The following is a 72,089-nucleotide window of genomic DNA, read 5'->3' on the forward strand; positions in this document are numbered from 1 at the left end:
TGTTATAAAATATTTTAGAAAGAATGTGATGTTTAAAAACCATGAAAGAAATGGTTTATAAAGAATGAGACTTTATTATCTAAACAGATTAAACTTATTTAGAATTGCATAATTCTAGATAAGTATAATACTACTTTATTTGGAAGTCTTGACATAAAAAAAATAAGTTGTTCTATAGTGGAAGATTCCAAATCCCCAAGAAACATATATTTCTTTCTTAATTGTACTGAATTTTGACAATACCTTTTCAAAGGAAAAATAAATATATATGACATTAATAACTTTTATCCTCAGCTATACCAATTCATAATATCTGTATTTAAAGAGAGGCATAGGGTCAGGTATCTATATATGATAACAGTTCTGGTTTGCTTAAGCTATATTCTAAAATCTGTAAATACCTGTAAGGCTACTGAGGCAAGAAAATCAGGAAAATGGCGACTTCCTAGGTGCTCTGGTAAATTGGAATCCATGCAGTTGTAAGAATGAATGATAATTAAATTGACTGAAGGAAATGGTGGCTCGAATGAATGATAATTAAATCGACTGAAGGAGATGGTGGTTCAGAAGAACAATCCATGCCCCATCATAGTTCCCACAAAAGATTTGAGAAAAGGGACGTTTGTTTTCATTAATGCACATTTCTGTTAAAAAAGGATCCACAGAACGTCTTGCATTGTGTCACAAGAAAAGGAGAAAACGTTCTCAGTAATGAAGGGTCACTTTCTCTCTTAGCATTAACTATGATATCACTACTCATTTCCTTCCAAGCTATAACTGGAAAAGCCCTTTTATTTCACTGCCTATTACCTAGTAGGGGGGAAAAGTAAGTTTCTTCTGAATATTTCTGATTCACACTCTCCTTTTTGATTTCTCTATTGGGGCCTGCTTACATATAACACATTTCTGTGATTTAAGGTTCTTCTTTAGTTCTTTTTTTTAGTATCCCCCCAAAAAAAACACCATTTTGTCTACCTTTTATATACATGATGAAATATACACATTGAAAGAGAGTGAAAATACATATTCTTTGTAGCAACTTACTATTTCTCTTCCTAATATAATGAATCTTTAAAAAAATTAATTGGGCATTAACATAGCAAACATATCTAGTACATGACTAGAGAATTTATAAGTTCACAAAATAATCTTCTATAATAAGTCCTCAATCAATAACTTAGTATCATGTGTCTTTTCTACTAATCCCTACAACAATCTGATGTTGAAAGAGAGTTGGAGCCTCATTGCATATGAGAAACACTGAAGTAACTGTAGCTGAGGCAAGGCTGTCCAAAATGGAGCCTGAATCTGGGTGGGGAGTCCCTTTTTCAAAACTATCTTATTCACACAATCCAAACAACATCTGGGAGCAACAGCATCCTTGGACAAATTTCGTAAGAACACTCTCCAAATGTGGTTCTGCTTGAGTGAGAATCCAAAGACTCAAGTTTGATTCCAAGGTCTGCCACTTTAATTTTACAAGCTGTGTGACCACGAGCTATTAACTTAACTTCTCTGTTTCAGTGTCCTCCTTGGTAAAGCACATATGATAATAGCACCTGCACCTCATTGGTAGGTACTATGCACATTAAGACACTTCATTTAGTAGAAATGCCTGGCATACAGTTACTGCTTGATAAACTTTCATTATTGAAACATTTCAATCACTAAGGTAAAAAAAAGAAGGCATTGGTAAAAATTGAAAATCCCTTGTGGAATCTATTTCATTACCGTTAACTGATAACCTTAGAGAGTACAAATTATATCCTTACTCTCCTTAGCCATATATGTTTTCATCAGGATCATTTCAGGAAGAGGTCTGGATATTTTTTATTTTTTTAAGCCAAGGATAACAAAAGAAAATACTTGAGTTCCAGAAATGCCGTCACTGATGACAGGCTATCAGATGCTTGGGGCCACTCTCTAGCCATTACTCTTCTGAGACCAATGCCACACTAAGAATACAGACAGAACCATGATGTAAAAATAGAAGTCAATTATCAGTTCTGTGTAGTTTCCTTTCACTCAAAAATAGTACTGTTTGTTCTTCCTTGTAAAAGGCAGCACAAAAGAGGCGATGGAAGCTTTTCAAAGATTTGATTAGTTTTGTGGATTAGTGAGCCAGCTGAAGTGAATAAAATGATTGGTATGGGACTAAAAAGGAAACACTAACTCAGTTTGGATTCTAAATCAGATTTCTGAGATCACCTGACTCAGCTCAGTGAAAACCCTCTTCATTCAAAATCCTTTTACACCAAATAACTTGAGAAATTTGAGTAACTATAAAACAAAACAAAAACTTAGATGTTGGAAGGATATGTCCACAGGTGTTAGCAAAGGGAAGTTGTGATCCTCACAGAAACAAAATGTTAATAAATGTGGACAACAGGATGGGGTGGGGAAACAAACACCATACCTCTTTAAATTGGCTGGGCTGCATAAAAGAACTGTGTGTGAATCTGTTCTGCTCAGAGCAGTCCTCTCTCTTGACCAGCTAAAGTCTTGGGTTTTTATTTCAATTTTTTGAGATCTGAATTTCCTCTTTATATTTTCTAGAGAATAATAGTAAAATATTAAATATCACTATTTTGAAATGCTGCTGTTTATTTTATCAAAAGAGAGGAAAGGGAAAGGTGATGGGAATATGGATATCTTCAATTCTGTGTGCCACACACATAGATGACCCTTTTTGATTATTTTGCTAAGTACTTTACATGAATTATCTTGTTAATCCATACAATAATCCACTGAGGTAGATCTATTTTTTCCTATTTTACAAATAAGAAAATAGTCTCAGAGAAGTTATGTAATTTGCCAAAACAAACTCAGTAGCTTATAGGAGGCAGAGGCCAACTGAGATCCACCTGCCTGTGAACCTTTGCTTATTGCAGTTTACCACATTGTACAGTCAGCTAGAGAGACCCTGCATAAACTCCTCTGGGATCTCATTCCTACAAGGACCTAATGGCTAGCCCTCCAATAGATGCTGCCTTGCTTCTAGAGGGGAAGGCATTGACCATTCTAGACAACAATGGTGGGCAGTAAGCCTCTGCTCCAGGCTTACTTCCTTCTTTTGTGAGGGTTGAATGATTCCTCTGGTTCAACCTAAGAAGCATAAGACCATTGCCTCACTGAGCGGGAGATCAGTAATGAGCATGCAGAAAGATTCCTGGCAGAGAGGATTAAAAAGTAAATAGCATGTTTGGAAAGAGTGTTTGAGCTTTAGAACAGAATGGAATTCATACTTTTAAGTGGAGGAATGTAACATTTTGGCACATAACCTTCTTGCTTAAGAAAGAAGTTATCAATCCGTGCCCCAAGTTGTAAATAATTAAGCGAGATTCTTCCCAGAACCCAGAGCCTTCCGGCGTTGGTGATGAAAGCACTCAGGACTTTGTTATTCCAGTCTGTTAACTAGCACTGACGATGGCTGGGAAAAGACTAACAAAGGACACCGGGACTTAGCTAAGTTCCCATGTTGTTCATTGAATCATTTTTGTTTCAGCTCAAGCTCCAATGCTGCTGTCTCATCCCCCATCTCCCAGATTAGTTATAAAACTCACCACCTAGCTCTTCATTGACAGAGCTTTATGTGTATTAGTAATTATCCTATGTACTTTGTTTTTTATATCTCAACTGCATGCTAACTCCTCAAGGCCCAGGACCAAGAGCCCAGGTCTCTTCTATCCTGGGATGCAATGAAATAGTGTGAAAGTACTTTATATGCAATAAACCAAAATAAAGCATTTGGTATCATAAGCTTTCACAGCCTACCATGGTTCTGGGCAAATTGAATCAGAGCATTTTATCACAGCTTAAAAAGAGCTAGGCCATCTCACATTTGCAAAGCACTGTTCTAAGGGCTATGCTTGTATTATTTTATTCAGTCCTCACAAGCACCCTGTAAGGAAGGGATGAGAGTCTGCCCCACTCTGACCTCAGAAGCTACTTCCTAAACATTCTGCTGCTTTGCCTCCTACTGAGAGGACCCAGAGCTAGGAAGAATTTCAAGTCTTCAATTTACAGATGAAGAGGTAAGATGCAGAGAAGGTAACTAACTGTCTTGCTTATGGTCGAACTACTATTAAATGGTAGAACTGAGCTAGAACCTAGTTTTCTGGTCCTAAGCTCAGACTTCTTTCACTATAACATACCTCCCTGTATGGGAGGCAATCCATATGCTATGTAATTTGTATGCAATTTTAATATTTTCGAGGAAAACTGTAGTGATCTTGAAGTTTCTCAGTCCCTGGTATATTCCGTTCATGGCTTATGAGTTATCCTTTATAAAACAGTAATACATAACAACCAATTGTTTTCAAGGTAGCATCCTTATCACTGTATTTTGAATGAAAGCGTATTTTTCAACTACCAAGTGGAGAGGGTAACCAAGAGTGGTGAGTGATTTGAGATTCCGCTTAGTGAAGCATTTTAAGCAAGATTCTGCTTGATGAGGAATTCTGCTAGGATTTTTCCTAGCAGAAAAATAGGAGTTTAGGCTTTCCTTTGTTTTTGTTTTAATTTTAAATTTATTTTTACTTATCTAGTATTTCAAACACAGAGTACAGAATATATTGTTCATGCAAGCATCTATATGCAGAACTAGACTAAATGCATGCTAATATGTTGCTACATATGGTTCAAAGCTCCATTTAGAAAAAATTAAAATGTAATAGAAACAGCCAATGCCCCACTATTCATCTGTTTCTTCCTTTCTCTAAATGTGATCGCTCTTCTGAATTTGCCATGCATTCCCCCATGCATGTCTTTTATACTTTTACTACCTATGTACACATGTAATCATAAATAATATATAATTTTATATATTTAAAGTGTATATGAAGGGCTACATACTTTATGAATCCTTTTTTGACTTACATTCTTTTCTCTCTCAACATTATGGTTTTTTTTTTAGCTTTTAGTTAGAAAGCATTGTCTTTAGGTATATAAATTATATACTTAGGTGTTCAGGCATATGAGAAGTATGAGCATAAGATATGATTATAAATTCTTAAAAATATATATAAATAGCAGAGCCCCATAAGGCAAAGTCTATTGTATATCTTAAATTATATATTTTGTACTCTTTAATGCAGGTGGTATACTTCTAAAATAAAAGATGAGAAATTAAGATAATAAAATTGGAGTGGAGATGTAGCAGTAGCATTATGCAGAGAATCAGCTGTAAAACATCATTAGAGAATCTAGGATAAGGGGGAACCACCAAGAAGTGTAGAAAATTCCAAGTGCTCTCAGATCCCAGTCCTGCTCAGCCCTTAGGCTTATCACCCACTCACTGCCTGTGCCTCTCCATTTACTCCTGTTCCCACCTGCCTTCATCTGCTGTGCGTACAAAGCCTCTTTATCTTCCCTTGGCACAGTTCTGAGTTTTAGCCCTGGCAGGAGACACCAGTGGAAGCTCCTTCTCTTCCTTTCTCTTGAAACCTTGCCACCCAACGAAACCTCCTAACAAGTCCCCCCACCTGCCCCAAGAGCTCTCCTGCAAACATCCTCCCTTTAATGACAAATTATTTTACACTTCTTACTTGTTGCCTCATTCATGTTTTTGGTCTGACAAAACTCCTCAAAACACTTTATTCTTTAGGAATGACCTGCCTTTCTGGGTGATGAGCTTTTCAATACTTACACTGTTGAAATAAAATCTGATGATCAAATAGCAGCCTTCTTTCAATTGTAAGTTTTCTGATCCATGCTTCCAATGAGTTATGATATATTTTCTGGGTAAAGCGGTTCTAATAATTATGCCCAATATGAATGTGACTGATATTCACACAAATTGCTCTACCAGTGAATTTATCCAACCCTCTTGGAAATCATGGCATTGATCCAGCACCAGACAAGAAGCATAAAGAGAGAAATTTCAATCTATCATTACTACCAAAAGGAAGACATCATGACAATAACAAGACTTCAAAGTAGGTATTCTATTAGATTTTTTTCATAAAGTGCTATGAACAATAAAAAGTATGCTTTTGTATGGAAAATAAAATTGTTTATATAAATAGCCTATTAAAAACATCAAAAATCTATTGTACTACAGATTTCCATTTAAAACTTGCTATAGTATGTAGACAGATGGGAATGGGCTGTCCTATAGTATAATCCTATATAATGTATAATTTTAGATAATCAATTCATAGATACGCTTTGATAGTCTAAAATTTTATTTGTTAGAGTGCTTTAGGGAGACATATTACATTGACCCTTCTTGCTCCAGAGATTCTTTCCAAATACCTTATCCAATGTCCCAGAAAGTATTTTTTATATCCCAATCATTAAAATGTTTATTTTTCTTCTAAAGAGAGGAAAAATTGTCAAAGTCACACCTTCACAGTTAATTATAACTGGGCCCTTCCCAAGATCTTTTCCTGTACAAAGTACTTAGTCACAGGATTATTTCTACTTGAGCACTGTTTAGGCAGGGCTACAGTTTTTCCAAATCGTTTTAAACACTGGAATATTTTGGAAATACAGTCTCCCTTATTAATGTAAGAGCCCTGCCCGTAAACTTGAGTTAATTCTGTTGAGTCAGGACTTACATAGATTCCTGAATTTACCCAGAGCTTTAAATGTTGTGTTCCAAGTGCCCTTTGCTCCCAAGGAATCAAGGAGTGCATTAATGTAGCTGTCACTGTAATATTTAATAAGGAACCTTGTGTAAGATTTTAGAAACTTTCCATTTGAAGGTGTTTTTTGCTTCTAAATAATACAGACACTATCAATATACAAATGGGGCTGAGAAGGCAGGAAAGCTGGTGGATTGTACTTATTCTGCATTCTCAGCACATAGAAAAATGGAATTTAAGAAGTAGGTAGTCCAGAGAGAAGTAAAGTCTTCCAAGTCCGCTGTTTTTACTATGTGCAACAGTTGCAATTAACTGTCGAATGAGCTTTGAATCTAGCTAAGTATAAATATAAAAAAGAACAACTTATGGTTAACACAAGCATATCTTTTATTATGCCACAGACCACAGGAGGAGCAACAGGAATGAACTGCAGTAACGATGGCAACCAGTCTCGCTACTTTTCACGTTAGTATGTTGTGTAAATACTTTAAGATAGTAAACATTCATTCAAGGGCTTTCTACATGTCACTTCAAGTGTTGACCAACTGTTTTTTTCTGCTATGTCTATAATTATTTGCTTGCATGTCTAGTCCTCCACTAGACAGAAAATGATGTCAGAATACAAAGATTTTCTTTGCTTGTGTTCCATGCCCTGCATAGTACTTTAGACATGATAGACAAGCAATGAACATTGTTTTCTCAGAAGTAGATACTTCATATATTGTTCCAAGAGTAATAGGTCTACTTCTTTTTGACAATGAGAAAAAAAGAATAGGAGGATAAGGAGGAGGAGGAGGAGGAAGAGAATGAAAAATAAGCAGAGGAGACTGATCCTGACAAGATGGTCATAATAAAACAATAAGTTCCCATTTAAATTTATTTGGATCATTTCTCACTCATATGGTGCTTGACTTAGCACAAATTAGTGTTCCTTGAATGCTAATTAATAGTTTGGTTGATAACTGTAACCATATGAAGTCATGGTCACGTTCTAGGTAACCTTAGAAGGATTTCCAAAAACCTTTGCAAAGATCACAAAGTTAGACACAAAAGCTTTTCAAACCTTCTTCATGTTTTAAACTTAATGTGCAGAAGAAATCAATCAAGATGGCAGAGTAGGAGGACATGGAACTCACCTCTCCCCATGAACACATCAAAAAAGCACCTACATGTGGAACAATCCTCACTGAAAACTAACTGAAGAACACAGAAAGACTTCTGCACAACCAAGACTGTAACTCACCAAAATGGCCAAAACTCTCACCTTAAACACCAACCCACCTCTACTAAACACTGACTTAGCAACTAAGTACAGTTAAGTAGGAGGATGGAAAGGGGAAGAAGGTCAAGCACCTGCAGCCATGCTGGGGTGAATTGATCACCTGAGGGCCAAGTTACCTGGGCAACCAACGCCTCACCCTCAGAGGCACAGAGCTGAGGGCAGAAGAAGACTGCAGAAGTGAAGCTGCTGAGGTTGAGGGCCTACGCTTCCATCCCCACTAGTGGCTCACAGTTGAGCCTGGAAGCTGGACCTTTCAAACAAACCCCCAGGTAGGAAGGGAAGAGAAGTGATCAGGTCAGGACCTGTGCCCCTGGGGGGAGGCTCAGAGGAAAAGGGAGGTTACATGGGCAGAGATCCTCCCTGGGGGGTGAGCTGTTTGAGCCACTTATTGGGTGCCCCGGCCCTGGGGTCCTATACAGGGAAGAAGAGCCCCCTATGCTGGTTGGCTGGGACTAAAGGAGGGTTATCAGAAGGCTGGGCTTTGCTTGTGAGGAGCATGTGCATGCTGTCTTGCTCCTGAGGTAGGACAGACAGGGCAGATTGAAGACAGCTCCAGTGGCTGCTTGGTTTCCAGTGACGGCCCTGGCACATGCCCGAGCCTGAGCAGAATGAATGGTCAAGCCCCATCACTCCATGTCCCAGCCCTGCACTGTACCTAGGCTGCCAACACCAGAGAGAGAGCTTGGCTGTGGGATGCAGAGGCGACTTGGACCCAGAACAGTGTCTGGGTGGGGTAGGGGTGGCAACTGCTGGCACATACTTAGGCAGTGCATCAGAAGCAGCCTGGAATTCTGATGGTGGCTGGTCCACCATAACCCACACCCTGATAAATACTGAGACCATGTGGGCCCCACCTGCACTGTGATGAGACTTCACAACAGGGCAGGGACAGTGGAGATTGGAAGGAGTGATCAGCTGTGTGGAATAAAGGGGACTCAGATGTGAGGCTGAGTCTAAACCAGGTGAAGGCAACAATTGCTCATGCCTACACAGGTGGCACATTGCAGGCAGCTTGGACCACTACAGCTGACACACCATAGCCCATGCCCCATCATGAGAGCACTTGCATGGGCCCCTCTGCTTCAGCACCGCTCCCCTCTGAGCCAAGAGTCCCAGTACTTAGAGAGGAGATAGCACATACTTAAAGGGAACAGAGCTAGCTCAGACTAGACCCTCAGGGCTTCTGCTCCAGCAACTTGGGATCTGCCCTGTCCCCAGTAGGATGGTTACAGCCACTGAGCAGAGGGGAAGCCCTGCCTCAAAATCAGTTCCAACTCTAGCCACTGTATCTCCAGCCCCACTGCCTACCAAGGTGATGGGTGTAGGCATAATCTGAGGAAAGACATGACTTGCATCCACATCAAATCTAGCTTTCCAACCAAAGAGACTGGGCACAAGCAGTCTCTATAGGGACACACCTACATAAGAACACCCTTTCAAATCTGCAATGGGTAACCGTTTAACCTAAATTCATAGAGATAGAGAAAGTTAAGCAAAATGAAAAGGCAGAGGGACTGGTCTACAGATTTCAGACTCACCAACCCCCATAGTTGCCTTCGCCACTTCCTTAAAAAAAAAAAAAAAAAAAGACCCAATCAGAAATGAAGAATTCAGTAACTAAAATAAAAAACGTACTAGCAGGAATGAATAGCAGACTAAGTAATACAGAAGAACGCATAAGTGATCTGGAATAATGGAAATCACCACCAATCAGAAGAGCAAAAAGAAAAAAAAACTAAATGAAAACATTTTAAGAGATTTTTTGGATAACATCAAGCAAAGCAATATTTGCATTATAGGGGTCCCAGAAGAAGAGAGAAAATTGATGATTGAAAATGTATTTGATGAAATTATGGCTGAAAACTTCTCAAACTTGAAGAAGGAAACAGATATCCAGGTACAGGAAGCACAGAGGGTCCTAAATAAGATGAACCTAAACAGACCCATGCCAAGACAAACCATAATTAAAATGACAAAAGTTAAAGATAAAGAGAGAATTCTAAAGGTATCAAGAGAAAAACACAGTCATATAAAAGGGAACCCCCATAAGGATATCAGCTGATTTTTCTGCAGAATATTTGCAGGCCAGAAGGGAATGTCATGATATATTCAAAGTACTGAAAGGGAAAAAACCTGCTAGTCAGGATAATCTACACAGCAAGACTATCATTTAGAATAGAAGGAGAGAGAAAGAATTTCTCAGACAAGCAAAAACCAAAAGAGTTCATCAATATTTTTATGAGTTCATCATTTCTTTTAGGGTAAACCTACCCTAAAAGAAATGTTAAAAGATCTTCTCTAAGTGGAAAAGAAGTAAGAATCTATAAGAAAGGGAAAATCCCACTAGGAAAGGCAAGTATAGAGTAAGGCCTGAGGATCAACCATTTAAATAAGCTAGTACGAAGATTAAAAGACAAAAAATTGTAAAAGTAACTATAAGTATAACAAACAGTTAAGGGATAAGCATGAAGATGTACAATATGACATCAAAAACACAAAACATGGGAGAGCAGAATAAACAATGTAGATCTTTTAGCATATGTTTGAACTTAACTGACTACCAGTATAAAACAAGTAGATATTGTTATAGGTCAACACATATGAATCTCATGGTAACCAGTAATCAAAAACCTACAACAGATACACAACAACTAAAAAGAAATGAACACAAGCATACTACTAAAGAAAATCATCCAACCACAAGGGAAGAAACAAGAAAAAATAACAGAGAAGAACTACAAAAACAACTCGAAAACATGCAATAAAATGGTGTAAGTACATACCTATCAATAGTTAATTTAGATGTCAATGAAATAAATGGTCCAATCAGAAGACATAGGGTGGCTGATTGGATAAAAAACATGACAAGACCCATCTATATACTGCCTACAAGAGACTCACTCCAGAGCTAAAGACACACATAGACTGAAAGTGAGATGATGGGAAAAGATATTTCATTCAAATGGAAACAACAAGAAAACAGGAGTGGAAATATTCATACAGACAAAATGGATATGAACATAAAGGCTATAACAAAAGACAAAGAAGGGCATTATATAATGGTTAAGGGACCAATACAAGAAGGGAATATTACACTCATTAACATGTATGCACCTAATACAGGAGCACCTAAATATATAAAGCAAATATTAACAGAAATAAAGGGAGAAATTGACAATAATATAATAATAGTAAAGAATTTTAACACCCCACTTACATCAATGGACAGATCATTCAGAGAGAAAATCAAAAAGGCAACAGTGGTCTCAAATGCCACAATAGACCAGTTGGACTTAATGGATATCTATAGGACATTCCATCCAAAATCAGCAGAATACACATTATTTTCAAATGCACATGGAAAGTGCTCCAGGATAGATCATATGCTAGAACACAAAACAAGTCTTGAAAAGTTTAAGAAAATAGAAATTATATCAAGCATTTGTTTCCCAATCACAACAGTATGAAACTAAAAATCACGAAGGCTAAACAACATGCTACTAAAAAAAAAAATGGGTCAGTGAAGAAATCAAAGAAAAATCAGAAAATACCTTAAGAAAAATTAAAATGAAACCATAACTTTCCAAGATTTATGGGATTCAGGAAAAGCACATCTAAGAGGGAAGTTTATAGCAATACAAACCTTCCTCAAGAAAGAAGAAAAATCTCACATAAACAATCTAACCTACCACCTAAAGGAATTACAAAAAGAAGAACTAACAAAGCCCAAAGTCAGCAGAAGGAAGGAAATGATAAAGATCAGAGTGGAAATAAATAAAATAGAGACCAAAAAACAATGGAAAATATCAATGAAATCAAGAGCCGGTTTTTTAAAAGAAAAACAAAATTGATACATCTTTAGCCAGGTTCATCCAGAAGAAAAGTGAGAAGACCCAAATAAACAAAATTAGAAACAAAAAAGGAGAAGTTACAACCAATATCACAGAGATACAAGAGATCATAAGAGACTATTACAAATAGTTACATGCCAACAAATTGGACAACCTCGAAGAAAAGGACAGATTTCTAGAAACATACAACCTGCCAAGACTGAATCAAGAAGAAATAGAAAATTTGAACAGACAGATCATTAGTAGTGAAATTAAATTTGTAATTAAAAAACTCCCAGCAAAGAAAAGTCCAGGACCGAATGGCTTCACAGGGGAATTCTGCCAAACATATAACGAATAGCTAATACCAATCCTTGTTAAATTACTGCAAAAAACTGAAGGGGATAGAACACTCCCAAATTCATTCTCCAAGGCCACCATCACCCTGATACCAAACCCAGACAAAGATCACAAAAAAAAAAAAATTACAGGCCAATATCTTTGATGAATATAGATGTGAAAATCCTTAACAAAATATTAGTAATCTGTATCTAATAATATATAGAAAGGATCATATATCATGATTAAGTGGGATTTATTCCAGGGTTGCAAGGATGGTTCAATATTCACAAATAATCAATGTGATACAACACATTAACAAAAGGAAGGATAAAAATCACACAATCATCTCTTTAGTCACAGAAAAAGCATTTGACAAAATTCAACATCCATGAAAAGATGCTCAACGTCACTAATTATTAGAGAAATGCAAATCAAAACAGCGATATCAACTCACACCTTTCAGGATAACTATCATCAAAATGTCTACAAATATCAAATGCTGGAGAGGGTGTGGAGAAAAGGGAACACTTGTACACTGCTGGTAGGAATGTAAATTGATACAGCCACTATGGAGAACAGTATGGAGCTTCCTCAAGAAACTAAAAATAGAACTACCATAGGATCCAGCAATCCCACTCCTGGGGATATATCTGAAAGAAAAAAAATGAAAACACTAATTCAAAAAGGTATGTGCACTCCAATGTTCATAGCAGCACTACTTACAATGGCCAAGATATGGAAGCAATCCAAATGTCTATCAACAGACAAATGGATAAAGAAGATGTGGCATATATATGCAATGGAATATTACTCAGCCATAAAAAGAATGAAATTCTGCCATTTGCAACAATGTGGATGGACTTATAGAGTATTATTCTTAGTGAAATATGTCAGGCAGAGAAAGACAAATACTGTATGTTATCACTTAACGTGGACTCTAAGAAATAAAACAAATGAATGAATATAGCAAAACAGAAACAGACTCACAGATATATAAAACAAACTAGTGGATGCTGGTGGGGAGAAGGAAGGTGGGATGGCCAAGATAGGGGTATGGGATTAAGAGATACAAACCACTATGTATGAAATAGATAAGCAACAAGGATATATTGTATAGCACAGGGAATTATAGCCATTATTTTGTAATAATTTTAAATGGATTATAATCTATACAAATACAGAATCACTGTACACCTGAAACTAATATATTATAAATCAACTATAATTCAATTAATTAGTTAATTAAATGTGCAAATGATTATGCCTAACACTGGTCTTTATAAACCAAAATAACCACTTTGACAAATACCCTTCCCATAAACTGCTCAGTAAAGTCGCAAATTTTTTTGACCATTGTATCTTTTTGACTGAACTGAGTTAATAATTGGTGTGCTTTGTAGTCAGAGAAACTGATAATTAAGTAATACACTTACAGATAATCATTTCAAAGATTACCCACATCAAAGTGGCATGAGTTTTATCAGGTCTGGTCCTCAGCCAAAACTGTAATTAGCAAGGTTTGCATTCATTATCTCTCCCTATCACCTTCTGCACTGGTACTTACTTTAAGTTTTGCCCTTTTCTCAAGACAGTCTGTCCCCAAGTCAGTGACACATTTTTGGTATTCTGCATGTCTCCCTTCACCTATAAAAATATCCCATGTCCTTCGCTAACAAAGGTTTAACAATTGTGATTGTTTGAGCTATGGTGCAAAATGCCTGATAATGATTGAAAGTGATATCCTTCCCAGTTGCCACTTTTATTTTTAGCACTGTCTTTCAGTGTTTTATACCTGGGGTGACCAACTGTTTCAGTTTGCCTGGGACTTTCCTGGTTTCAGCAATGGAAATTCCAAGTCTCAGGAAACCCCTCAGTTCCAAGCTTATTTACCCTAATTGCCCTGAAAGGACTGGAAAAAATGACAGCTGGGGAAGACTTTTTAGCCTTCTCTCTCAAATGCAGTTCCCAGTTGCAGTTCCCAGTTGCTGCTGCTTCTCTCAGATCTCTCTTCAGTATGATGTACTTGACCCCCTCAGGATATCTTCTCTTTCCTCCCCACCACACTCTTCAAGACAGATTTCCCAGATTTGCTCCTCATGCTTTCTGGGTGATCTAAGCCTTCCATTATTTTAGTTTGCTCAGTAAAAGACATTCACCTTCCTAGGCATCTCAGTGTTCACAAAAAAAGGGTCCAGATACATGTCATAATCCTTACCCACAACACTCTGCTCTTTGTCTTCACATTGCCCACCTGTAGAAAGAACATTCTTTATCTAAAGCACTCAGATCCTATAATAACAACAAAGAAAACCCAAGGGAAACCATCTATGAGTATGTTTATCTACACCAATATTTTTCATTAGTTCTAATAAGCAGAATTTGATGATATGTCTTGCCTGAAGTAAAAGGGCAAGGTAGTGAAAAGGTTCCAGCTGTCTAGGTTTGCCATCTCAATATAATTCTATTCATTCTGTGGTTCTGGAACATCCATCATTTCTCAGGCATCTATGATTTGCCTGTGATAGAGAAGCAAGAAAGAAAAATTTTTTAAAGGCTCATTGTGGGATTGTTTAAAATGCATTCAAACAAAGTAGATGATTTCACTAAATTAAAAAAATTTGACCATATCATTTCTGTTATGGATTTATGGCTGGATGTGTCCCCTCAAATACATATGTTGAACTCCTAACCCCCAATGCTTAAGAATGTGATTAGATTTGGTGATAGGGTCTTTCAAAAGGTTATTAAGTTAAAATGAAGTCACTAGGGTAAGCCTTAATCAAATATGAGAAGAGATTAGGACATAGACACATGTACCAAGATAAAACCGCATAAAGACACAGAGAAGATAACCATCTACAAGCCAGGAGACAGGCCTAGAACAGATCCTTCCCTCATGGCCCTCAGAAGAAACCAACCCTGCCAAAGCTTTGATCTTAGACTTCTAGCCTCCAGAACTGGGAGAAAATAAATTTTTGTTGTTTAAGCCACCCATTTTATGGTACTTTGTTATGGTGGCACTAGCAAACTAATAAAATTTTCTGGTGGATAAATACAGAAATATTAAGTGATCAAAATGAACTCTCATTAAATACAGATTTAGAACCTTGCTCAAGGCAAGAACCCAGGGCGTATGGATTAATTACTTGTATGGGTTTGTAGCTCTCACATCAGTACTTGGACTGTTATCCCTAGGCACACAGTAAACTTCTCAGCAATCCAAATGGAAATAAATAGAAAGGTTCTCTTAAGAGTATGGATTTTTTTCTTCCAACCTATCAGTGAAACCTCTTGAAAATAGCTTTAGGAATGTAACATCAAGCGCTGTCTCATCTTCTCATGGATAACCTTGATCAATCATCTTTTATTTCACCACAACCCACAGCATTCCACTCCACCTGAAAACAACAGTATGATAGTCTTTCCTGAAGAGCATTTCTCCACTCAGAGTAAATCACAAGTATAACTGAACACATATTAAACACATATTATACAGGAACTATGTATTAAGAAAGAAAATGTTTATAGGTTCTTAAAAATGGACAGAATGAATTGTATAATATGAGCTTTATCTTAATAAATTTGTTCGGTATATAGAACAAGCAAATAAATACACCACCTTTGTCAGTGTATCCCTTTTGTATCATTTTGTCCTATTTTTCACTGATGTCTTAGAATCATCTAATTTACTTCGCTGTTCTACTTTCCCCTTGGGCAGCATTTAGAGGTTATTACTGATTCAAAAGTGGAGATAAAGGTCTCCAATGAAAAGTCAGATGGCTGACAAAGATAGAAATACCCCTGACCTTGGACTTCCTTTCATAATTTCATTCAGAGAATGTTCAAAGGATTGTGCCGTGATGTTTTTCACGAGCAGGTGATACCTGCCACTCAACCTTTACAATTTTCTCAATCAGGCACTCTGGGAACTCCTCCTCTATCCCTCTCTCCCAGTCAGCTTCTTTCTGGCAGCAGTTGAGGTGCATTGACTAGGTTACAGGTCCTGCTTGAGACCGAACAATTAGGAGTAATAGGAGATCTACCGCTGGACCTCCTGGGTCAGGTGAATTCACAGTCTTGATGGGGTTTTAGATGGCTCTGTCATTTCATCAGCAATTTATAAATTGGTATGTAAAGGGTAGATTGCCGGTGAGGTTTCACTTACTTAGCGTTTGATTTAGTGCAGAAGTTTACAGAAGCAGGCCCACTGCCCAGTCTCGTGAGAAGGACTCAGATGACTAGATTCTTGAATTACACTTGAGGGAAAAAGTTTTCCTGGTATAGGAAAAATAGTTCTGAGGTTATCTCACATCACATTTTTAATGGAAAATTGTTGTTGACGTCCCCAACACCAACCTCCTCCCAATTCCAGGAACAGATCTCAATTTCACCTGGTGACCAGTGACTCCCAAATCCAGTGGTTTGAATGAGGGGGGAGGTTGTCAAGGAAGGAGCTTGTGACCCAGGTCTGACCAGTCAAAGGATTGCTGGTTACAGCCCTTAGTGACTGGCTGAGGGAGAAGAACAAAACCTAAACTGGTCTAATCAGAGGCACTCTTCTTCTGGGGTTATAGGGAAATACTCAGTATTGCCCTACCTATCAATCAAAGTTTACTCAGAAAAGCAGGACCATCAGCAATGATATACAATAAGGATTTATTGCAGTGATTTGACCTGACACATATGTGAGAGCTGGTCAAAGTCTTGGCCTGGCGCTTTCTTCTGTCTCTGGTGTGGAGCCAGAAGTCATAGGTCAGGCTGAGGGAAAGAAAAGATGAACACCTGACTGACTGAGGAAGAGCAGGGACAACTAGAATCTGCCTTTGTCAGTTACTCGCACCCTTGTTGGTCCCTCCCTGTCTCCAAGCCCACAACCTTGCTGCTGTGGATAACCCTCAGGACAAGTGGTGCTCTGGCTGCAGATGCCCACCAACAAGCTGAGTCAGAAGCTGCTACGGAGCCTAACCTACGTCCACCTTTCAAGAGTCACAACGGCTATTGCTCCACAGTGACCTTCCAAATCTTCCACAGATTTCTCTTGTAGCTAACCCTACCCAGAAATATTCAGTGAAGAGAATTCTGGGAAACATAGTTTAGTTTAGCCAAGTCGACACATTACAAAGCCACCACAGCCTGAAACTGGAACATGGAGAAATATGAGGTGGGAGCTGCTGCAGCCATCTTGCCCCAGAGAGAGCCCAGAGATGCTGGGCTGCTTTGTGGAGCCCAAGGATTAAACTAATATAATCAAAGTCAGAGAAGAGTGAAAAACAAATGAGCAACTTGATCACACCCTTCAAGCCCTGAATCCTGGAATGCCTGAAACTACCCCTGGAGTTTTCAGTTGTGAGAGACAATAAATTCTTCGTGCTTAAGCCAGTTTGAAATAGGTTTTCTGACACTAGCTCCCGAAAGACTGCTAAATTACAATCTTAACGTAGGGCTGCTGTGTTTGCTCTTGCTGAAGTTTCTTAAGAGTTTTAAGGAACAGTCTTTAGCAGCATTAAATCCATCCTGGAGGAAACCAAGCAACAGTTAATTTGTATCTTATTATTAATCAGATAAGGAGAATCAATGAAAGATATTTTCCATTTTTAAAAAGACCAGCAATAAGAGAGAAAGTTTCCATTGTTCCTTTCATTAGACCACAATCAAATTTTTTCCTATCTCTCCTTCACACTTTCCTTGCTTTCCACCATGATGTAAGGAGACTGAGTGAGCGCCGAGTACATATTTTCTGGAGTAAAAGAGTATATTTTCCTCTTATAATGGATTTTTCTACTATACTAAGAAAGAGTGTGGTAGATAATTCTATTATGCCATTTAACATAATAAGTGTAAGGTCAACATTATACCAAACTTGTCAACCCCAAATTCTGCTTAAATGACTGACTTTGGTAGAACCAGTTTAAGTAAAATGAGTAATATCATCATGGCTAAGTTTGATTTTCAACTACTAATCATATTTATATAAATACGTTAAATGTCTCAGCACATTCCAAGGGTTTAAGTGTCAACTTATATATTAGGAACATTTAAAATCTGCTTCCAAGCCCAAAAGGAGAGTCTCAAATGTATCTAAGAAGGAAAAAGTAAGTCATAGATCCTCCTAGTCACTCAAAGAAGAACAATTAAAAAGAAAATTTCGGCAGAGGATGAGATATGATACATTAATGTCAAAGTGAGGCTGCTCAGCTCATCACCCCTGTCAGAGTCACCACCCCTTTAAATGTGGAATTCCTCATTGGAAAGAGAACATCTGTCTACCTTATTAACAAGTGCCTGTGATCACTCTGTAATTCTACAAAGAAGGTGAGGCATAGAGAGAGTTGTACTGACCACATTAGAAACATTTTTTTGTTTCCAATGGGGAAAAATTAATTTAACAAGACATAAGTGATGGGCCAGTAAAAACAAGGCTTTCTCCAAAAATGTTTTATAGAAACAGTGCATATATTTTGCAAAATCATCTTAACACACATTAAATGTCTCAAATTATTAACCTATTTTTATTCAAATGTGTTTACATTTTAAACGAGATGTAGAGATGTTAATTATTTTAATTAGTTTTATAATAAAAATTATTCTTCAAGTGTTTAGGAAGTCATTATGAAAAAGTTCACTTTATATATATAAATGGAGCCATTATATAATCTGATTCGCAGGGGTTTTTTTGTTTTACAATTTAAAAACTATTTTTTTGATGGAATGACATAAAAATTTGTTACCTAGAAGTAAGGTTTTCTGGTTTAGCAAAGATTCCTTTATTCTTATAGAGATGAAGGAAATTAATGCTGTGGTACTCAAAGTATAGTCCCTGGACCAGCAGCATCTATATTACCTGAGAACTTATCAGAAATGCAAATTCTCAGGCACCACTCTAGACCTGCTGAATCAGAATTCTGGGGTGGAGCCCAGAAGTCTGTGTTCCAACAAGCCCTCTAGATGATTCTGCTGCTGCTAAAGTTGAAGAACCTCTGTAGTAGAGGTTGCTTGGTCTAAGGCCTTTGCAATGAGACTGGAGCATGTTTGACAATGTGCTTTGGGTAGCTCCTAGTAAAACCAGTGCTGACCTTCTAACTCAGTCCTCATACTCATATTCGAGTTTGTTTTGAATAGCTGGTGGTTTTCAACTATTCAAAATTGTGCATATTGCATAACCAGTTTCAGTAGGCTACATGAGTAATAAATGAGATACTATCTGTAAAGTGATTAGTGTGCTTATGTGTGCATGCTACGCGTGCTATGCCTCACACAGAGGGGACCTTATTTTAATGTAAATAATTGATATTCAAACTATTAGTCTTAGTTCACATTCTTTTCCCTCGCAGCAAAATAAATATACAAAACCCACAAAATATCCTACTCATTATACATTCATAGACATTTAAGCCTAAGAGGAATTTCAAGATTACCCAGTTCAAGCCCCTCGTTTTACAGATGAAAAAACTGAAGCCCAGGGAGGCTGAATGACAGGTCAAAAGTCTCTTAGGAAGTAATGGGCAAAGATTAGAAGCCACAGCTTCAACTCCTGGACTAGTATCTTACAGAAGAAGCCATTTAGGTTGTACTCACTACTACAACAGCAGTGCTTACTCTGGAATTTTCTCCCTTGCCCTTACTAATTATTATCCAGTACTAATCTCTCCTTCTGCACTCCCTCATGTATAAACTATTATTCAGAATTGCAAAGCTATTAGATTTAAAGCTTTCTGGCCTACATAAGCCTAGATATACATAAAAACAAAAGGTAAAATATGCATGCAAAGGCCACAAATTTCCATAACATTTAGTGAAATAATAAAATATTGTAGTGTATACATAGTCACTTTTTATTTTGTATTGTGGACTAGTAAATAAGCATGCAAGAAACCAACTTTCAACAATTATGTTATTTTGAAGAATGTCTTTGGGTTGACCCCACCTCTTTAGAACTTTGGAACTCACTAAATTATACAGCAGCACATGAAGGAAACTTCATACAGAAGAGGGGGGAAGAAGTATGCACATATAAAAAGAAAAGAAATCTATTTTAATTAGAAAAGCCTTCAGAGACATACTTCTTATTATTCTCCTTTTCCTTTATAGTGCCTTAAATATTCCTTGGACATTAAAAAATTATGGAAAATATAATTTACAGTAGCACAGTATGAAAATTCATTCTGAAACTTCTAATTATGTATAGCATCGTATGATTTTGATTGTATTTTCTTTATTGTATTTCCTCTTTCTTTCTTTTTTTGTTTATTTATTTTTGGCTGGGTGCACGTGGGCTTTCTCTAGTTGCAGCGACCGGGGGCTACTCTTTGTTGCAGTGCGCGGGCTTCTCATTGTGGTGGCTTCTCTTGTTGCAGAGCATGGGCTCTAGCCACGCAGACTTCATTAGTTGTGGCTCACGGGCTCTAGAGCGCAGGCTTAGTAGTTGTGGCGCACGGGCTTAGTTGTTCCGCGGCATGTGGGATCTTCCCGGACCAGGGCTCGAACTCGTGTCCCCTGCCTTGGCAGGGGGATTCTCAGCCACTGCACCACCAGGGAAGCCCCTGTATTTTCACATAACATATTCAAAGCTATTTAGTTGCAGCAAAATTTCTTAGACCAACACCATCCATTAATGTAATGCATTCTGTTCCTTCCAGAGACCTGGACATCCCCAAGTTCAAAACTTAATAAGGTATTTTCTACATTACAGGACATGAAAGTGTGCTGTATTCATGACTGGCATGAACAGTTAATGACTCACTATTGCTTGCACCTCATTAATTGGCTTTCATATTAAGGCTTTAACAGAAGGAAGCGGAGGCTCTGTGGCTTACATAGAAAAATTACTACACTGCAAGCTGAGCACTGAACAAAAATCTCATCCTAATGCATCATTAGGGGAAGAGCCTGAAGAACTGAAAGAACCATCTATGCTTTTTCCAGTTTCGAAATGTTTAAAGAAGTTTTATATTAATGGCTTTTGATGCTTTTAATGATGTCAAGGACGGGATTTAAGTGCCTTATTAATTCCCTTGATTTGCCACCAAATCTTAAAAGGCAATTCGTGATTACTGAGCTAATCTTTTCTGATTATGAAAATCCATTATAGGAAGAAAAATATAAAATTCAGAAAAGTGGAAATGATTTATAAAAATGTTAGAATATATTTAAAAGAACAGAATGTTTGGACATGGGTTTAAAATTCCTCTGAAAGGATTTGTTACAAGATTATAAAATATCTTTGTGTATATTAATATTTAAACTGTTGTTTCATCCTTAAATTACACAGATCATGCTGTTCATTTTATAAACTCTTCTTAAACTTCCCAACCACAATCACAACAGATGATGCGATAAACCTGAAGTGATTTATAAAATCTTACTGCCCTAATCAGCTAGCAAAATCTCTGTCATCTCAGATCTCAGAGCCTGGAAAAACCCAGTTATTAATTCTTGATTATCCTTTCCCGAAATTCTCTGGTTTGCTGATGTGCTAATAAGATTCCAAGAATGTTCTAAAAAAAGAAAAATCACTACTAAAAATGATTGTGTTCTGAAGTTACAAATTATCTTTTGTCTTCTCCCTGAATTCATTTTCAACTAAAATAAATTCTGTCCTTGAATGTGTGTACATAACTCCTTGGGCAGGCTATATTCTCTTATCATCAAATATAAATATTAAAAGCCTTAAAGATCTTAAACCCTAATTCAAATTACCTTTGCCAGCATACCAAATACCCCAGGGTGGGTGTATTAAAAGCTCTAAAAAGATTCTGCTTTTACTTTTTAGCCAAATGGACATGTTTTATTCAGGATCCCTAAATAAAATCCTTATTCAGCTCATCCACATTACCTTTGAGGATATGTCTTTCCTTCCTTCACTCCTTCACCCTTTCCAGCCAGCCCTTCATCCTGGCTCCCTGCATCTCCTGGGCTCTCCTCCTGCCTGAGGGCTTCAGTGCATTGAGGAACTGCCTCTTCCAACCTCCCCAGACCAGAAGCAGTGTCTAATCTTCCTTCAGGCTCATCCTTTCTTTACCAGGGAAAACTTATCTGATCTCCCTGATCTATATGATGTCCCCCAATATCTATATCTCTTAGCTTCCCAGCCTTTCCATTGCAGCAGGTATTGCAGATGCCATTTTAGATTTAACTGTGTATTTTTTTTATTATTGTCTCTATCACTTCAGCAGAATTGAAGTCAACGATCATGCTGTTTTTTCCCCATTATTAACCTCAAACATCTATGTGTCTGCCACAGAGTAGGTACACACACTCCATCTGCCAACTGAATGCCAATAAATGAATGACTGTCTAAAACACATAAACACTGGCACGCGGCAGAGGATTGAACATAGGAGTAAGCACAGACCATCTCTTTATCAACTCTCCAACAGTTAGCATTTATACTGGCCCAAATTTCTATATCATCTTTGTCTTCCAAAAGCTTTAGAAAACACTCTGGTGCACACAAACACACACACACGTGTTTACATGAACACATGAGCATGCACACACAGTTATCAGTGGTTCTAGTGGTTAAGACTACTGCACTCAGCAGTGATAAATCAGGTTTTTAAAAAATAACTCTTGTTTTTAAAAATCTTTGAGAGTTAAAGAACTACTCTGCACTATGATCCTGAAGAAAAAGTCCAAAACTTCGGCAGGATTAGCTAGGTCTCAAGATGCTGGAGGAAGGTGGTGAAAACTCCAGCTAGTGGGTACAGACAACAGATTTCTGATAAATCATATGTTCCTTCTGGCAGTCTTTCAAGAGATGGTACAAAAGAGCAGTGAGCTCCAATGAAAATGAAAGCATTACCATTTCCCTATAAGTTTTAATATGCATTTTGATTTTTTTAAACTATATTCCTATGTTCTATGTTTTCTTAAAAATCCAGAACCAAGTTCTGCAAACAGAAAACCTCCTTCACACTGGCTGTAGAGCCCTGAGCATCCTCTCCAGTCCTTAGTTTCTTCACATGAAAAATGGGAATAATGCTGGCAAACACCACTGAGAAATAAAAGCGATCAGGCATAGAAAGCCTTGTAGCCCTGTCCCTGGCCACAGAGTATTGTTTGCTTCTCCTCTCTCCCTACCTGTCTGCTGGCAAAATTCCAGTGTTCACATTGAGAGTCTCTAGATTATCTGGGTATCTGTGTGATGTAACTATGTTAGCTGTCATTTGTTTTAACTAAAAGAAATTAAAAGTAACTTTGAAAGGGAGAGAGGGCTTTTCTTTCCCTTCTCAGCAACAAAGCAGCTTAATGTTTGCATTTGAAACATATATAAAAATGCATATATGATTATAAAACACATCCTTGGATTTTGTGTTAGGCTGTGCTTTCAACAGGAAAAAATACTTTTTCAAACATGAAAAAAAGTAATACTTTTCTGAGTTTCTTTCTCTTTCACACACACACACACACACACAACCACACATACACACCCCTTTATTTTCCTTTCTCCCCCTACTCCCTCCTCCAAAACATACTCTTCAATTCTATACTTCCTCAGAAGTGGAGAATGTAATTGCTCTCAAAACCTCTAAAGAATTTACTAGTATTAAAGCTCCAGTTAAGTCTCGCCTTTGTTTGGTCACAGGGTTTTTCATTCTGTCCAAAGCTGATTGAAGGTCTTGTAACACATCTCTGTAACTATTTCCGTAGTGAGCACTCCAAGTATAGAGAAAATCACAGGCAGGTTTCCACATCATCTATAAAGAAAAAAAACATTAAACTGGAGTAGTTTGGAAATAAATCAGAGAGGAAAATAGATGCTTTAAAAAAAGGTTTAAAAGCCTCTTAAAACTTAAGAAGAAAATGGAATACCAATTACATATATACTTATTTAATGTCACAGAAAACATGTTTTAATAACTATCACTCCTCTGTTATATGCCTGTTTCTAAACCTCAAGATTTAAAAAATAATGACCAGAAGTAGGGCTTTTTTTTTTTTCTTGATTCATGATCTAAACATTGTTCATTGTCTTCATAGGAATACAAAATTCCTTGTGCAATTTTTTTATTGTAACAGATGTTATTGCGATAAACTTTTTGCTCTCTGACAGACTTTTAAGGTTAAAATAATAACTCTTTTATTGTTATGTGTCTGTGGAGATCTTTACCATACCACATATAACAAGAAGGAAGTATATAGTATATCTAATGATTTAAGTCATTTTATTTGACCAAGTCTATAAACGAGGAAAAATGTAGCTTCACGATCAAGTCAAAAGGAAAGCAAAAATATAATTCTCTAATTAAAAAATAATTTAATGATACATTTTAATGACCAAAAGAAAGATAGATATTCAATACTTATTATGCTTTCCCTAAGCACCTACCCATACCAATGACCTCATTGTTTCCATAGAAATAAATGTACGCCAAAAAGGAACCTCACATACAAGGGTGTATGTAATGGTAACCAAGGCAACCAGGCTTAGAGAGAATAGAGACAAAGGCCGACCAAATAAGACAAATTGTGGAATACACACACACACAGACACACACCCAGGTTAAAATACATTTTCTCTAGGAAAACAACAAAACGATCTCTGCACTTGTAACTGGAATATTTGGAATATAAACTTTGTTACTTGCTACTTATTTGGGTTCACTAAACTAATTCATTTGTGATTTTATCACTTTCAAAGTGCAGGAACACAGATTGTTAGCTACATATTATACAGAGTTGCCCTCTTAAAACAGAGACTCAATTAACAGTAATATCACATGATAAAGGGCCTTGGGATATAATCCTTCATCTTCCACTGATACCCCCATATACCCTACAATTGAAGTTAAAAGAATGAAAGACCTAAATAAGGAGTTCTGCTATGTTTCAATTCAATCTATATGAAAGGCTATGCATCAGGCTCAAAGGATAATTTGATGTTATTTATCCAATTAGCATTCCTGGGAAGCCATGAACACCCATATTTTCACCTCTCTAGACAAAGCTCGAGTCTTCAAGGTATTGAATGGAAGATAATTATCAAAGTTAAACCCTATCTATGTAGTCATAATGCAGCAACAGAAATCATCCCATATTTCTGTATATAAGCTTTATCCTCACCAAGCTGATTTATAAAGAACTGTGAATGAGGTGTTCTCTCATCTATTTTTCTGAATATTCACACTGAAATCAAACCTCCCAAAGAGTAAGTCCCACTAATACTCTGCAATGGAAGATGAGGTGAGGCATATTAATAGAGCCTTTTTGGCAGATTCAATCTTGCCTATCACTGCTAAGATGCAAAAAAGCACTAAATGAGTAGATTATTCTGTAGTGGGAATAATCCCGTGACCCATTGTAAAAGCTTTGAGACCTGTATTCTATGTTGCATTCATTTAAAATTCCCTGATGCTCAACTAGCTGTTACATTATTTTTCAACTTGTTATATATTGTTTAAAATAATAGTGTTTATAGCTAAAGGCTTCTAAGACTTTATTCTAAGCCCCTTAGTGACTGAGTCTGATAAAAAAATGTATTTGAAGATATTTTATGATAAACAGCAACTGAGAGCATTTCAGTACCAAGGTAATGGCACAGTATCACTGAAAACAGATGTCTCTTAAGAATTGCAGATGGGTAATTTACAGGTTGTGCACTACAGTGCAGATTCAAAGTACACACCTTCACTAACTTTCCTGGGTAGAAAAGCTCTGCATCACATATCTTGCTGCAGCACAGTGCATTGCTATGTATAGAAAAGGCCTGAGGCAAACTCAATGACGAAGGAGCCCCTTGCTGCTGTCAGAAGCAGGAAATACACCAAGGTGATATGGGAATTAGAAACTACAGATGCAGAAGTCCAATGATACACTTACCAACTTACTTATGCAGAGGGCCACATAATCTCCTCAAGTCTGGCAATTTGTACTGATAGCAGAACAGTATGGTCAGCTCTTGCAATTCAGAGAAATGTGGAAAGATTGCTGAGTCCTGGACCCTAATTAGGACCTCTGAAAGTGTAAAAAGACTTTCCAGGAGTCCTCTGAATTAGTCAGAAATACAAGGAGGCATATTGCTCTATACTCATTGGAGATCCCCTGGAGTCTAAACCATAAGCTACCTAGAAATAGGTACAGTGGCTTTGGGCTAAAAATACTATGGCAATGGTAAACTGCATGATTTGTACTAAAATCCGAGCACATTTTGCATCCCATTTTTGCTCCTCTTTGTAGCAAATTAAGCCTGAATATTCCTTCAGTGCCAAATTTGTTCTGCTATATATAACATCATTGGTGGCTCTCAATACAGATGACAGAGAAACACCACTGTAGTACACATACAGTGAAAATATTTGAAATACATTGTTGTTCATTAATTAATTATTTCACTTATTAAATCAAAATTACTGAGTTACTGCTATAAGGAATTTTGTTACAAAAAGGAATAAAATGTTGATATATAGCAGGGCTCTTGTTTTTAGAAGCTTTAAAGCATAGAAGGGAGATACATACTTGCACAAACACTGGCCCAATGTATGAATAGACAGGCTTTTATACTAAATAATGATTAAGAAAAACTCAAAAATTACTTGCACATTCTAATTCAGTGTAAGAAAAAAAGGGATAGTTCCATCAACCGAGAAGCACTATGGTGTAACAGAAAGAAAGATGAGTTTTGATTTCAGAATCCTGGGTTCACATCTGATTTCCATTGGGTACTGGATGGGTCAGTTAGAGTAAATTTATTAACTTAACTGAGCTTTGAATTTTTTAATCTATAAAATATGGATAATAATCTCCATGTCTGTGTCCAAAGTACCTCATGAAGTGTCTGGCATATTGTTTGCATTTAATGCTTTTCAGTAGGATATGTTGGAAAGTGAGTACTTTTTGGGTGACGGAAAGATAAGCAGTCGGATTTTAGCCTTACTGAGTTTGAAGTAAAAAGGGGCTATCTCTTATTTCCAATAAGAAATTGGAATAGAGAGATGATCTCTAGGGAGTAGGCAAGAGTTTAGCGTCACTTGTGCTAAACTGATGGTGAAAAGCATGAGAGTAGAGGAAAATGCCACGGAGGAAAAAAAAGGGATGAAAAATTTAACCTTTAATTAAGTCTACAGTTAGGGACCACAACTAAGAAAGAGAAGCAATAAAAGGATGGAGAGAAGCTAGTGTCAGAGTAATAGAAAATGAAGCAGATTGCTTCATGTTGCAAAAGTTAAGGGCTGATAGTATCCCCCAAAGGACATTCAGTGGTTTGCTGGAGCTGGCTCACACCAGCCTATTGTTCATATAGCCTCCCAATTCCATGTTCAGTGACATCACATTGTAAGATTAAAATCACCCATGTTGGGAGTTTTTACACCAAGGAAATAGGCAAAACCTTTAAGTTAGGGCTTTTCCTCCCTTGAAGAACTTGTAAAACATCTACCAGCATGGCACTCACTCAGGACATCTCTTTTCTGTTACGTCTTCTGCTACCTCGAACATCAAGGGATGTGGAAACATGAAAGAAAACTGAGAAAATTCAGGATTTTGGCAATTGACAGGACTTTGGTAACCTTGGAGGAGGCAGTTTCAAGAGAGTGGTGGAAGGCAGACTGCAGGTATGAGCAGGTGCCAAGGAACTGGAAGCCACAGAACAAATGGGTCATGTCTGGAATTTGGAAGTTAAAGGAAGAGAGACAAAGCTAGAAGTAGAAGCAGTGGAAAATGAAAGTATGTTTAAAAGGAAAAAGGTCTGTATAAAGTAATATTAATTGAAAGGAGAGTTTGGTTTGAATCCTAACTTAGCCAGATGGAGAATTTAGGGTTGTTGAGGACTAGAGAGGTAGCAAACGCAACATACTCAAGGAGAAAAGTTAACTTTCTTTAGACAGAAAAGACATAAACACAGACAAACATTAAAATAATTATGGGGCTTCCCTGGTGGTGCAGTGGTTGAGAGTCTGCCTGCCGATGCAGGGGACACGGGTTCGTGCCCCGGTCCGGGAAGATCCCACGTGCCGCGGAGCGGCTGGGCCCGTGAGCCATGGCCGCTGGGCCTGCGCGTCCGGAGCCTGTGCTCCGCAACGGGAGAGGCCACAGCAGTGAGAGGCCCGCATACCGCAAAAAAAAAAAAAAAAATTATGGAGTTGGGGCATGTAACTAAGGGGGCAAGTATCAAGAAAAATAGAGAAGGAATGGGTTCAAAAGCATATGTTGTAGTTATGTACTTGATACACTGATGAAAAATATTAAGAACTACGTTTTCCCTCAATAAGAAAGTCTCTGCCAGGCAGAGTAAATACAACTTTTTCTATACTGAGATTGCCTTAACAAAGCCTGATAGAAGTCCAGCTTTCATCAATGCAAAAGTCTAATCAGTTGTTTGTCATCCTTTGCGGTATAGATATATGACATTTGGACTCAAGTTCTTAAATACTTACATTTTTCTTCAGCATTTTTTAATTTTCTAAGATCATTCTATTTTTGTATTCAGCAAGTGAACATATGTTATCACAGGCAAAGACACAAAAGGTAACTTCCATACATTAATTAACTACAGACTTTATGAAATTATGTCCAAATATACATACACATTAAGGCCACAAGGATTCTAAACGTTGTAATAAATTAAACAGAAAATGAAATCATTTTCTCTGGAAAAGTTTGAATGAATGAGTAGAATAAACAATTTTCTTTCTGGAATGATCTAAGTTAAGTCATCTAAAACTGGAAATGAGTTGTGGACTGCCAAGATCTCTTCCAGGTTTACATTATCTTATACCTATTCAGTGGTCTAAAAATAGTTCTTCCTCTCTTGCTCAGTGTTATGATTTAATGGAAGATATGCAGAAACACTGCACTAATGCTTTGACTAATCAGAAGGAAAGCATGCTCTTCAGGGTTTGTTTTTCTTGAATTATTCCTGATCACAAAACAACTTCCATCAGGCTTCTCATCTTTATCACAAATATCTGACACACAAGCATCATTCTTAACCCTTTACTCTTAGCTTTTTGATGTTTACTTCATGGTGTTTATGCATTCATCTCTGAATAAGAAGCATGAGGCTAATAAAAGCAGAGAGTTATTAATTCCTCATCTATGTGCTTTGATCTCTTTATATAAAGGGCAGCAGCATCAGTAGGCATTTAATCTACCAAAGCTGAGCAGTTTCTAAGCTCCCAGAATTTGTATAGTAGGAATATGTCTTTGGTTTATCTTCCAGATACTAGAGGACAAATAAGAAGGTAAAGGAGCAATGAAAACGTAGTAAGTGGGATGCCAAAAGAAATGAAATGGAATAGAGATTAAAAAAAAAAAAGTTTTCTAAATTTAGAGTGCTTGTTTCCAAAAGCCAATCAGACTCACTAGATAACGAAATGCAACATGAACAAAAGCAATTCAAATTTGAGCAAAGCACTCTATGTCTTTTTTTAGCTCATAAAATATGAATAGTATAAAGAATGCAAGTGGTTTTAACTACCTTTGGATAATTACATTTTGCCACATTAAAGGATTAATAATCCACCTACTTTTCTCATAAAATGATTGGAGCAACATTTCATTTTAAGTACAATTATCTGAAGAAGTATCAAGGGAAATTTGTCTCATTAATGATTATTATATGCATTTTATCTTCAGTGCATCATTTACAATATCGAGGTGGGCCTTCCATCACCTTTAATTGGTAACTACATAAATATTATTGAAATGAGGTTGCCGTTATCTTTAGAAAAGAAGGGAGACTAACATATCTGGGGTCCCTATTTCTTTAGAAAGGAGACGGTACTGGACTTGGTTAAAACTTGACCTAAGATTTTCTTGGAAAAGTCTCTTTGGGCACAGCCAGCTGTGTTTGCTCTAGAAATAACCACTTGAAACTTCAGGGGTTAAGCATGAGCCACAGGAAGACAGAGGACGCATTCCTTATTACTGCATCAAAATAGTCTAACATCTTAGGAGAACCTGCTGGCTAAGCTATTCCAACCAATTCTTAATTAGGAAGAGACTACAGGTCACCTGGTTATAAATCCGAGGCCATCTCACTATTGTATTGCAACAAATTTATTTCAGTAGTAAACAGTTTTAATAAATGCTAATTTAAGTCTTATAATTAGCTGGGCTTTGGTTTTCTGAAATTTCCTATTGTTTGTGATCCCTAACAATAAATCTTAATAAAGAAAAATCTAAAATTGAATTCAAATATTAGTGTCTCTAAATACATTTTTAAATACCTTTGTAATATTTAACCTAATATTTTTATTACTTCTATTTGATTTTCAGTGTGGTAATCAGATATATAATGCAGAATTAAACCAAAGATCATAGGAATACAATGTATTACCCCAATGTATTACACTGTGATATCCTTTTTTCTTTATTCCATCGTCTCAAAAAATGGAGTATGCTTTCCGAATTAAAGATTATAGCACAAAGCATTATAGTACTGTACAAAATAAACAATGATAATCTAAATATTATGTCACTGTGCCAAATCTCTAATACAAACAATGAAGATTTGAGAAATTATTCTATACATTTTACCAATGGTAGATGAATTTCCATATAATACTCTCCCCTTTTTAAAGAAATTATAAATATACTTCTTACTGTAAAAGAACAGCAAATCATAAATTTAAGTACTAAGGCTAGAACTGAGCCGGGCCCAGATACAGAACCAGACAATGCCACATCCCTGTAAGCAGAATCCAGGCATTGCAGTGTGAGTCGGAAAATCAGAAAACCATAAGACTTGAAGGACATTCCTTTTACCTTTTGCAAGAGATATTTTCCAAGGAAAATTAAATGTTGTTAAGCCAGTAAGAAAAAGCTGGTCAGCCAGGATTTTTTTTCTCATTTTTTCCATGCATTATCATTCTGCCAGCTTCTTAGAAGAGAAGGCTCAAAATCACTGCTGACTTTCCCCTTACCTACATTCTTTCTATAGTTATTCTCCACCATATTACTAAAAAATTAGTATACTTTATTCCCTTTTCCAAAATCACTCAGTGTCACACAGTTGTCAAATTTACCTCTTCCTCTTAGACAAAATAAATAATAATAATATAACATATATTTAGCTATTACAATGTGCAAAGCATTTTCCCAAATATTTCACATATATTATCTCACTTAATCCTCCAAACATCTGATGAATACGACAGTATTATTACTATCATTTTACAAAAAATGATTTTACAAAAAAAATGATTTTTTTACAGAAAAAAAAAAGATTCCTAAAAAAGTCAAATGACTTGTCCAAGGTCTTAGGGCTAATAGATGGTAGAGCTGAAACAGAAATCCAGACAAGGAATCTTAACCTCTGCTCTGGCAGTCATTCAAGACTCTCCAAAATATATATACCCAACCGTGTCTCCCCATAATTAATAAGATGCACTCTCTCCTCAAGCCCACATATTCTCCTCAGTGGTCTCTAGAAGTCATTGCCTCCAGAAGCACTGAACTCCCCTTCTAGTCCTCTCCAATTATTCAAATGTTACCCATCCTTCAGGACTAGGATGTGCCCTCTGACAGCTCCTGCCTCTTTGATCTTCTTTCGTTTAGTTAACTCTGAAAGAATTTATCATCAGCAGAGCAAGAGAATAACTGTGTGTAAAACAAACCTGGATTTAAATCCTAGTTCTGTCACTTAACAGCCATGTAATTCTGGATAGCTTACACAAATGCATTCACTCTCAGTTTGCATATCTGTAAAAAGAGGATGGTTCTAGGGCTTCCCTGGTGGCGCAGTGGCTGGGAGTCCTCCTGCCGATGCAGGGGACACGGGTTCGTGCCCCGGTCCGGGAAGATCCCACGTGCCGCGGAGCGGCTGGGCCCGTGAGCCATGGCCGCTGGGCCTGCGCGTCCAGAGCCTGTGCTCCGCAACGGGAGAGGCCACAGCAGTGAGAGGCCCGCGTACCGCAAAAAAAAAAAAAAAAGGATGGTTCTAATGTCTTCCTTACAAACTCTGTTAAAGTACATGAGATATTACAAAGAAAATGATCATAATGATTAGATGACACACAGTAAATATGCAATAAATTGCAACAACTATTACCATTCTCATTATTAGTTATATTTACTTATTTCAGCATCTAATCATATACTTGTTTAAAATATAAAAATTCAAATATTAACAGTTTATCCCAATTCCTATGCCAAATGAAACTTGGCTTTAGAGAAAAAAATTCATATTTTTCATTCTGTTTGTGTTTGTTGTAGCTCCCAGGGATGCTGAGAACTGATAATGCGGAGAACTGATAATCCTAGAAAACATATTAATTGTACGGATTAATTTAATACTGAAAGCAAGGATACAGAGGCAAGATTCTAAAAAAGTAGGAAGAACTCCATATAGAATTTTTATTCACCTATAAAAGTACTAATAAAATTAGCTGTTTGAGGATTACCTACTTTCCCATTTTTAATCTAGACTGAGAATAAAGTGCTCTGAACACTACAGCTGTCAGTTAGAGAATGAGGAGGGAAAAGATTGTAGCTAGAAGATAGAACAGAGAATTAGATCCTCACTGATTAAGTACAGATGGCAAGAAGACATAAATATATCTTGCTGGTTACAGCTGTCTATAGGTGAGTGGTTTCTGAGATGAAAACATTACAATTAGGAATGTTCACTTCACTGGGCTTTAATAGGGAGGATGGCCCATTCTGATAAGTCAAATAAGAAATCAGCCTCAACAGGTTTATTGGAGCCCAGTGGGCACTGGTAGTAGGTAATTTAAAAGGGGAAGCGAACCCTTAGTGTCCTTAGTGAATAAATGTCCATATTGAATAAGAGGGAAAGAGCATAACCTTTATTGTTAGGCAGGGAACCAAGGTGAGAGAGTTGCTAGGGAAGTTATTATCATATATGGTAATAATCTCCAGAAGGTTAAATAAAGAGTACCTAATTTAGACCTGTGAATATCTTGGTCCTGAAATCCCCAGCATTTCCACTTGTAAAATACAACTGTTTTTAAAATGCGCTATTTTTCTAGCATTTTATTGATACCTATTTTTTTAAATTAAAGCTCAGAAAAATTCCAATGAATTTTTACTAACTTTCACAGGAAAACCTTGGCAAGAGTTAAATGTCTTTGTATAAGTATAAATAGGTTTTTTTCCCAAAAGAAATACTCTGAAAAACATGTTTTGTTTATAATCATATTCCAAGTTTTATAATTTCGCTTTCACGTAGGAATTACAATGTCATTAGAAAATTTCTTAAAATTTTCTTAAAATTTTACTTAGAGAGACGGTTAATTTAAAAGTGTTGTTCTCAGAAGTCTCCAGAGAGAGACTTTTTTCATCTTAGAAAAGAATAAGGGAAAGCGGCGTGGGGGGTGGTGGGGCGTGGGGGGTGGTGGTGTGATGAATTGGGCGATTGGGATTGACATGTATACACTGATGTGTATTAAAATTGATGACTAATAAGGACCTGCTGTATAAAAAATTAAATTAAATTAAATTAAAAAATTAAAAAAAAGAAAAGAATAAGAAGTGGTCAGAAGTACTGAAGAAAAATCTGACACACTATTAATAATCCATTCTTTAATTGGCTGAGGCTTGATGAAGATGTTGAGGCAAATTTTGATAGTATCCTATCATAGCTTGAAAAAAGAAAAAGTGAAATTAGTTGCTTAAACCCTCCATCCTAACCGTAACTCCCAGCTCTGCCACTCAGCCACTATATTGGATTTGGACTGGATGGTCAGAGTGTAATGGTTAAAGTGCAAGGACCCCAAAGTCAAGGTTTGTGCTCCAAAACTCGTTCCATGACTTCCTAGCTATGCATGTTTGAGCAAGTTACTTAGCCTCCCTACAGCTTAGATAACATTAGTATCTGCCCCACAAGTTTTTGTTGAAAGGATTAAATAAGTTAATTTTTGAAATGTTACTGGAATAGTGGCTGGCACAGAGTAAGTGCCACATAACTATTAGATAAAATAAAAATAGAACAAAGGAAAAAGGGAGAAGTTGAAAAGCAAGGAAAATGAGTGAAAAGAACATGATTGTAGACATTGGCACACATAGGAGGAAATTCTCTAAATTTGTGCCCACTGAGGAAGTGAGATAAAGGAAATAAAAGCAGCATGGGAACCACAAGAACTTGTTATCTCCCTGCCCCAATTTCAATTCCCTCCCTCTGTACACCCTACCCAGAACTAATATAAGTATGTTTTGAAATCAACTGCTTAACTTGTAAATTGATCATATTTAAGAATCATCTCCTTCCTAGGAGAAAAATATTGTACAACTATATTTTTTTCAGAGAGATGGAAATCAGCATATATTTACCCTTACTTTACATGGCCTAAAAGGTAAAGATTCTCATAGATTATTTGGAATAGCTTCAGGCCAATATGCCGTGAATTATTTTCTAAACATTTAACAATATGCATCAAAGTGATGATTGTTAGTGTTAATCCCAATAGATTGAACAATAGCCCCTAGAAAGACACATAGGGGCTTTCCTTTCTGCTTCTGAGTGTTTATCAGCCTCAGGCGTAGACTTAGTCATTTGTGATTTGGGCTGTGCAAAAGTAAATAAAGGAAAAGTAGCCTGTTTGTTGGCCTCCATGAAGATTCTGGGGAGGACAAACTGTAAACAACCACAATCAGAGAGAAGTTGGATACTTAACAAAAAACTCTTTGATAAATAGCACTCTGATAAACAACTCTAAATAAAACCTTTTTAAAAACAGAGCTTATTAAGAAAAAAATAAGTCCTGATTTCAATGAGACGTTTTTTAAAAGATTTTTTTTTAGAGCCATTTTAGGTTCACAGCAAAATTGAGAGGAAGGTATAGAGATTTCCTGTTTATGCCCTGCCCCCCCCCACATGCACAGCCTCCCCATTATCAACATCCTTCACCATAGTGGTATATTTGGTACAACTGATGAATCTACATTAATATATCATAATCACTCAAAGTCCATAGTTTACTGTAGGGTTGACTCCCAGTGTTGTACATTCTATGGGTTTGAACAAATATAAAATGTTATGTATCCATCATTATGGTATCATACTGAGTACTTTCACTGCCCTAAAAATCCTCTGTGCTCTGCTTATTTATCCTTCCCTCTCAACCCCTGACAACCGCTGATCTTTTCACTGTCTCCATAGTTTTGACTTTTCCAGAATGTCATATATTTGGACTCGTACAGTATATAGCCTTTTCAGATTGGGTTCTTTTGCTTAGTAATGTGCTCTTAAGGTTCCTCCATGTCTTTTCATGGCTTCATAGCTCATTTCTTTTTAGTGTTGAATAATATTCCATTATCACACAATATTCCATTGTACCACAGTTTATTTATCCATTCACCTACTGAAGGACCTCTTGGTTTCTTCCACGTTTAGTAATTACGAATGAAGTTGCTATAAACATTCATGTGCAGGTTTTTGTGTGGACAAAAGTTTTTAATTCCTTTGGATAAATACTAAGGAGCATGACTGATGGATCACATACCAAGAGTATGTTTCATATGCCAGAAACAGCCAAGGTGCTCCAAAGTGATTGTATATTCCCACCAGCAATGAGTGAGGGTTCCTGCTACTCCATATCCTCAACAGTATTTGGTGTGGTCAGTGTTCTGAATTTTGGCCACTCTAATAGGTATGTAGTGGTATCTCAATTACACAATTTTTTAGTCAGTTAACTAAAATATCAGAGTAGCATATCACGTACAGTACTGTTCCTTTTTTATTTCCTAAAGATTTCTCATTTTTGGCTCATTCAGTAAAAACTGATCTGTAGGTTGTAATGCCCTTCTTAGTATATAGAGATAAATGTAACCTATGCAAAGGAAATATGGCTTCAGCCTTTGGCTAGTCGTGGCTAAAGAATCTTGTTTAGAGAGTCAGGTTTCAGGAAACCAGAAGCCAGACTGCTGAGACATCCACTGTAGCTGCTAGAATTCAACTAACTTGATTTGACTCTTGACCCTTCAAGGAAAAGCTTGTCTTGTCCTGCACACCCAGCTGACATAGTTACTTCAAAGTAAGAAAATTTTCTCAAGAAATTAATACCCAGTTCTATGCTCATAAAGGAAGTAGCGAATACAGCTTTTGCCTCCTGTCAAGTCATCATCTAACTAGAGAGATAATCTTTCCTTAACTGAAATATCTTGAAAATGTTTACACTCATGTAAGAGAAAGATACAGAAAATTTTATATGTGCTCATCACTGGAATATTTTTATTTAAGTCAATAAACACTGATTCACATTTCTTTATGGTATTAAATAGAGAAAATATTTATCTAACTTACACCTAATAGTATACCTTTGTTTTAATATTAATAAAAATTTGCATTTTAAATATTTACTTAGTTCTACATGCTGTCATTCTGTATTTGATGTCTATAGTTATTGTATGCAAAACTGTAAAGGAGATAATGCTCGTAGATATCTCTAGCTATCATTACCAATGAACCCCACACCATCTACTCTCTTAATGCTTTTTGTCACCAAACATTATTTACCACCAATGACTAAGTCTGTGCCTGAGGCTGATAAATATTAATTACTATGTCCTTTTTCCTTGTCATGACTGGGTCCCAACTCTTCCCTTCAAAGTTTATCTGTTCTCTGCCTCAAGTTATTATAGCCCTACATACTAACTGCCTATTTAATTTGGTCAATTTATTTGATAAAAGGCCATGGAGATATGCAATCCAATAGGAGAAACATCAGTATATTTTAAAGGTTCTTAATACCTTTAAAGAGTGATGTGTGTATATTTCAGATAATATCAATGGTTATAGGGGCAGTGACTTCAGTTAGTGGATCCTCCAGAACACTCAATCAATCCACGTATGCAGGGCACTCTTGATTGCATTTGATTTACCTGGTCTGCAGTTTTTCACTATTTAGACAAATAGAAATCTTACCTCTACAGCAACATCTCCAGCTTTTCCTTGGTGAGGAATTTCATATGCCTCCATTTGTCGCTTTGTGAGTCGTACTAATTTTTCAGCTAGTTTCCTCCAGCCTTTTCCAAGCTTGACAGCTGAAGTCAGACTAGCAGCCTCTTGGACGAGATGTGCTACTAACCCCTGGCAATCAGTCTTCAGCAGAGCCTGCAGCAACAATTGCATGTCATAATTAAAAGCAACTAATTTGAGCTTTTTTCTATAAATTAAATTTGTCATTACATATTCTGGAAACTGGCATCCTTTTTCTCACCACACATATATTTGAATTTTCTAAAATTCAAAGAGCTAATTTACTTTTTAAGCAAATCCAACAAGCAAAGTACAGAGACCACAACTAGACCAGAATTAGGGGAGATTTAGGACTAACTCATTAACTAATTATAGGGGCTTGTGTAAACCACTGAACTAATATATTTCTTAATATCCTTAATTACAAAAGGAAGAAGTTGAATTAGCCACTTCCAAAGATACCCTGAGGTTCTAGCAGTCAATAATTTATCAACCCAGAGATGATTATTTACTATATGAACAGTAATTACTTTCCTTACCAGAGGACTGGCTACAGGATTTCTATAGGGGGAGCACACAGTTGCTGGTACATTATTCTATTTTTTTAATAAAAATGTGATTTAAAACTTCCCAGAATCATGTGTATTGCATAAAAAATGAAACACTCCGACAACCTTGAACAAAGCTATTAATATTTATGACTTAAAAAAAATTTACTCTCTCCATTCACCACCAGTGTAGTTTTGCTAAATTTAAATCTCAAGGTATCAAATATAAAACACTGAGGTTTCAACAATGCACACTGGAAAACCTTCAGACTCTTTCTTCCTTAATTAAGCATCTGAGATTTGTCAGTCACCATGCATGTTTTAAAACAAGTCTATGACTTTCTCTTTTGCCTTGAATATATTTTTAAAATACGAGATTAGATTTATCTATCTCTGTTCAGATAAAGATGTTTGGTAGCCCTTCATCATTTAATGGCACTGAAAAGCTTTATCATTATGAAACAATAAGTAAAAATGAATTACCAAGTAAGTACACTTACTATGCAAATGAAGTTTCAAGGGGTAGCCTCTATACAATATGCTTCATTGTCTTCTGGTCAGATAGCCAGGCCTTAGCTCTTTCCATTCAGAAATTCTGAAGCCTGCACTGAGGCAAAATATAAAATTTTAGGAACTACTCCCTTGAATGAGCTCTCCACCAGCACTGTCTAGTTAGTCACCAAAGCTACTCAGTTATCACACACCAACACAGAGCAGGCGTAACCAGGCTTAAACTTTCAGATCATTCGGCCAATATAACCTTTTTTGCCACTAAGAGAAACAAGAAAGCAATTTTCAATTCAGACTTTCATGGCTCCATGCTGAACATGAGCTATGAGAGGTAATGAGCTATTGTAAAATGCATGTGCAGCTTCAACCAGGTAGATCAGCCAATGACTGTAAATGGCCTGGGTTAAGTGAGAATGCAGCACACCATCATAAAACCACCTATTTAACAATCAGATATTGCACTTTAAAAATTCACCCCTCACAGTATCACTGTAGAAACATAAAAATAACAGAAGGAGAGGGATTGTTTTATATATATAGTTCTTTATTATATAAATTATTGTTAACATCACAGAATAAATTTCTCTCCAAAAATTTCTCTCCTCCTTTTGCACTTTGGTTAAAACTTTGCTCCTCTACATGAACCTGCCTCATCTATGTGAAGATCTACATCTCTTACACAGCACCAGCTTTGCACAGTAATAGTGATATTTACTACACACCAACATACGTACTCAAACAAATATTTTTACACACACGCATGCATTGTTAATACCTTTGTTTCAGGAAGACATAGTGGTTTTACGTGTGGCTTTGGAACCAAAAAGGTTTCAAATCCCATCTCTGATACTAACCAACTGTCAGAACTTGGGCAAGTTGCCCAACCGCCCAAGACTCAGTTTCCTCTATTTGAAGATGAAGATACTAACTAGACTTACCCTGTAGAGTGGTTAAAACGACTAAATGAGAGAGCATGTATAGAATGTTGGGGACAGTGCCAAACACATAGAGAACCCTAGAGAAGCGGTATATATCATTATTATTATTTATACAGTCACATTTTAGCCATTTTTAGAGATAATGCTCTTGTTTTTTTTTTTTTTTTACTTTTATAAAATACTGAATTTCTACATTTAAGGCAAAATAGTTCATCTTTTTTATAGATCTCTGCTGAGCCTTACACTGAGGTGAATGCTATGTTAAAAAAAAAAAGAATCCTAAGAGTCCTATTAAAACATGAAGATTAAGAAGGGAATTAGCAATATCATTTTTGGATTGTGATGCATTGCATACAAAGGATGAATATTAAATTGCTAAAGTTAAAGACATTGGTGATATGTCTAAAAAACACTAAAAAGTGAACCGATACCAATGGCCAAGTTAACTAGCTTTGTTTCAGTTTGTTCTTATTTACTTTCATGTAATTGGAGCTTCTCTGATATTTTAAGAGCTATCTAAATATTTGAAAAAGGAAAAGAAGGGATCTCTTAACTGTTATGCTCTAGCACAAACAGAATCTTTAATCTTCCATTAAAGGATGATCCTTGGGGGCCTAGTTTCTGGGAAAATCACAATTGAATGTCAAATCTAAGAAACTAGTTATATGATCTTGTAGGCAAAGCTCTATATTTGCTGTAAAGTGACTTCAATTTACTTGAGACTGCTGAGAATTTTTTAACTACTCTCATATGTTTACTTATAAATATTGCCAATAAAGTTCTCTATGGTAAATAAATTACTGTGATCAAGCAATACTCACCACAGTAAGTTCATAAACTTCCTGGTATTTCTATCTGCATGAAAATCTTCCTTTAACTTCTTTACAACATAAGAAACTTTTTCTGATTCTTTGTCTGCTTGTATTCGATCAAAATCTTCCAGTGCCAGATGTGAGTAACCTAGGACATCAGCTAAAACTTTCCACTCATAAACTTTTTCTGACACCAAGGTCAATACAACTGAGTAGATGTAAGTCAGTTTTTTAAGAGGCAGGGTTATTTGTTCAAGAAGATTCCTGGTTTTGAAGACATTATCTGACATAGACATTACTTGTTCCTTTGCAATCACCTTGACATTTTTGCAATGTAAAAGTCCAATCCTACCTCTCAGGACTCCCACATACCATTCTTTCACTTTGGACCATCCAATGGCTTTTACTTTACCTTCTCCAAGAAGAGCTACTGTGTCCCCTTTGAAATATTCAAGTAAGTAGTCAATCTTGCTTTGTCTTAGCACTGTCTTCAGGGTTACCCCATAGTTGGCAAAGTTCAAATTTTTGTTTTGAAATGTAGGATATTTAACACGCACTGTTGGTAATAAAGGAGCAGACTTGATTTCCTTCTCCTTCTGCAAATCACCTGGCAGACTTGAGAGGCTTTTTAGGTTTGGGGCTGGATCGGGTGCAGTAATAAAGAACTGTGTAACTGGCCTACCATTGGGAGGCTCCACTTGAACACGGAAAACAAACAAGTGCATTTCTCTGGAGTCAACTAAGGAGAATAAAAATTGTTGATGAACTACTTGACCTGATTGCAACTGCTTTTGTTTAATTTCTTTCCCTTTTCCTTCTACCTTTACTTCAAAATCAGGATCACATGAAAAGACAGAAATACTTAAATCTTGTGGCTTTTCAAGTAAGAAGGAATGCTTCCCCCAGAGCTGAAACACAACTGGAGATGTGCTGTTTCCCACCCTTCTTTTTTTTTTTTTTTTTTTTTTTGCGGCTCAGCGGCCATGGCTCACGCACGGACCCAGCCGCTCCGCAGCATGTGGGATCTTCCCGGACCAGGGCACGAACCCGTGTGCCCTGCATCGGCAGGCGGACTCTCAACCACTGCGCCACCAGGGAAGCCCTCACCCTTCTTAATATCAGAGACTGTAAGCCTTCCTGGCATATAACTATGTCCACAAACTGTGAAAATAGCGGTGAAACTGGGATGGATATATTTATGCCCATAAATTCCAACTGAGGTGGTTTTGTGGATATAATCCCAAATGGTGGCAGCTGGTGACTGAGTACCTTTAGTTTGTGCAGCAACCACTAGATACATTGCCTGACTCAAGTCTACTAGCTTGACTTGGATGGTGTCTTTATAAATGTAGCAATTGTTTAATACTTTAAAAGGGCCTTCTTTACCCAGGCTGTGAAAACACACCACTTCTGTCATGACTTGGCTGAAAGGATCCTCTTTCACTTCAGCTCCAATTTTCATCTCTAGCAAAATGGCTTCCATTGTGTTAAGGTTACCTAACATGATTTCCAACAGTGGGCTTACAGTGCATGAAAGATAATGGTTTAGCATCTGTGGAGGATCTAGAAAAGCCCTTCAAGATACCTGTTGGTATTCTCCCACAGCTACATGGCCTTGGGGCACATGAACAGTGATATCTGATTCAGGTAATTGTACTGACCCTCCCTGGTAGTTTAATTTGCAAACTATTGTGGTCTCTGCAACTTGTGTTTGGGCCCATCCAGGACTCTGATTAATTGTATTCAAATCTAAGCAGGAGCAGGCCAGGTGATGTTGACTTAACCAAGCCATTTTATAACCCTCTCGATCATTTTGAAGCCATTCTAAGTCTTGTTCTAAGATCTGGTCAGAGTTATGTATATTCTGATGGGCATGTGCTGTGTCATCTAAAATGTCCAAAAGTTCTGAAACAATTAGATCTTTCAGCTTTCCTTGAGGAAGACTGCCTAAGCAACTGATGCACGTCAAGTTCATCACCAGAAGAACCAAAAGAATTTCCAGTTTCTACTTCTCTAAAAAAAAGAAAAGGATCTTCCTTCAACATGGAAATATTATCTCTTTTCTGGTTATTTCTTAGCTGAATTATGTCATCCAAAAATGGGTTAGATGCGGACAGTTCACTCCAGAATGGATTCATAGCATTGGAAGCACTATTGCCATGAAGTGTGAAATCATCGGGCCAATTGAGAGGCAAACCTGGGTATGGTTGTTATTTAAACAAAAACAAAGAAAAACAAAGATGAAGTGGCATTCTGAGATATAACCAAGATTAATTTTTATTATAGCTAAAAAATTTAAGAGTTTTTATTTGCTTTTTGATCTCCAGTCTAATGAATACTAAAAAATTAATGTTAAATTTGGTCAAATTTTCATGTTGTGAGGAAAGAGATATTGTTTGACCAGATTATTTGACCATATGTAATGTTACTTTATCTTAAGACATTATGATTTATAAACAAATGTATAGCAATTTAGATAATAATCATTTAACACATCTTCTTGAAAATGATCCAGACTACAAACATTTATGCCTTGGTTTTTTTTTTTTTTACATCTTTATTGGAGTATAATTGCTTTACAATGGTATGTTAGTTTCTGCTTTATAACAAAGTGAATCAGCTATACATATACATATGTTCCAATATCTCTTCCCTCTTGCGTTTCCCTCCTTCCCACCCTCCCTATCCCACTCCTCTAGGTGGTCACAAACCACTGAGCTGATCTCCCTGTGCTATGCGGCTGCTTCCCACTAGCTATCTATTTTACGTTTGGTAGTGTATATACGTCCCTGCCACTCTCTCACTTTGTCACAGCTTACACTTCCCCCTCCCCATATCCTGAAGTCCATTCTCTAGTAGGACTGTGTCTTTATTCGTGTCTTACCCCTAGGTTCTTCATGACATTTTTTTTTTCTTAGATTCCATATATATGTGTTAGCATACGGTATTTGTCTTTTCTCTTTCTGACTTACTTCACTCTGTATGACTGACTCTAGGTCCATCCACCTCACTACAAATAACTCAATTTCGTTTCTTTTTATGGCTGAGTAATATTCCATTGTATATATGTGCCACATCTTCTTTATCCATTCATCCGATGATGGATACTTAGGTTGTTTCCATCTCCAGGCTATTGTAAATAGAGCTTCAATGAACACTGCGGTACATAACTCTTTTTTTTTTTTTTTTTAAACATGACTCTTTTTGAATTATGGTTTTCTCAAGGTATAGGCCCAGTAGTGGGATTGCTGGGTCATATGGTAGTTCTGTTTGTAGTTTTTTAAGGAACCTCCATACTGTTCTCCATAGTGGCTGTACCAATTCACATTCCCACCAGCAGTGAAAGACTGTTCCCTTTTCTCCACACCCTCTCCAGCATTTATTGTTTCTAGATTTTTTGATGATGGCCATTCTGACTGGTGTGAGATGATATCACATTGTAGTTCTGATTTGCATTTCTCTAATGATTAATGATGCTGAGCATTCCTTTGTGTGTTTGTTGGCAATCTGTTTATCTTCTTTGGAGAAATGTCTATTTAGGTCTTCTGCCCATTTTTGGATCGGGTTGTTCGTTTTTTTATTATTCAGCTGCGTGAGCTGCTTCTAAATCTTGGAGATTAATCCTTTGTCAGTTGCTTCATTTGCAAATATTTTCTCCCATTCTGAGGGCTGTCTTTTGGTCTTGTTTATGGTTTTCTTTGCTGTGCAAAAGCTCTGAAGTTTCATTAGGTCCCATTTGTTTATTTTTGTTTTTATTTACATTTCTCTAGGAGGTGGGCCAAAAAGGATCTTGCTGTGATTTATGTCATAGAGTGTTCTGCCTATGTTTTCCTCTAAGAGTTTGATAGTTTCTGGCCTTACATTTAGGTCTTTAATCCATTTTGAGCTTATTTTTGTGTATGGTGTTAGGGAGTGTTCTAATCTCATACTTCTACATGGTACCTGTCCAGTTTTCCCAGCACCACTTATTGAAGAGGCTGTCCTTTCTCCATTGTACATTCCTGCCTCCTTTATCAAAGATAAGGTGTCCATATGTGCGTGGGTTTATCTCTGGGCTTTCTATCCTGTTCCATTGATCTATCTTTCTGTTTTTGTGCCAGTACCATACTGTCTTGATTACTGTAGCTTTGTAGTATACTCTGAAGTCAGGGAGCCTTTTTCCTCCAGCTCCATTTTTCGTTCTCAAGATTGCTTTGGCTATTCGGGGTCTTTTGTGTTTCCATACAAATTGTGAAATTTTTTGTTCTAGTTCTGTGAAAAATGCCAGTGGTAGTTTGATAGGGATTGCATTGAATCTGTAGATTGCTTTGGGTAGTAGAGTCATTTTCACAATGTTGATTCTTCCAAACCAAGAACATGCTCTATCTCTCCGTCTATTTGTGTCATCTTTAATTTCTTTCATCAGTGTCTTATAATTTTCTTCATACAGGTCTTTTGTCTCCTTAGGTAAGTTTATTCCTAGGTATTTTATTCTTTTTGTTGCAATGGTAAATGGGAGTGTTTTCTTGATTTCACTTTCAGATTTTTCATCATTAGTGTATAGGAATGCCAGAGATTTCTGTGCATTAATTTTGTATCCTGCTACTTTACCAAATTCATTGATTAGCTCTAGTGGTTTTCTGCTAGCATCTTTAGGGTTCTCTATGTATAGTATCATGTCATCTGCAAACAGTGACAGCTTTACTTCTTCTTTTCTGATTTGGATTCCTTTTATTTCCTTTTCTTCTCAGATTGCTGTGGCTAAAACTTCCAAAACTATGTTGAATAAGAGAGGTGAGAGTGGGCAACCTTGTCTTGTTCCTGATCTTAGTGGAAATGCTTTCAGTTTTTCACCAATGAGGACGATGTTGACTGTGGGTTTGTCATATATGGCCTTCATTATGTTGAGGAAAGTTCCCTCTATGGCTATTTTCTGGAGGGTTTTTATCATAAATGGGTGTTGAATTTTGTCGAAAGCTTTCTCTGCATCTATTGAGATGACCATATGGTTTTTCTCCTTCAATTTGTTAATATGGTGTATCACATTGATTGATTTGCATATATTGAAGAATCCTTGCATTCCTGGAATAAACCCCACTTGATCATGGTGTATGATCCTTATAATGTGCTGTTGGATTCTGTTTACTAGTATTTTGTTGAGGATTTTTGCATCCATATTCATCACTGATATTGGCCTGTAGTTTTCTTTCTTTGTGACATTCTTGTCTGGTTTTGGTATCAGGGTGATGGTGGCCTCATAGAATGAGTTTGGGAGTGTTCCTCCCTCTGCTATATTTTGGAAGAGTTTGAGAAGGATAGGTGTTAGCTCTTCTCTAAATGTTTGATAGAATTCGCCTGTGAAGCTATCTGGTCCTGGGCTTTTGTTTTTTGGAAGATTTTTAAACACAGTTTCAATTTCAGTGCTTGTGATTGGTCTGTTCATATTTTCTATTTCTTCCTGATTCAGTCTTGGCAGGTTGTGCATTTCTAAGAATTTGTCCATTTCTTCCAGGTTGTCCATTTTATTGGCATAGAGTTGCTTGTAGTAATCTCTCATGATATTTTCTATTTCTGCAGTGTCAGTTGTTACTTCTCCTTTTTCATTTCTAATTCTATTGATTTGAGTCTTCTCCCTTTTTTTCTTCATGACTCTGGCTAATGGTTTATCAATTTTGTTTATCTTCTCAAAGAACCAGCTTTTAGTTTTATTGATCGTTGTTATCGTTTCCTTCATTTCTTTTTCATTTATTTCTAATCTGATCTTTATGATTTCTTTCCTTCTGCTAACTTTAGGTCTTTTTTGTTCTTCTTTCTCTAATTGCTTTAGGTGCAATGTTAGGTTGTTTATTCGAAATGTTTCCTGTTTCTTAAGGTAGGATTGTATTACTATAAACTTCCCTCTTAGAACTGTTTTTGCTGCATCCCATAGGTTTTGGGTTTTCGTGTCTCCATTGTCATTTGTTTCTAGGTATTTTTTGATTTCCTCTTTGATTTCTTCAGTGATCACTTCGTTATTAAGTAGTGTATTGTTTAGCCTCCAAGTGTTTGTATTTTTCACAGATCTTTTTCTGTAATTGATATCTAGTCTCATAGCGTTGTGGTCGGAAAAGATACTTGATACAATTTCAATTTTCTTAAATTTACCAAGGCTTGATTTGTGACCCAAGATATGATATATCCTGGAGAATGTTCCATGAGCACTTGAGAAAAATGTGTATTCTGTTGTTTTTGCATGGACTGTCCTATAAATAACAATTAAGTCCATCTTATTTAATGTATCATTTAAAGCTTGTGTCTCCTTATTTATTTTCATTTTGGATGATCTGTCCATTGGTGAAAGTGGGGTGTTAAAGTCCCCTACTATGAATGTGTTACTGTCGACTTCCCCTTCTATGGCTGTTAGCATTTGCCTTATGTATTGAGGTGCTCCTATGTTGGGTGCATAAATATTTACAATTGTTATATCTTCTTCTTGGATCGATCCCTTGATCATTATGTAGTATCCTTCTTTGTCTCTTCTAATAATCTTTATTTTAAAGTCTAATTTTGTCTGATATGAGAATTTCTACTCCAGTTTTCTTTTGGTTTCCATTTGCATGGAATATCTTTTTCCATCCCCTCACTTTCAGTCTGTATGTGTCCCTAGGTCTGAAGTGGGTCTCTTGTAGACAGCATATATATGGGTCTTGTTTTTGTATCCATTCAGGCGTCTGTGTCTTTTGGTGGGACCATTTAATCCACTTACATTTAAGGTAATTATCGATATGTATGTTCTTATGACCATTTTCTGAATTGTTTTGGGTTTGTTATTGTAGGTCTTTTCCTTCTCTTGTGTTTCTTGCCTAGAGAAGATCCTTTAGCAGTTGTTGTAAAGCTGGTTTGGTGGTGCTGAACTCTCTCAGCTTTTGCTTGTCTGTAAAGGTTTTAATTTCTCCATCAAATCTGAATAAGATCCTTGCTGGGTAGAGTAATCTTGGTTGTAGGTTTTTCTCCTTCATCACTTTAAATATGTCCTGCCAGTCCCTTCTGGCTTGCAGAGCTTCTGTTGAAAGATCAGCTGTTAACCTTATGGGGATTCCCTTGTGTTTTATTTGTTGTTTTTCCCTTGCTGCTTTTAATATGCTTTCTTTGTATTTAATTTTTGACAGTTTGATTAATATGTGTCTTGGTGTGTTTCTCCTTGGATTTATCCTGTATGGGACTCTCTGTGCTTCCTGGACTTGATTAACTATTTCCTTTCCCAAATTAGGGAACTTTTCAACTATAATCTCTTCAAATATTTTCTCAGTCCCTTTCTTTTTCTCTTCTTCTTCTGGGACTCCTATAATTCGAATGTTGGTGTGTTTAATGTTGTCCCAGAGGTCTCTGAGACTGTCCTCAGTTCTTTTCATTCTTTTTTCTTTATTCTGCTCTGCAGTAGTTATTTCCACTATTTTATCTTCCAGGTCACTTATTTGTTCTTCTGCCTCAGTTATTCTGCTATTGATCCCTTCTAGAGTAGTTTTATTTTCATTTATTGTGTTGTTCATCGTTGCTTGTTTCATCTTTAGTTCTTCTAGGTCCTTGTTAAATGTTTCTTGCATCTTCTCTATTCTATTTCCAAAATTTTGGATCATCTTTACTATCATTATTCTGAATTCTTTTTCAGGTAGACTGCCTATATCCTCTTCATTTGTTAGGTCTGGTGGGTTTTTATCTTGCTCCTTCATCTGCTGTGTGTTTTTCTCTCTTTTCATTTTGCTTATCTTACTGTGTTTGGGGTCTCCTTTTTGCAGGCTGCAGGTTCGTAGTTCCCGTTGTTTTTGGTGTCTGTCCCCAGCGGCTAAAGTTGACTCAGTGGGTTGTGTAGGCTTCCTGGTGGAGGGGACTAGTGCCTGTGTTCTGGTGGATGAGGCTGGATCTTGTCTTTCTGGTGGGCAGGTCCATGTCTGGTGGTGTGTTTTGGGGCGTCTGTGGACTTATTATGACTTTAGGCAGCCTCTCTGCTAATGGGTGGTGTTGTGTTCCTGTCTTGCTAGTTGTCTGGCATAGGGTGTCCAGCACTGTAGCTTGCTGGTCATTGAGTGAAGCTGGGTCTTGCTGTTGAGATGGAGATCTCTGGGAGATTTTCGCTGTTTGATATTATGTGGAGCTGGGAGGTCTCTTGTGGACCAGTGTCCTAAAGTTGGCTCTCCCACCTCAGAGGCACAGACCTGACTCCTGGCTGCAGCACCAAGAGCCTTTCATCCACATGGCTCAGAATAAAAGGGAGAAAAAGAAGAAAGAAAGAAAGAAAGAAAGGAAGGAAGGAAGGAAGGAAGAGTATAAAATAAAATAAAGTAAGATAAAATACAATAAAGTTATTAAAATAAAAATAATTATTAAGAAAAAAGAATTTTTTTAAGTAAGAAAAAAGCAAAAAAAGACCCCCAAAATCGGATGGATAGAACCCTAGGACAAATGCTGAAAGCAAAGCTATACAGACAAAATCTCACACAGAAGCATACACATACACACTCACAAAAAGAGGAAAAGGGGAAAGAAATCATAAATCTTGCTCTCAATGTCCACCTCCTCAATTTGGGATGATTTGTTGTCTATTCATGTATTCCACAGATGCAGGTACATCAAGTTGATTGTGGAGCTTTAATCCGCTGCTCCTGAGGCTGCTGGGAGAGATTTCCCTTTCTCTTCTTTGTTCGCACAGCTCCCGGGGCTCAGCTTTGGATTTGGCCCCGCCTCTGCGTGTAGGAGGGCTTCTGTTCTTCGTTCAGACAGGACGGGGTTAAAGAAGTTGCTAATTCGGCCGCTCTGGCTCACTCAGGCCACGGGGAGGGAGGGGTACAGAGTGCGGAGCGAGCCTGTGGCGACGGCAAAAGCCGGCGTGACGTTGCACCAGCCTGAGGCATGCCATACATTCTCCCGGGGAAGTTGTCCCTGGATCCCTGGACCCTGGCAGTGGCGGGCTAATCAGACTCCCCAGAAGGGAGGTGTGGAGAGTGACCTGTGCTTGCACACAGGCTTCTTGGTGGCAGCAGCCTTAGCGTCTCATGCCCGTCTCTGGGGTCTGCACTGTTAGCCACGGCTCGCGCCCGTCTCTGGAGCTCCTTTAAGCTCTTAATCCCTTCTCCTCGCGCACCCGGAAACAAAGAGGGAAGGAAAAGTCTCTTGCCTCTTCGGCAGGTCCAGACTTTTCCCCGGACTCGCTCCTGGCTAGCCGTGGAGCACTAACGCCCTGCAGGCTGTGTTCACGCTGCCAACCTCAGTCCTCTCCCTGTGCTCTGACCGAAGCCCGAGCCTCAGCTCCCAGCCCCACCCGCCCCAGCGGGTGAGCAGACAAGCCTCTCGGGGTGGTGAGTGCCAGTCGGCACTGATCCTTTGTGCGGGAATCTCTCCGCTTTGCCCTCCGCACCCCTGTTGCTGTGCTCTCTTCCGTGGCTCCAAAGCTTTCCCCTCCGCCACCCGCAGTCTCCGCACGCAAAGGGGCTTCCTAGTGTGTGGAACCCTTTCCTCCTTCACAGCTCCCTCCCACTGGTGCAGGTCCCGTCCCTATTCTTTTGTCTCTGTTTATTCTTTTTTCTTTTGCCCTACCCAGGTACGTGGGGGAGTTTCTTGCCTTTTGGGAGGTCTGAGGTCTTCTGCCAGTGTTCAGTAGGTGTTCTGTAGGAGTTGTTCCACGTGTAGCTGTATTTCTGATGTATCTGTGGGGAGGAAGGTGATCTCCGTGTCTTACTCTTCCGCCATCTTCCCCCTCTCTCCTATGCGTTGTTTTATATTTCATTTTCATGAAAGAATACCTCTGAACAAACAGAATAATTGGTCAATTATCCAGATTTTTCTAAACATTAAATGGTTCATCTCATTACATCTAAATTATTCATTTAATGTTTTTCTTTTCTGATAATAGTCAATATGTAAAAAAATATCAAATACATCTGTGAACAGCTTAAATAATTTGTTAAAAAATAATATGCTGAACTAGACAATCATGCATTTCTTAGATTATTTTCTGATAACTTCGTAATGATAAATTTTAATAACAGTGAATTTTTTCATGAAAAATGAACATTTCATGAAAATAAACGTTGAAAAAATAGACCACCATTAGATTTACTACCTGAAGGGATTCCCTGAACTTTTTCAAGTTTAAAAGGGCAAAGAACATGCTTATTACCACTGTAAAATGGAAACACGTTACTTTGGAAAGTGGGTATTTTAAGCATCAGCAACACATTAAAATACTTACATATCAACTATAATGAATTTCTATATATCTCAAAAATCTTGAATTTTTTTATGTTTAGAGCAACTTATACTTGGTCATTTTGCAAAATATTGATAATGATTCTGTGGACTTTGTGAAGCTGGTGCTGCTTTAGAGAAAATGAAAGCTAAAATAGAAAAATGAGTTCAATAAGCTTTCAGACTTTTTTGTTTAGTATATATAGAACTATACATTGATTGAAATGAGCTTTAAGTGTATTATATTAAAAATCAGAAGACGTGTTTTGAAAAATAAATGTTGCATTTCTTTTATTTTTACACTTTTCTTCAAACCCATTTCCATCGGACTCTCTTAAAACTTACTTTTTCTCTGAGAATCTGTTCAATTCTTTTATACTGTATTTATTAGCCCACTCCAACATACAGAGATCTCTTTAACCCCAAAATTCATTATATTTACTGCAATATACCACTCATTTAATAGTTTTTGTCTCCTCAAAATATTTATTATATGTTGTTTGACTATTTTATTTTCCTCATCTTTTTAATGATAGTTTAAGTATATCCATGGTAAAGTTTAGATTTTACCATTCGTTTAATCTTCTGTAGCACTTTTCAGAGGTAGTTCTCCAGTAATTAGTGGTGGTAGAGGAAAAAATTACAATAATTATAAATTCTTGTACCTGTAATATTGCTATTTTTTGAGGCTTTTTGGGCTTCCATGTCAAACAAATTTCCTTCAGACGTACTTCGTGAAATTCCTCCTGACCAAAAATGGGCTTTTTCACTGGTTAACATTACTCCACCTACAAAGTAAATATAATATATATGTGTATATATATATATATATTTCTTGTAAGAATACATAAACAGGTTGGCATAGAAATCAAACTCAAAGTAATCTACATATTTAAATAGAAAACTGCATATAAAAACACTCTGCATAGGTTCTCTACTTCTGATAGGATGCTGGACTAGGTATCCTGAAATAGGTATTATTACTCCATTGAAAAACCCTCAGATCCTGGATTAATACCAACAAGCAAACCTAGAAATACATTAGTGATCCAATAAAAAAAAGTAATAATGAAAATCCCAAGGATAACAAAAAGAATAGTAAGTTGAAACTTCAATAAATAGGCATTCCTTGTTTGGTGACTGGAAGTCTAAAAATCACAAAACAAAATTCTCCCCAAATCCTTCTATACATTTAATGCAGTTCAAGAAAAATCATATATTATGTATATGTGTTTGTAACTTAGGCTTTTTAAAAATTATGTAGAAAAGCAAAGACAAACCAGAAGAACACGATAGAAGTTATATGTGCCGCCAGATATCAGTATTTATTATAATTTGTGCTAAGTAAGACAATGTGGATTTGGAAGAGAAATAGACTAAGGACACACAATACCCCTAGAAATAGACCCACCCTCACATGTAAACTGAATATATGGCAGAGGTAGCCAGGCAGAGCAGTGTGGAAATAGATTATTCAATAAACAGTGATGGTACAATTGGTTGTCCATGCTGAAAAAACTTACATTGATCATACACAGAAATCTGTTCTAAGATATTTAAAGACTGAAAAACAAAACTTTAAAACTTAAAAATAGAGTCTAAGGAATTATCTTTATGCTTTCTGGAAATGGAGAATTTCTTAAGCAGAGCACACACACAAAATGCAAACCATAAAAAAAAAAAGAGAAATCCTACATATCAAAGGACATTGTTTACAAAAAGTAAAAACACAAGCTCAAAACTGGGAGAAGATATTTGCATTACATATGACTGAAGAAGAAAAAAGGATTGTATCCTAAAATACATCAAAGACTCCTACAAATTAATAAGCAAAATAAAAACAACATTACAGAAAAATTTGAAGAGATCTGAATAAGCATTTCTTATAAAAAGTAAACACAAATGATCCCTAAGTATATTAAAATATGCTCAATTTATCAGTAATCAGGGAAATGCTAAATGATACCACATGAGATACAATTATCAACCATCAAATTTGCAAAAGTTTTAAAATCTGGCAACACTAATTATTGGCAAAGATGAGGAGCAAAGGGAGCTTTTATACACTACTAGTGGAAGTGTCAATAAGTACAACCACTTAGAAATCAATCTGGTATTATCTAGGAAAGGTGCTTACAGCCCAGTACTCAGCAATTTCAATTCCAGTTATTTGTTCTAGTAAAACCTTCCATATGTGCATCAGAAGATATATACAAGAATGTTCATTACATATTTTAAAAAATGGGAATCAATCAAAATATCCTTTGCCATATGAATGGATAAATTGTGGTGTTTTAATACACTGGAGTACCATGCAACTATGAAAACAGATGGATTACCAGTAAAAGTATCCATATGTACTAACTGTAGATATGGCATTGCTGAGCTTCAGTCTTCTTTACATATATGTTTTCTCTGAGCCCTATGACAACACTGAAAAATGCGTATGTTAAATCAGATTTCATAGAGTACAAAAATGAATCTCAACAATATGACGTAAGTAACCTACAAGGTCAAATAGCTGGTGAGTGACTGACCAGCCATAATTACTCATGCACATTACAGCTACACCATATAGCCCATAATCAGGTTGCCATATACCCCTTCTCAGACTCAAGGTTCCCAAGAGCACATTCTGAGACTATCCCACCTTCCATTTCCAGTTTCCAGTCATGCTGAACCTTATTTCTTGTCGTCCTTCATCTGTTAATCACACCTCCTTCACCTTTGACTTGTCTTTTTAGCCATACATTTCTTTCAAGTTCTTGACATTTTATTTCAAAGCAGTTTATTTTTTTAGAGAAATCAAAAGCCTTTTCTGGTATAAAAAAAGAAAGAACAAATTGAAGAGGAGAGGGGAGGAGAAGGGAGGAAGGAAAAGAAAAAGAAAGAGAAAGAAAGGAACGGAAAAAGGGGTAATGTTTTCCAAACATGGTGGATAAACAAATGCAAAAATTATCTCATAAAAAAAGTCAAATACTGCAATAGCAACTTTTTTCTCTGATAGGTGAAACTACATGGAAAGTTCGGATGAAAAGTAGAGTTTTGCACTATGCATTTTACACTGAACCGCAAGTTTCCTGGCAGATCCTCAAAATTATGTGGTTGATTTTACCATATGTAATGTCCAAAACTAAAGTCTTTAGCACAGAGAAGGTAGCCAAAACTTTGAAACAGGAAAACTAAGTTCACATCCTTCTGCAAAATTAAGCAGATTAAATTAAAATGAGAAAAAATATTTAAATAAAAAAGTACTTTTCAAAATGATAAAGTACACTTTAAATGGAAAACCAATTTAGACAGAAGTCTACCTAAACTCTTTAATTTCTTGTGGAGAAAAGAGCAGAAAGGAACAATTTATACCTAGGATTCTTTTGAGGCAAATAATCCTTAATATAAAAAATAGTAATTACCCAGTGGAATACAGTGAGAATGTCTCAACCACATAAGAACCAGGAATGATGCCTTATGAAGTTATGCTCCTGGAGAATTATAACATTTCAGAAACAGAGGGACAAGGTGGTTGTTAGCTGGAATTCTTTATGGAGTAGTCCTCTTCTCCAGTCACCCAAGCAGATCTTCACTGTCATTTAAGCCAGTAGTTCTAAAATTCAACCCTACCAGAATGACCTGGAGGGTTTGAACAAACACGATACAAAACAGTTTGCTGGAGCCACCCCAGTGTTTCAGATCTAGAAGGTCTGGGGTTGCACCTGAGAATTTGCATTTCTAAGGAAGTGGAAAAGTGATGTGATGCAGTGGTTCTGAGGGGTACATTTTGAGAATCACATTCTAAAAACCACCATGCTAATTTCCTTCCCAAATAGACTTCTCCCTATTCTCTGGCTCTTCCTACTATCCCCCAATGAATCCTTCTTCTCCCAATCTTTTTGTGTATACACACACACACACACACACACACACACACACACACACACACACACACTCCTCACTGGACTTTGTCCTAAATCTGGACTTTTTTTTTTTTTCTGTGAATACAGGGAAAGGTGGTATAAGAGAAAATCCCTTGACTGGAAGGACTGTGATTCTGACATACAGAGGGCAGCGCATGTTTACACAGGTGCAAATAGCACTAGGCACATTTATCTTTTCCTTGTGTTTTCTTCCAATTAAACTTTATACTCAATTGCAATTGCTGTCTGAAACGGGAATTTTTTAAACCTCATCTAAAGAAGCATGAGTCAGTCTTTGTTGGAATGACTAAGTGGGAAAAGAGCAGTTTACTACCCACTTAACTGGGGACATGTTCTTGCTTTTTAGAACACAATTATTCTGATTCTACATGATCCACTATTTTTTTTCTTAAAGAACCAATGAATAAAGTTTTGATCTTCATTTATTTTACTGATTAAACTAGGCCTTAAGTGACTGGGAATATTTACCAACTGTATAACTTAGCAAAAGATCCCAGATTCTTTCTAAAGGGGGGTGGTGTTTGCAAGAGTAACCAGGCAAGCAATACCATTTTAAAGAATTATCCCTTTAAAATGTGTTCATTTGAAGTCATTATGGTAGTCATTATACAGTGAAGATTGCTATTTTTAGCCACTCAGTAGGTTCAAGGTATTTTCCAACTAGTCCTTGAATACCTCAGATCTCCGTTATGTTTCTATGATCTGTACTGCATTTAATTCTCGACCTATGTGATATTAAAAATGCTTCCAGGGGCTTCTCTGGTGGCGTAGTGGTTGAGGGTCCGCCTGCCGATGCAGGGGACACGGGTTCGTGCCCCGGTCCGGGAAGATGCCACATGCCGCGGAGCGGCTGGGCCTGTGAGCCATGGCCGCTGAGCCTGCACGTCCGGAGCCTGTGCTCCGCAACGGGAGAGGCCACAACAGTGAGAGGCCCGCGTACCGCAAAAAAAAAAAAAAAAAAAAAAGTAACAATGGCTTAGATTTTAAGACTTTGAAGCAAAAATGATAAAAAGTTTAACTCAATGAGAGTGAAATAAAGTGGTCCCCAGCCTCACGCACCATACCTCCTCCAAACAAGGACTTTTTAGATAGGACATTTGGCCAAGGCAAAAGAAAATCAAGTCCTTGGCAAGGTTGGTTCTACTCATCCTGACCTTACCTCATTCTTGCAACATCTTGCCTTTCACCTCAGAGAGCAGAACTATGTAATCAACATTCAAAAAATGGTAAGAAATCTTTCAAAAGTTCAGAGGCTATTCCATGGAGATAGAAGTGTTTAAGAGAATACTATAGACTTCTGATAAATATTCATTGTAAATCACCAATCTTTTAATATTGACCTAAGCATATATAACTGATGATCAATAGACATTTGTTTTATTAATTTGAAGTCCCTTCAGTATGTTCATTTTAAAGATGGATTTCTTTTGTGTGTGGATGCATACAAACACACACACACATAAACTCTTCTTTGGTTTAAAAAAGAATTTGAAAATGCTTACAAATACTCAAACTATGCATTTAACCAACAAGTAAGTGTATGTTATTCTTCAGTAAAAAGTAAAACAAAACAAATAAGTAAATAAATGATAAATGATACTTGCAGAAATAAATAAATGATACTTGCAGAAAGTTGGTAGGAAAATAAAAATAAATGATTTTACAAACATCATGCTTTAAGTTCCAGTATATTACTAGCAATAGACCAAAAATTTGGCTCTCCACTTTCTCAGAGACCACAATAAGGAAAACATTACTAGTTACAAGCTACACAGTGAGCATGTGATACAAACAAACCACTTAACAGAAGCACCAACATCACCCAGAGTGGTGAGGAAGGACTGTTGGGAAGGACATCCTTACCCCACACTTTATCATATGTTCAACAGTGAGTCTCTGTCACAGAACTCTTTCTTAATATGTGCTGATGGCATCTCACCCAGCGGCAATTCTGTCAAATTGGATAGACAGCAGTGGGTCCGGCTAAGCAGCTGTTTTCCTATCCTAACAGAAGAAAACACGTTAGGTTACAAAAGGACAGCATAGATCATCAGGGCCAGTAAAGCCCACCCTACTTAGTTTCTCTCAACTGAGTTTCTGTTTCCACATTTCAACCCACGTGGATTTATATGTTCTAGTTTTGCTGAGGAACCAAAGAATCACTTTCTCTTGATCCAAACAATGAGCTAAGCTAAAGATGGGAGTCACTCTCTCTTGGGAAATTAAGAGGAGTAGCTAAATCGTGGACCTGAACAGAAGATCTCTTTACTTCTGCATGTTGCAGTTAGGACATGGGCTGAAACTTTCCTGAGATCACAGTGGTATTAATGCTTCCACATAGAAGCATATAGGTACTAACCTTCTAAGCCATAGAGCAAGGTTAGTACTTTCACTGTGGAAAACGTTTAATGAAGGTGTTATCAAATGCCTGCTATTGCCACGGTATATTCCTGGTGATATGTCTCTCAAGTTTAACTTTAAGCAATATATGTTCCTAGCAAAACTTAGAAGATGAATCAGCTACAAAACTTTTTTTAATGTGCACATGCACACACACATACACACACACACACACACACTCCTTCTTGGTTTACGAAGAATTTGAGAATGCTTACAAATACTCAAACAACGCAATGCACTTAAACAGCAAGTAAGTGTACATCATTCTTCAGTAAAAAAGTTAGAAAACAAAACAAGTAAGTGAATAAATTAGGGTGACACTTGCAGAGAGCTGGTAGGCAACTGAACAAGTTTAATTATTGCACGAGTTGCTGGATAGGACTTTGGCTGTATAATAGTGACCTTAAGCCTTTTTTTTTTTTTTTTTTTTTTTGCGTTGTTAAATGCAAGAGAAGTCTCTTGGCTTGTATTTTTCAAAAGGTACAGAGGTCAAGTACTGATTCAGAAGGAGTGGAGCCAGAGTCGGATTTACAATGTGACTAAGGAAGCTGAACCTGTAGGTCTCTGACTTGCATGGCCTTTTCCAGGACCCTGTGTCTAATTCTGTACTTGTTTTCTTATAAGATTTATACCCTGAAAAACTCCACTACTTTATAGAATACTTGACATCATGAGATCTCACTGGTTTTCCACTATCGGCAGTATTCGCTTGTTTGTTTTTCCTTATGTGTAAATGCATTTTGGCAAAGTACAAAGAAATTAGGCTTTGGAATTAGAATTCTCTTGTTTCGGACCCCTGGGTATAAACTTGGGAAAGTTACTAAACATTCTGTGATTCCGCTTATCATCTGTAAAAAATTAATAATAATAATAACTATTATTATTGTTGCTGCTGTTGTTGCCATTGTTCTTCATGAGCCTGCATTCTTCATAGTGCTGCTTTAACAGTCAAATGAAGTACTGTATAAAAAGTGGCAGGACCAGGTGATTCCCTTTCTCCCTCTTGTCCCTCCTTCCTATTATTCCTGTGCATATAGAAATAATTTCTCCAACTGGGCCCATTCCAGAAGCTTCTCCTATCACTCAGATGGCTTGAGACCCTGACCTCACTCCCTAAGGGAAAAAATGATTGCTGACCAGTTGTGTCTTGGGACCCTATCTCCTATGCATCATTCTTCATAGAATATTTTAATAGGTATCTGTATTACTCCTGCCAAAAAGAGTGGTAGGCTCGTGACAACAGAGGAACTGGGGTGCAGTAGAAAGAATGCAGGCCTTGAAATTAGACAGCTTTGTGTTCCAAGCAAAGTTTACAAATGAATTCACTGATCTGAGCATAACTTTCTCAACAATAGAGTATAAAAATATTTATTTTAAATAGTTGTTTTTTTAAACAAAAAGTTGCTATAAAGATTAAATTAAATAACATAAAGCCCCAATTAACACCAATCACTGCTGAAAATGAGAGTTCTTGTTTTATTTTTTCACATCTGTGCCAGTTCTGTTGGTTTTAGCATGAGTAATGAGAGGCTACTGATGAAGATACTTAAGGAATATCGGAAAAGAGGAAGCAGAAAAAGTTCTGTGGAAGTTTAATTGTTATTTTAGCATGATTGATTATTCAACCTGATAATGCTCTTTTTACTCTCTAAGGAGGGTAATCGAAAAATACTGTATTTTTTTCTAACTAGATTTTATCAGTCCCTTTGCAACAAAATCTAATATTTTTCAGCCAACACTTACCCCACTGCTACTGGATTAATTATAAGATTCCCCATAGTCTTTGCCAGGAGAAAAACACCCTCTGACAAACATTTTGTGAACCCCTGGGTTTGACCTAAGAATGCTGGTGTAAATCATTTACATATCTAAGTCTACCTTCTTGACAGAGAGTCAATATGAATGCTCAGTTGCTCTTAAGTGATAACCATGTTCATGCACTAATAATTGCTGTGAGAAGAAGCACGTGGATGAAGTTTGGTAGAATTGATAAAATTAAAGAAAGGAGCCCTCATTATGCCACATCATCTAGTATGTAAAGCCGGAGTTTCCCTTAAATTCTCAACAATTTATCATGTCTAATTTTTAATGTTCCAGGGAATCACAGTGTTTTTATTCATCAATTCTGTAAATTGAGAATTGTGTACAAAGTATGAACTGTTTATTAAAACACAAACTTGAAAAAAACTAATATGTGTTCATATGTGACTATATATAGTCAGATTGGTAGGTAGATGGATGGTTAGATAGACAGATAAAGCAGATAGATAAAGTAGATAGGTATAGTCATATATACATACAGTCATATGTATATATACATATATTATTTAGTAGAACAAGAAGTATGTTTGTTATTAGTAATGCTTCACTCTTCTCTGCATACTGGAAACTAGATCATTTCCTTTCTGAGAGACAATTAAATCTTCAAACTTTCACTTAGTTGAAGATAGCATCAAGTAATCATGGAGTATGAAAGAAGTCTAAAGAAAGAACCTAAGAGAGACGAAAATTTTTCTGTGTGAGAAAGGAAACCAACTCACAGGGCTGGGGGTTTGGGACTGCAAGTGACTGCAGCCTAAAAGGAAGAAGGGAAATGAGAAGATGCAACTAATCAGAATATTTTCAGTGAAATACTGAGGGCTATGCATTGTCAACCCTACTTCTAGTTCTCCCATACACTTTTTTTCTTTTGGCTGCACCTCAAGGCTTGCAAGATGTTAGATCCCCGACTAGGGATTGAACCTCCCCCACTACCCCCCAGGCAGTGAAAGTGCGGAGTCTTAACCACTGGACCCTCAGGGAATTCCCTCCCAGACACTATTCAGAAATGCCATATTACTTACTGATATAAAATAAGCTTATAGTGAATCACTAATAAGAGGTGTTAAGTCCTACTTAAAGGCATGAATAACAGGAAAACACAGCTGTCCAAACGAACATATGGGTTATAAGTAGGGAGACCAACTGTCTAACTGGGTTTGCCTAGGACTGTCCTGTTTTAAAACTAAAACCTCTCAGCCCAGGGAAACCAGGATGGTTGTCCCTGTAATTACACATATTAGGGTATAAGTATATGGTCCGACCTGAAGGATGTGAAATAGTCAATATAAATTCCTTCTATTATTAAAATTTTTTTAAATATTTAAAACCATCATGAGGAAAAAAGCAAATATATCTATAACTGAGCCATACAGGAATGACTAATTTTAATGTTTAAATTATGTTTTGTTGTTCTATTTTCATGTGTTAAATTCTAATAGAAATATCAAATTAATACAAAGGAAAATATCCAGAATGAGATGAATAGAATTGTCCATCACTGTCCTTTTTATTTCATTAAATCAGCCTGAAAAATTGAACGCTCTCACTTCGCCCAAAAGAACTTCGAAACTTTTCAGAAGGAACTCTTCCTTTCCCTTCCTCTCCATCTCCCCTTTCATTCAAAGCAGGTGGAATACTCAAGGTAGAAGTTTGTGTTTCCCTCTACTGAGACCCTCACTGCTCTGTGGGAGCTGGAGGGTTCCTTGTGTTCAGCTGGGGAAACAGGGGTGGGGGGGTGGGGGGGGGAAGGAGGCTCCGTACTGTGCCCACAGCACCACCTGGTGCCAGGTCGGGGTCCTCCTGGACTGCTGTTCTGGAGTTTTGTGCTGGTCTTGCTTCCAGCCCCCTGGCTGGTTGCCCTAGCTAGTGTAATATAGGGTAGCGGTTCTCAACTGTTCTTCTGCATCATCAGGCATGGAACTTTAAAAACTGATGTCTAGAACATATCCCAAGAACCTGAGGTGGAACCCAGGTATCAATACATATGTCCCAGGAGATTCTGATGCACAACCAACATTGTGAGCCACTGAGTCATAATTAAAGGTGATGAGAATATATTTGTTTCAATTTATTTTGTTTTAGACTAACATATTATTGGACATCATAAAATATAGGCAGATCAAGATGCCTATCCCTACAAGGCAACTCTTCTGGGGCAAAAACATTTATTGGGACATTATGAGATACATGGGATTTCGGGGTGATAAAGGAGAAATGTAGGACTCTCTCTTCCCTGTGAGTGGCGTGGCACTTCCTGGTATAGCCCAGGGATCACTTCTAACACCAGTTCTGCTTTAGGAGTTAAGGACAAATACTCTCTCCCTCAGCATGCTTTGTTGGGATTTATGTATTCCTCTTTTCTTTCTCTTAGAATTATAAGATCACCACACAATTTTAATGCCAAAGTAAATTAATATAAATATCCTGTAACGTAGATAAAACTGAACGGATTATGAAACATCCCATCATTAGAAAATTATGCAGTCATTAAAGATAATCTTGATAGAGGTATGTAACAGCATGAAGTATGCTTATAAGGCTATGTTGAAATGAAAAAACTTAAACATGGTACAAAATCATGAAAAATCATGAAGAGAAACAAGACTAGGACACTCAAAGACTGACATACTCAAAAATACTACCAGTACATGTGTTTAAGTGGTAAGACTCTTGAGACTGATTTTCATTTTCCTTTTCTATATTTTAAAAATTTCAATGAGTATATATTATTTGATTATGAAAATATTATTTTACATAGAGAGGACAATAGTGATTAAATCATAGCTAATTTCTGAAGAGGGACATGTTTAAGGATAAAACAGGATGAAGAGGAAACCACAATGGGAACAAAGAAAAAATCTTAAAATTGATATGAACTCTAATATGAATTAATATTTCATGGCAATCCCTTGATTCCAACAATCCTTTCACCCTACAGGACTGGCAACCTACCAATTCTATCACTTTTTCACTGCCTCTCACCTGTCTCCCCTTCAAAACTCTCTTCCTCTATTCACAGTTTAAATGACAAGAACGGTCATTACAACCGCCTTCTTGCCTGCCCCCTTAACTCTCCAAATATTCTACAAGTTTCTTCCACTAACTAGTGGAACCATACCTTGGGACCATACCATACTCCACCTAATAATCATAATCCAGAAAGCAGCTTGTAGCTGAAGAAAAGCATACAAACTAATCCCAGGTGGTTAGTTCTTAATGTTGCCAGGCAATCTTACTTAATGCCCCTGGCACACACACGCCCCTCTCCTTTCTTGCTGAATCTCCAACATCCTTCTTGGTTTTTATTTTTAGCTGATAATCTTGCTTCGTATTTTACTGAGGGTTAAAAAAAAAAAAGCAATCAGAGAGAACTTCCACCTGTTCCTACCAACACATCTTTTGAACTTCCTATATTTGGACCCCTGTACTTGCGTTTCTTTCCTGTTACTGTGGATGAGCTGTTGGTGGTGCCAGCCAAATCTCCCCCGCTCTGCAGGCCCCATTCCTATTCACCTACTCAGAGAAATGCATCACAAACTTTCTTCCATCTTTCCTGCATCACAAGTGTATTCCCCTCTATTGCATGTTTCCCATAAGCATAAAAACATGCTGATACTTTGGACACCTCAAAAAAAAAAAAAAAAGAAAGCCAACCAAACCTGTCTTCACCTTCCTTCACCCTCTAGATTCCACATTTTCCCCCTTCCCTTTACAGCAAAAGCAGACACACAAAAAAATACCTTGTCTCCTTATCCACAATTATTTTTTCCTAACTCTCATGCCTTCCCATCATTTTCACGCATTCCCCACTCCACCAGAAATGCTCTTGTCAAGGTCACCTATGACCTCCCATTGCCAAATTCAATGGTGAATTTTCATTCCTTGTCTTAGTTGATTCATCAACATCAATGCAATGTAGCTTATCACTTTCCCCTCCTTGAAACAGTCAGATCATTTCACTCAGGTCATATCATTCACCTGTTCAAAACCTTGCAATGGCTTCCTTTCTCAACCAAGTAAAAGCCAAAGTCATATGACCTATATGGCCTTAGTCCAAAACACCTGATCCCATAACCTGTCTGAGGTCATCTTCTATACCCTCTCCTTCCTCATGTGAGTCCACCCACATTGGCCTTACTTGTTGTTCTTCAAACACACCAGGTACATTCTTTCCTCATGGCCTTTATGCTTGTTGTTTTCTCTACCTAAAACACTCTTCCCCCCAGATAACTGTGGCAATTTCCTCAGCATCTTTAGATATTTACTAAAATATCACCTCATAAATGATGCCTTCCCTGGCCTCCCTATTTAAAATTAGTAATTCAACACACATTCCTTGTTGCCTGTGTCTACCTTCTTTTTCTCCATACCGCCTATAACCTCTAATATGCAATATATACGACTAATTTATTTTGTTATGTCCTATTTTCCCTACACTAGAATATAAGCACCACAGAATGAAGATTTATTTCTTTGCCTATTTTGTTCACTGTTGTTTCCTTAGAATCTAGATCAGTTTCTAGTACATAGTAGATATTCAGTAAAATATGCAGTGAAATGAAATGGATGAATGAATTTCCACTTGAGAGCTGAGAAAGTAAAGAGCTGGATTAACAGACCAAAAGTTATTTGCAACAAATCACAGGAAGTCTGTGAGGGTTTTCTAGGTGGTTTGCAAATCTGGCATATAGGTAGCTTACATGAATAGTTTTCCTGAAAGAAATGCCCACCGCAGTGTGAAAGCTGTGGGGAGACTAACCAAGAAATGGCATAAATTCCACTATCTACTAGTTCTAGGCCAAGGTGAGAGAGGCTGCCTACTAACATGAGATGGGGGAAAGAGACAGAGACAAATAGTCACACACACACACAAACACAAACAGAGATAGAAATAGAGAAAGAGAGAAAGAGAAAGAGAGAGAGAGAGAGAGAGAGGAGAGAGAGAGATCCAGGAGACTCCAGTTTCTAAACTTCTACCTTCTAATCTGTTACTATCTATGCTACACGTGAGGATTAAAGTGCCTCACTGTAAATGAGTAGACCAGACAATCACAAATATTTTCAGTCTCCTAAATTATCTTCAGATTTGTACATTTGACAGCTAGTAAACATCTGGATTCTTTTTAGTCTTTATACCCATCCTAAGACCTCATTCTGTGAAGATCTGAATAGCTATTCTTGACCTAGCCTGTTTATCAATTTCAAGCACTCATCCTCCAAGCTCACAAAAATAGTCACATGAAATGATATTCTAAGTAAGCCCTAACTGGCTTTAATAAATAAGTTGTTAGCTGAGGCCAGTCTTTTGTATTCCAAAGTAACTTAATCCTAAAAGAAGAACATCTGTGATATGGAATAACTATAAATATGTGGTACTCTAAAGATAGAAAGATAATTATCCAATTTGACATTTGATAACCAGACTACCAGGCTTAAGGTGGTAAAAAATAAATCAGGACTATTTTACAGTCCTGATTTGTTCAAATATATGTATATCATATCATTTTTGTCTTCTGAACATCGAAGATAATTACATTCATGCCAAATTAAATGTTTAATTGTGAACAGTTTTCTGCTTAGCTTTCTTTATTCAAAACATTTTGATTCTACTACTTTAATTATTATTTAATATTTGTATAATATTTAAGGCCATAGATTAACTAATAAATTGTTACTGGATCTTGACATTATACAAAAATTTTTTTCTTTATACAAATTTTTCAGAACTGACAAATGAACATAAGAATCAAGGCATAACAAATAAACATTCCTCATTGTTGATTCTGTTTTTCAAAAAGGAATTGGCAGTGCCTTTTTCCATTCCCACAGCCTGCACAGATAATTCTAAACATGAAAAATCTGGAGCAGTTCACAGCTTCAAAACAGCAACAAAGCCAAAATCTGTAGTTTTTGTCAAACTAAGAAAAATGGAAATATTTTCAATGCAAGGTTTTTTTCTAATAATAACCTACTCTTTCATTTTTGAGAGGCTGCTTGTGAACTGTTAATGATAGAACAATCAGTGGACCTATTCCTGTGACTTCTACTGTTGCAAAATTCAATTTGACACTGACAAAAATGAGTATTACTCCCAATAATGTTTGCTTTCTGTTTTGTGAAAAGACAGTATTTCCTTGCAAAATACAACTGGTACTGTGACACAAAGCCCATAAACAACGGAGGGTATTAAAAACTTGGAAAACAAAGCACCAATATTTTATGAATGGCTTGCTCACCTTTCTGTCACACCAGCTGCACTGATCTGAACATTCTCCCTTAGTACACATTTTATCCATATCTGCAAATGACTAGTAGTAACACAGCTCCTCCAGTATCACTCAGGGTCCAGTAAGGAAAACAGAAACTGTATGAGGTCTTTCAAGCAGAGGGGAGTAGAAGTGTGAAAGAGCAAAAACGCGGAATGTGAACTAATCTAAATATTGACACCTGCAGGAAGGAGCTACTATCCCCAGGGCCAAGGAAACAAAAGGGAGGATGAGGTGGTGGAATCCAGGTGTCCACTTGCTAATGCACTTGTGTGGTGCCTCAAGAGATCTTGGAAACACCAAGCAGGGACCCCTGTGTCAGTACTTGGACCACGAATACGGTGCTGGAGAGAGGTGGGTGGCTGGAAATATAACTGGGCCCTGTGTAAGTGGTGCTGGAACTGCTGAGGAAGTACCACTGAGCTGGAGCCAAGGTTACCAAGGGTCTCTGTTGCACATCCTGGTGCTGGTATAGCCAAGGAGTGAGGCAAAAGGCAAGTGTTGCAATCAAGGAAGAATTTTGTACTATGGTGCTGAAACGGCCAGAGGATGCTTGGAGTTCATAGCTTTTTGTTGCTGCAGATGGAGGCCTAAAAGCTGAAAACAGGAAGTGAGTCACTTTCCCCCTCCTTCATTTCTCAGTTTCTTGCCGGGACCTCTCATTGGCAAGACCTAACTGGAATCTTGCTGGCAATAAAAACCTGGAAAGGCACTCTGTGGGGCATCAGAAACCTACAATACATAGAAGAGCAGAAAAGGACAGAAATGGAGGCTAAGGGCAAACAGGCAAATGGCTCACATGTCCTATATTCTACGCCAATTTTTCTGTAGTATTTATTTAACATGACTATACCTAAAATTGCTAATGACAATCTGGCATTTATTTTTATCATCTTACTAAAGGAATAAAATAAATAAGAAAGAAAGAAATGGAAGACAAGGATATAATATATATAAAACATGTAATATATAACTGTAAACGAGTGACCTTATTTAAGCCGGCTATTGAAATAATTCTGAGTTTTCAACTTTATTAAAGGCATATTTAATAGATTTAGCAAATTACAAAATATCTCTTTCCTGACTGTCATAAAGCCACATTAATGTTCTACTTAAACCTTCATAATTCTGTTGACATTCCAATATATGATGTTATTAAGCAGGTAATTTATATAAGAACACAATCAATAAAAATTTATTACCCTGTGGTAGATTAAAGATGATCTCCAATTCAATTATTTGCTATCCTCTCACTGAGATTCCACTTGAATCCAGACAGGCCTTAGTGATTTGCTTGACTAATAGAGTGTGAGAAAAGCAATGTTGTGAGATTTCCAAGCTCATAAAAAGTCGTGGAGGCTCTGTTCAATTCTCTTTGAAAACTTGCTCTGGGTGAAACCAGCTGCCATGTCAGAAGTCTGACTGCCCTGAGGCCATCATGCTGGAGAGATTACATATAGGTGCTCTGGTCAACAGTCCCAGCTGAGCCCCAACTTCTACTCATATGTGCAAAGTATCAGACGAGAATATGAAGCCATCATGAACCCTCCAGACCAGCCCACCTGCAAGCCTACAGCCACAACCTATACTATGAAGGGTATAAGACTGCCGAGCCAATCCTACCTAAACGTCTTGCTATCAAATTGTAAAATATAACAAAACGCATGTTTTGAGCCACTAAGTTTTGGGGTAGTTTGTTATACAGCAAGAGATGATGAAACATGGTCTTTCTAATAAGCAAAACGATGTACACTAAAGCAAATTATCCATGTTAAATGTAGCCAGGTTATTAAAATACTAAAGTAATTAAATTACAAAACACAGTACTCTTGCAATTTCAGGGATGAAGTATTTCACATATTACTGATGAAATTGAAATTATTACAGTATTTGAGGGAACCACTTTGATAATGTTAAGTTGTTACAAGTTGAGCTTATGGCCCCTCACTGTGATGAGTCCCTTCACGGCACTGGGAGGGACCCTAACAACTTATGTTTGTAATTCTGTATTCTTTTTCCCAAAGATCCCCTTTCTCCAAGTTATATAAATTTCAGGCCCCATAAAATAGAGTCTGTCTTTGGGGAAGACACATCAATAATTCTTCTAATAGTCCTTCTAAGTAATTTGTATTTTCCCCAAGAAAATAATTCAAAAGGAAGATGGACAGCTACGTTTATAAAACTCTCTTTCACAGCATTATATAAAATAGAAAAATAAACTGAAAATAACCCAAATGTTCTTTAACAGATGAATAATTGAATACATTATAAGCTATCAACTTAGAGCACAATGTCCTCTTTTCACAAAATAGTTGCAGAGTCTCTAACAACACAAGAAATTGTTTATAGTATAAGTGAAAAAGCTGATCTTGAAAGTTTATATGAATTATGGTTGCAAGTATTAAAAATGTATATATTACAGATAAAAACTGGAAAGAAATTTGGAGAGGTGAAAAAACAGTTATGTTGAGGTAATGGTCATAAAATGCAACTTTGTCTTCAATTTCTTTTTTAAAAAAATATTTATTTGGCTGCGCCATGTCTTAGCTGCAGCATGCCAGATCTTTTTTAGTTGCTGCACGGGGGATCTTTTTTAGTTGTGGCATGCAGGAACTAGTTCCCTGACCAGGGATCGAACCTGGGCCCCCTGCATTAGAAGCGCAGAGTCTTAGCCACCGGACCACCATATCTTCAAAGGGAAGTCCATATCTTCAACTTCTTTTTTTGCCAGTTGCATCCCATCACAGTCATTGGTAAGTGATGCAAGCTCTCTCAGAAATCAGCTTCTGAGGTTTTATGAGATATCTTGTAAAATATGCAGCTAAACTAAGGGAATTACTGTAATGCCCAAAGCTAGGGAAAGCAGGCCAGGTTGTGGAAGGCCAGTTCTCACTTCTTTGCAAAGTGTGATGTGGAAAAATAAACATGTCATTAAGAAGGTAAACTCAGACTCTTGGGGAAGTTTGACTTCTTTCTACTCCCTTTTCGCCTCATGAACAGCAAAGTAAAACCACCAGGAGCCAGAAATCAAAAAGCCAACACTGAGGGCTTCCCTGGTGGCGCAGTGGTTGAGAGTCTGCTTGACGATGCAGGGGACACGGGTTCGTGCCCCGGTCCGGGAAGATCCCACATGCCGCGGAGCGGCTGGGCCCGTGAGCCATGGCCGCTGAGCCTGCACGTCCGGAGCCTGTGCTCTGCAACCGGAGAGGCCACGACAGTGAGAGGCCCGCATACCGCAAAAACAAACAAACAAACAAACAAAAAAAGCCAACACTGTTCTCCATCCCTGTATCTGCCATCTTTACACAAATAGGGATGCACCTGCACACAAAATATATATAGAAACACATACACACACACACACCCCTTCAAGTAGATATATTTAAAGAAAACACTGGCTATTGTAATAATTTTTTGGATACTGTGGAGTGGTAGAACAGAAAGAGCAAGATCTGGAGGCCAGTTCTGGGTTTGTGCCCAGTTGGTGCTATGACCTGCAGTGACTCCTTGCTTGCTGAGAGCCTCACGTCTCTGTCTGAAAAATGAGGGGATCCTCATGATGTGATCATCAAGATCTCATCTCCTGTCACCATCATCTGACTCTGTTCACAAATGAAATGGGATCCATTTTAAAACCAGGGAATTTGTGAAGCCATGCTGCTCCGAGGGGTTTTATCTCTTTTTTACAACATAATTTTAGATCATAGAATTTTAGACGATACAATTTTAGGTGATGGAAAGAAATTAAAAGGAAGCCAGGTTCTAACACACAGGTCAGTGGTGACAGAGGCAAGGAACCCAGCTTTTCTTCTCTTCTCCAAACTTAGAAAACAGCACAGCCAAGTGATGGCCCCCTTCCAAGTTCTTTCTTTTCAGTTTTCATTAGAGATAAACACAAGGAGAAACATTTTAATCTGGCCCCGTGGCAGAGGTATAAATAGCCTCTTAAGTAGTCCTCACTCCTTTTACTGTACCCTTAGAAGCTCACACCTGAGTCACTCAGGTGGTGGCTGAACGCCAGCTCAACTTGTGTGGTCCTGTGGCTGAGGTCCAGCAGACAACTATGAAAGCAAGATCATGTCAGGAACTTTATTTCCACACAAAACATCATTTTGCTGTATTCACAAACAATAAGGAAAGTCTGCCTTCTGGATATGGCCTCACAATGTGAATTTAAAATGGCCTACCATGTAGTTTCCATCAAAAGCCATGCCAATCCTAGAACAGGGCATATGAACTATTCACAGCACACAATTCTTCTAGGCTTATCCCTAGATCAATTCCAATCAGAAGCCAGCTTTAAAAGTAAAGCATATTATTGCAGCCTGTTATCAAAATGGTCTTTACAGAATGATGGCTTAGCACTACTTCCTTGGTTTTTACTCCTGGTAAAGACGACGTGTGACCATATATGAAATTTCTCTATATTTTTGTAAAAGTGTAATCAGGGAACTTGCCCAGTATGTTTCACATAAGGCCATGTGTGACAAACTATTCTCAGATTTGGGGGGTAGGAAACGTTTCTTCCTCCAAATTTTAATCTTTTCTCTTAAAGACTAGTATCCCCTCATGCTTTGGGTTTTACCTTGGCTACTAGGGAAAGTTAGACTGGGTTTTAGTGCATTTAAAATAGCTTCCCATATCCCTGGTTTTTGTTTGTTTGTTTGTTTAATATAATTAATCTCTTCACCCAACCCACTATACCTTTTCATTATTATATGATGCTTAGTTTTTATTGTTAAGGGTTTTCAATTTTATTATATATGTATTTTTTATGATTAGGTTGGGGAAAGGTAGTATATAAATATATAACAATGTGTGTTGGTATATGTATATGTGTGCTGTATATAATATATATTAATTGTCATAGAAAACACATCTTTATAAATGAAGGACCTTAGCAATAATTTAATTGACTGGTTTCAAACATAATTCTCTCATGCATTGAGGACCAATTTCTTCAAATGAAATAGTATGCAAAACTTAAAGAAATATACTTGGAAAGTAAATAATAAAAGCAGAGTTCATCTGGTTGAAACGTAAGGGGAGAATAGCCCACCACGCTCACTTGCTAGCCACCACTTTCACTGCAGTGGGGGGGCTCTGGAGTCACTCCACAGAACTTACAGTTTCCCATGGTACATATTTGAAAACTCTCAATCAAATTCAATTGTCTCCTTTTATAAATATGGAAACTGAGGCTTTGAAATTGTGATCTATCTAAAAACACTTACCAAGGTGGTGATGAGGTCAACATCAGTTCTCAGGTTAGGTTCCCTGATTGCCAGATGTTTATTTTTGTTACAACAGAACGGTCAATCCCAATATGGGCTTAACATTAAAATTGTGTTATTTGAAAAGGATTGAGTAGTTTTGAATTTTGTTAAAAATTAAAGAGAGTCTAAGATTTTCTTAAACTCAACAAGGCAGCAAACATTATTTTCTTTCTTTTTTCCTCCTTCTAGGCCCACCCAGCGGGGATAGGCCTCTCTTCTTTTCAGGTTTGCTTTCAACTGGTTCTGTGTGTTGCCTATTCCCTAGGCGAAACTAACAGATCTAAATTTTTTGACCCTCTGAGTAAAAATCATATGGCTCTGCATTTTTTCTGTATTAAATAAGCATAGCTAAGATAAAGATTCTGTGGAATCTTAGTGACAACTTATTTTTCTTTCTTGGACATTTTAAAATGTTGACCCGATTCTGATTTTTCACATAATACATATCAAATTCTTTTGTCTGTTAGTAAAATCTGTACATGTCCTTGTGTAACCACTATCAATAAACTGAGAACTGAATAAACTTGGGAGCATGGTTTATTTTACAAATGCCTCCAGACAAAAACTAAGAAAATAGAATGTCATTGCATGATGCACAAAGATTTCAGACAAACTTTAAATAAATCATGTAAAGTTTTAAAAAGCCATATTTGAGCTACAAAGTTCAAAGTCATTATTCTTCACACTCAACTTCAGATGGAACAGAAAAGTTTGAATCAAATTTTGATCATCTAATAGTAGACTTAACATTATGGCTTTTAGGAGAAATGCTTCCAAAGCTATCATTTATTGTTTGTTTTCATTTTTATTCCTTACAGTATACAGGCTTACTTTGTCCACTAGAATATATGGGTAAGTTCACTTATAGAAATATTTATTTAATAAAAACCATTTCAACATAAACAATTTCAAGGATCATAGGCAGAAAATACCACTCTCTAGTGGTGAAACCCTGAAACACCAAAGTCATGAGGGCAGACTGCCTTCCAGTTACTGCACTGACTCATCCAGGTAGAGAAGGAAATAATAGGAAGTTCTGAAGTTTGGTTATTAGCAAAGAAACCTCAAGAAGACTACATGCATCTGGATGTCCTGGAGAGCACAGGACACCTGGGCATGGAGGAAAGTGGTGGAAAGAGAAGCAAGCCATTGCCAAAAAGATATAGATCAAAGCAATGCCTGATCTCCTTCTATGAGTGATGGGAAAAACCTGCCACTAATTAAACTAGTGCCTGGGTAAAGTCCCAGGGACTTTTCTGAACCAGAATTAAGCACTGGATCCAAAGGCAGCATGGGAGATCAAGAGGGATAAAGAGCCAACTGTATCCTGCTAGTTCAGGGTATAAACAATGAACAAAGCTGGGTAGCCAAGGAATCAGTTTAATGGATGTTGGGCTCCTATTGGGCCAGAGGGGATGAAAGGGAATCAACTGGCCAAGGTAAACATTTAAGGCTTAACCAGACAAGTGAACATTTGTCCAGGCTCCGCCCTTTGATTATTCAATCATGACTTGATAAGCTCCTGAAGTCTGTCCCTGGTCTAAGCCTTCATTCTGGAGTTCTCCATTCAGGTCTCAGCCTCATTTTTAGTCTCTCCAGTTCCTTTCTAATGAGGCAATATTTTTATAAGGGTTGCCAATTTATAAGTCAAATTACATTTGTATTATCCAAATTATTCAATCAGAGGAATAAATCCCATACACCCCAAGCAGCCTTGACATAGAACAAATCCTTTGAGAGACAAAATAGGATTCAAAAAATAATAATCTGAATTGGCAAAACAATGAAGAGTTCATGAAAAAGATCTACAGAAATCCTTTGTCCATAGACGTATGAGGCTGAGACTGTGCAGAGAGAGGCTTTTCTAAATTATTAAAGATTATAAGATATTGTAAAAACTGCAAAGCCCTTTATAAATACTAGATCCTGTGTGATCTAATATTCTGGTGGCAGTAAAAAGGGAGGATGGTAAGAATAGTAATTTGAATTTGTGGACGGCCTATCATCTTAGACACTTGTGCATTTGAAAGTCAGTTCATTAATCCTCAGGACTACCTTAGCAGAAAAGTAGCCAGTGTTATTAGCTCCTTTTGCAGATAAGAAATTGAGACACAGACAGATTATGTGGCTTATACAATACTTGTGCAAGGAAGCTGGGAGTAGACAGGAAAAACATTAGCTACAAAGGTGGGAATGTGGTCCACAGATAAAGAGTTGGCAGATTTCACTTTCTCCTGTTCAGGCACATAAAAAAAAAAAAAAAGGCACCATCCCAGCCAAAGCTATTGGGGCAAAAGGGAATTACACAGGGACCTGGGAGCATGTGGCAGAGGGCTGGAGGCAGCAGCTCAACCCAGGACATACCAGTGCAGTTACTGGTGAAACGCCTGGCCTCCCTTGCTCAGCACAACGGACACCCTGGCATCCTCTTCGCCCGTGCTCTAGCACCATCCTCCCCCATCACACCC

The 72,089-nt window shown here is 37.2% G+C and overlaps 1 protein-coding gene across 1 annotated transcript; it reads right to left on the minus strand.

Moving 5' to 3' along the window:
• Window positions 1-23,524: 23,524 nt before the first annotated feature.
• On the minus strand, window positions 23,525-50,703 carry MACC1 (MET transcriptional regulator MACC1). The gene is given in 7 exon segments (XM_030856949.2): window positions 23,525-23,737; window positions 36,862-37,050; window positions 39,729-40,662; window positions 40,830-41,636; window positions 41,638-41,926; window positions 48,592-48,600; window positions 50,589-50,703. Coding segments are annotated over 7 exon segments (2,556 nt in total).
• Window positions 50,704-72,089: the final 21,386 nt, after the last annotated feature.

Source organism: Globicephala melas, chromosome 9 (genome assembly GCF_963455315.2).
Source record: "Globicephala melas chromosome 9, mGloMel1.2, whole genome shotgun sequence".
NCBI lineage: Eukaryota > Metazoa > Chordata > Mammalia > Artiodactyla > Delphinidae > Globicephala > Globicephala melas.